Source organism: Bos indicus, chromosome 19, assembly GCF_029378745.1.
Source record: "Bos indicus isolate NIAB-ARS_2022 breed Sahiwal x Tharparkar chromosome 19, NIAB-ARS_B.indTharparkar_mat_pri_1.0, whole genome shotgun sequence".
Classification (NCBI taxonomy): Eukaryota; Metazoa; Chordata; class Mammalia; order Artiodactyla; family Bovidae; genus Bos; species Bos indicus.
Genome location: NC_091778.1, coordinates 36,468,653 through 36,539,205, shown reverse-complemented (window position 1 = coordinate 36,539,205; position 70,553 = coordinate 36,468,653). Strand labels below are relative to the sequence as shown.

The 70,553-nt window shown below is 54.1% G+C and overlaps 1 protein-coding gene across 1 annotated transcript; it reads right to left on the bottom strand.

Annotated features, from left to right (window-relative positions):
• Positions 1-27,665: 27,665 nt before the first annotated feature.
• On the bottom strand, positions 27,666-61,856 carry MAP2K3 (mitogen-activated protein kinase kinase 3). Its single transcript, XM_019982010.2, has 12 exons — positions 61,649-61,856; positions 53,033-53,099; positions 52,709-52,757; positions 51,857-51,970; positions 51,641-51,760; positions 51,102-51,218; positions 50,170-50,221; positions 48,961-49,088; positions 48,454-48,531; positions 46,615-46,754; positions 45,521-45,566; positions 27,666-45,027 (listed from the first exon to the last, which is right to left on the bottom strand). The coding sequence occupies exons 1-12, from the start codon at positions 61,695-61,697 to the stop codon at positions 44,944-44,946; spliced, it is 1,044 nt and encodes a 347-aa protein (XP_019837569.1). The 5' UTR covers positions 61,698-61,856; the 3' UTR covers positions 27,666-44,943.
• Positions 61,857-70,553: the final 8,697 nt, after the last annotated feature.

Here is a 70,553-nt window from a genome sequence, read left to right as displayed (position 1 = left end):
CCGATTCTCCTGAGCTTCCCGTCAGTGTCTGAGGCCAAGTGCCCGGAGGCTTCTCATTCTGGTTCTAACTGGGAGCGTCTAATCCTCAGATTCGCAAAGCTTCTAACTCCTGATGACTCGGACTCCAAGCAAGTCCAAGTCTGTAGCCACCCTTCACCCCCCCTGCCTGAGACTCACCAAGACACTGGCAAGAGCCCCCTCTCAGGCCCTGTGCTGGCCCCTCTGCAGCCACGCACAGCCAGACGAGCCCTTGGAAACGAGCTGGATGGAATCCAGCACTACTCTGAGCTCGCCGGCAACTGTCTCGTGCGTAGCAAGAAACCAGACCCCCGGGGTCCTCAGTGCCCCCCATGCCCTCACCCACCTCTTGCTGTGCTTCTCACTGGCTTCTGGGCTTCCTTCAGCACCCCAAGGCCTTCGCACTTGCTGTCCCTGCTGCCTGGAGCACTCCTCCCCCACGCTCCACTTGCCAGGCTCCTTCTTACCATCCAGGCCTCAGCTCAGTGGTGTCCTCCTCGACAGCCCCAGCCCAAGTCCTCAGACCACAGAGGCCACCCCCACTCTTGCTCATGGGAGACCGTGTTTTATATCCTGCACGGCACTTTCTTTCAGAAATTGCCCCATTGGTTGCTTTACATGTTTATTTTCCACCCCGCCCCGGGAATATTTGTCTCTTTCACTGCTATGCTCAGGGCCTGGCATACAGTGGATGCTCAATAAATAGAATTAGACTCTCCCAGTTAGAAAGTATGAGAAGCGGGCAGGAAGCTCAGGAGACCTAGCGTTGGCGAATGAATGAATTCGGTAACTAGGGGGGTCTATGTCTTGTTCTCACACCAAAGGTCTGATAGAACATTACTGGCTGAGAGCTCGGTGAATATTTGTTGACTGCCTACCTGATCTGGCACAGCTGCTCCTGGGTAAAAGGCACTTCACGCACACTGGAGGGAGGACGCAGAGGACAGCATACAACCCCTACTTGGTAAAGGGACAGAGGGCAGTTTTTGCTGAGGTGCTGGCCCCACAGCGCACCCCCTCCCTGCCTGCCATCACCCCCTGCTCAGAGGTCCAGCCACCAGCTCACACCTGCCAGGCTCTTCCTTGCCCTTCTCCTCCTCAGCCCTACACAGGCTAGCCAGCCCTTGAGCAGAGGTGGGGGCCTCTGAGCCTGCAGGGTTAGTGTGGGGGCAGAAGCTCTGCCAGGAAGTGCAGGTCCCTGGCTGGAGTGGGGGTTGGGACGGGGCTAATGGATTGTTAATGGCCAAGCCGCTGCTGCGACCCGACCCGGTGGCCCTCGCTTCCCCGGGGGCTGTTAACAGTGTTAATGGGGCTGACGGGCCCTCCAGAAGCAGCCCTCCCCTCTTGGCCCAAGGTCATCAGGGCTGTTAAGTGGATAAGTAGCAGACAGGGAGGGGAAGAGCAAGCCCCGCTCCTCCACTACCCTGGCACTCAGGGTAGCCTGGGGAGTCTAAAAACCAGCTTGAAACCTGGGGAGAGGACACTGCCCTCCATGCCCCCTCACAAGTGAGAAGACAGAGGCCAGTGCCTGAGTCTGCTTTTGTTCATCCCTCTCCTTTGCTCCTGTGACCATGGCTCACCCCTCCTCTCTGGGCTGCAGGAGCCCAGCCACAGACCCTCAGGGACACTTCCAACCCAGGCCAGAGGGGCACCTGAGGGTGACTCAGCAGTGGGGCCCATGGGTTTTCAGGACCAACAGCAGGCGTAAAAGAGGAGAGCAGAGGGAACCTAGTGGGGCCACGAAGCCCAGCCACGCTTGAAGTTTGGGCTCCCACTGTCAGCAGTAGCGGGTGAGCAGGGGATCTCTGTGCTGGGAAGGTTGGAATCAGGTGCCATGTGAAGAGGAATTTAGGTGGACAAGTGTGACCCAGGGTGGCCACAAGGCAGCCACTGACCATGTCCAGCCAGGGATACTGGCAGTGGAGGTGGGGAGGAGGTTTGGAATTCAGCAGGTGGAACTGCAGAGATTATCAAGGATCTGGGTATGGGGGAGGGGAAGCAAGAAAGTAAAAGCCCATCCCAGGGCCTTTGGACCTGCTGTTGCCTCTGCCAGGAATGCTCTTCCCCAAATGGATTCTCATTCAGTCCTTCACCTGCTAAGTCTTGGCTCAGCCATGACTTGCTCTGGGAGACCTTCCCAGACCACTAGATATTATCCTGCAGTTCCTCCTACCCAGCAGCATGAGCCCTTCTCGCCTGCCTTTTTCTTTTCAATGCACTATGTCCCCCCGATATTTATTAATCCCCAACTTGAATGTCAACTCCTTGAGGACAGGGCCACTGTTCTGCCACCACTGTGCCCCTAGCCCCTTGCACAGGGCCTGGCATTCAGTAGGTGCCCAGTAAGTGTCATAGAATCGGGAAGACTGACAGGGAAGGGGTTTGGGGGGCAGAAGTCAGTGAGCACAGAACTGGCAACCATTCATTCGACAGTATTTGCACAGCACCTACTGTGTGCCAGGCACGGCCCTGAGCACTGAGGGGTGAGCAGATCAGATGACGTGGAGGCAACACTCCCCAGGGAGACAAGAGGCAAACACGCCAGTGCAGCTGTGGGAAACGGAATGGCTCAGGTGTGCGTGGGGCCGGGAAGATGCAGAACATGGGTGCTGGCACACTGCCCAGGGTTGGCACAAGGGGGACCTGCCCATCTTCTGCCCGGTGACAGGTGGGGACAGCTCCAGCTTCCTGGCAGTCTTGACGCCCCATGTGATCTGGGGACATTGTCTACCACCTGAGGCCCTCCGGGCCCCTCCCCACACCTGAAATGGGAGGAACAACCCCCATCTGCCTCGCAGGCCTCGCACCTCTCGGAACCTCAGTTTGGTGGTGGTAGATGCATGGCTTCTGGCTGTCACCTCAAGCCAGGATGAGTGCCCCCACCCCAGGAGGGGAGAGGGGCCTGGATGATGGGGGAGGAAGGCAGAGCCCAAGCCCAAAATAGCCTGAGATGGCAGAATGATGGAGGCGGCGCAGGCTGGGCAGCAGAGATGGATGGCTGTGTGCCGGCCATGAATAAAACATCGGGCTCCCTCCACCCTGTGCTCAGTGTTTGTAGGGTCACCCTGCCCATCCTCCCTGGGTCCTGCCTTCTCCTTCGCCTGCTTGACTCCTCAGCACCAAGAGGGCAAATTGAGGCTCTCACAGGCCAGTTTTGTCCCCTCCTGCCAAGCCAACAGCCTTACTGCCCCCTAAACCCACACTCACAGCCACACCTCCCTGACTGGCCTGCAGTGACTCACCTGCCAGGAGCCCCTGCCTCTTTCTCGCCTGCAGCAATAATTCCTCCATCTGGAGGGCCAGACGTCAATCTCTCAGGAAGACTTGCCTACCCCTGACACAGAGGACCACCCCGTGTGACAGCCAACCACCTCACCAGGGGTCCCTCCCTCTCCCTCAACCTCTACTCTGCCAGGGCACTCCAAACGCAGTTGACTGGAGGTACCATTTCACCAACAGATTTTCAAAGTCCCCAGAAGGGCATGGGGAAGTGGGCATCATATTCATCACTGGCCAAATGGCCACCATGGGGGCCATTCACACAAGCTTGCCAGAGACCGCTGACCCCCAGGCCCGATGAACACTTTGTTCTTGTTTAGTCACTCAGACGTGTCCGATTCTTTGTGACCCCATAGACTGCAGCCCACCAGGCTCCTCTCTCCATGGGATTTCTCAGGCAGGAATACTGGAGTGGGTTGCCATTCCCTCCTCCAGGGGATATTCTCGACCCAGGGATCAAATCCATCTCTCCTGCATTGGTAGGAGCCACATGGGAATCCCACTGAAGACTCTGACTCATGAATATCCTCAAACACGTGTGGCACGCCTGATCAAGGACGCTTGCTGCACCGTTTCAGTTCAGTTCAGTTCAGTCATATCTGACTCTACGCAACCCCATGGACTGCGAACGCCAGGCCTCCCTGACCATCACCAACTCCTGGAGCGTGCTCAAACTCATGTCCATCAAGTCGGTGATGCCACCCAACCATCTCATCCTCTGTCGTCCCCTTCTCTTCCCACCTTCAATCTTGCCCAGCATCAGGGTCTTTTCCAACGAGTCAGCTCTTGGCATCTGGTGACCAAAGTATTGGAGCTTCAGCTTCAGCATCAGTCCTTCCAATGAATATTCAGGACTGATTTCCTTTAGGGTGGACTAGTTGGATCTCCTTGCAGTCCAAGGGACTCTCAAGAGTCTTCTCCAACATCACAGTTCAAAAGCATCCATTCTTCGGTGCTCAGCCTTCCTTATGGTCCAACTCTCACATCCATACATGACTACTGGAAAAACCATAGCTTTGACTAGACGGACCTTTTTCAGCTAAGTAATGTTTCTGCTTTTTAATATGCTGTCTAGGTTGGTCATAGTTTTACTTCCAGGAGCAAGTGTCTTTTAATTTCATGGCTGCAGTCACCATCTGCAGTGATTTTGGAGCCCAAGAAAATAAAGTCTGTCACTGTTTCCATTGTTTCCCCATCTGTTTGCAATGAAGTGATGGGACTGGATGCCATGATCTTCATTTTTTGAATGTTGAGTTTTAAGCCAGCTTTTTCACTCTCCTCTTTCACTTTCATCAAGAGGCTCCTTAGTTCCTCTTTGCATTCTGCCATAAGGGTGGTGTCATCTGCATATCTAAGGTTATTGATATTTCTCCCGGCAATCTTGATTCCAGCTTGGGCTTCATCCAGCCCAGCATTTCACATGATGTACTCTGCGTAGAAGTTAAATAAGCAGGGTGACAGTATACAGCCTTGATGTACCCCTTTCCCAATTTAGAACCAGTCTATTGTTCCATGTCCAGTTCTAGCTGTTGCTTCTTGACCTGCATACAAATTTTTCAGGAGGCAGGTAAGGTGGTCTTGTATTCCCATCTCTTTAAGAATTTTCCACAGTTTGTTGTGATCCACACAGTCAAAGGCTTTGATGTAGTCAATGAAGCAGAAATAGATGTTTTTCTTGAGCACTCTTGCTTTTTCTATGATCCAATGGATGTTGGCAATTTGATCTCTGATTCCTCTGCCTCTTCTAAATCTAGCTTGAACATCTGGAAGTTCTCAGTTCACGGAATGGACTGTTGAAGCCTAGCTTGGAGACTTTTGAGCATTACTTTGCTAGCGTGTGAGATGAGTGCAATTGTGCAGTAGTTTGAACATTCTTTGGCATTGCCTTTCTTTGGGATTGGAATGAAAACTGACCTTTCCCAGTCCTGTGGCCACTGCTGAGTTTTCCCAATTTGCTGGCATATTGAGTGCAGCACTTTAATAGCATCATCTTTTAGGATTTGAAATGGCTCAGCTGGAATTACATCACTTCTACTAGCTTTGTTCATAGTGATGCTTCATAAGGCCCACTCCAGGCTCACACTCCAGGATGTCTGGCTGTAGGTGAGTGATCACACCATCGTAGTTATCTGGGTCATAAAGATCTTTTTGTATAGTTCTTCTGTGCATTCTTGCCACCTCTTCTTAATATCTTCTGCTTCTGTTAAGTTCGTACCATTTCTGTCTTTTATTGTGCCCATCTTTGTATGAGATGTTAGCTTGGTATCTCTAAATTTTCTTGAAGAGACCTCTAGTCCTTCCCAGTCTATTGTTTTCCTCTACTTCTTTACATTGATCACTTAGGAAGGCTTTCTTATCTCTCCTTGCTATTCTTTGGAATTCTGCATTCAGATGGATACATCTTTCCTTTTCTCCTTTGCCTTTTGCTTCTTTTTTCTCAATCATTTGAAGACCTCCTCAGAAAACCATTTTGCCTCTTTGCATTTCTTTTTCTTGGGGATGGTTTTGATCATAGCCTCCTGTACAATGTCACAAACCTCCATCCACAGTTCTTCAGGAGCTCTGTCTATCAGATATAATCCCTTGAATCTATTTGTCACTTCCACTGTATAATCATAAGGGATTTGATCTAGGTCATACCTGAATAGTCTAGTGGTTTTCCCTACTTTCTTCAATTTAAGTTTGAATTTGCAATAAGGAGTTCATGATCTGAGCCACAGTCAGCTCCTGGTCTTGTTTTTGCTGACTGTATAGAGCTTCTCCATCTTTGGCTGCAAAGAATATAACCAGTCTGATTTCGGTATTGACCATGTGGTGATATCAATGTGTAGAGTCGTCTCTTGTGTTGTTGGAAGCGGGTGTTTGCTGTGACCAGTGCATTCTCTTGGCAAAACTCTGTTAGCCTTTGCCCTGCTTCATTTTGTATTCCAAGGCCAAACTTGCCTGTTACTCCAGGTATCTCTGGATACCTGGATACATTCCAGTCCCCTATGACGAAAAAGACATTTTTTTTTTTTTTTTTTTTTGGTGTTAGTTCTAGAAGGTCTTGTAGGTCTTCATAGATCTGGGGGCATAGACTTGGATAACTGTGATATTGAATGGTTTATCTTGGAAATGAACAGAGATCATTCTGTTGTTTTTAAGATTGCACCCAAGTACTGCATTTCAGACTCTTTTGTTGACTGTGAGGGCTACTCCATTTCTTATAAGGGATTCTTGCCCACAGCAGTAGATGTAATGGTCATCTGAATTAAATTCTCCCATTCTGGTCCATTTTAGTTCGCAGATTCCTAAAATGTCAATGTTCACTCTTTGCCATCTCCTGTTTGACCACTTCCAATTTACCTTGATTCATGGACCTAACATTCCAGGTTCCTATGCAGTATTGCTCTTTACAGCATCAGACTTTACTTCCATCACTAGTCACACCCACAACTGGGTGTTGTTTTTGCTTTGGCTCAGCCTCTTCATGCTTTTCTGAGCTATTTCTCTGCTCTTCTCCAGTAGCATATTGAGGCCTGGCTCAGAGGCGGGAGCGACAGGTCCATGGAGGCTTCATGGTGTAATGGTGAGCCCCCTGGACTCTGAGATCCCAGAAGAAACACCATCAGCTGCTCACACCCAATCACACCCCACAGGGCGCCAGCAGCCTGGCTGCTCACGGTGGGATGTTTAAGATTCAAGAAGGTGGAGTAGAAGGATGTGCGCTCATCTTCTCCTGTGAGAACTCCAAGCTTGCACCTCGCTGCTGAACAACCATCAACAGGAAAATGTTGGATCCCACCAAAAAAAGATACCCCATGTCCAAGGGCAAAGGAGAAGCCCCAGCAAGATGGTAGGAAGGGCAAAAGTGCATTTAGAATCAAATCCCATACTCGCCAGGGGCGCTCAGAGAGCTCAAACAAAACTTTGTGTGCACCAGGACCCAGAGACCCTACAGAGACTGAGCCAGGTCTGCCTTTGAGTGCTTCAGTGTCTCCTGCAGAGGCATGGGTCAGCAGTGGCCTGTCACAGGGACAGGAGCTCTGGCTGCAGCAGACCTGAGAGGCACTGTGTGTGGCATAAATACTCATGGGGGTGGTGGCCATTAGCCCCACCATAGAGCCACCAAGCAGATGACCCACAAACTGGAGAACAATTATATGAAAGAAGTTCTCGCACTGTTGTGAAAGTTCTATGGGCCACAACAGATTCCCCAACCTGGGGATCTGGCAAAGGGAATGAGTACCCCCAGGGAATTTGACTTTGAAGACCAGTGGATTTGATTACAGAACTTCCACAGAACTGGGAAACAGACTCCTGGAGGGCACAAACAAATCTTTGTGTGCACCAGGACCCAAGAGAAAGGAGCTGTGACCCTACAAGAGACTGAGCCAGACTGGCCTGTGAGGGTCCAGGAGTCTCCAGCAGAGGCGTGGCTCGACAGTGGCCTGCCATGGGGTCAGGGGCACTGAATACAACAACAGTCCTGGGAGCCATTACCCCTACCATAGTTCAGCCTCAGGCCAAATTACAGGGAGGGAACACAGCCCCACCCATCAACAGAAAATTGGATTAAAGATTTACTGAAAATGGCTCTGCCCATCAGAGCAAGACCCAGATTTCCCCACAGCCAGTCCCTCCCATCAGGAAGCTTCCACAAGCTTCTTATCCTTATCCATCAAAGGGCAGACAGAATGAAAGCCACAATCACAGAAAACCAAAGTGATCACATGGATCACAGCCTTGTCTAACTCAATGAAACTATGAACCATGTCGTGTAGGGCCACCCAAGATGGACGGATCATGGTGGAGAGTTCTGACAAAACGTGGTCCACTGGAGAAGGGAATGGCAAACCACTTCAGCATTCCTGCCTTGAGAACCCCAAGGACAGTATGAAAGGGCAAAAAGATATGACACTGAAAGATTACTTCCCCAGGTCAACAGGGGCCCAACATACCACTGGCGAAGAGCAGCCTGTGTGCAGAACAAAAAAGGTTGGACAGTCAGGACGCCCACCACGGGGCGCTCATGCAAGGGACATTGGCGCCCTCAGAGCGTCACAGAGCTGAGACAGTGAGCACGGCGGCTCGATAGCTCTGGCCAGGAAACACTTGCAGAGGTGACACATGAAAGAAAGGCAAGGTGCAGGGCAGCATTCACACATGCTGCCTTTTTCTGTTCAAAATAACCAAAAAAACAATTTTGTGTCAATGCTGTGTGTACACAGCAAGGACACACAAGGAACCCAGTGGTCGCCTCTAGAAGGGGCACGTGAGGGGCCGGAGGAGGCTGCTCCCTCAGACTCCATCCGCATGTGTCTGTTAGGTAGGTAGAATAGGGGAAAGGAGTCCAAAATGGCGGTGGCTAAAGGACAAGGATGGTCAAAGGAAGGTCCGAGGACCAGAGTGAAAACTTCAGGCAGAACAAACAGCACTCCTGGCTAAGCCCAATTTGCATAGGGCAGGCCCAGGTGGAGGAAAAAAAACATATAAAAGGAGGAGCCAAAGCGCTCTCTCACGGACTCTCTCCCACGTGCGTGCGCTCTTTTCTCTCTCTCTCTCTCTCTCTCTCTCTCTCTCTCTCTCTCTCTCTCACACACACACACTCTCCTGCTATCTTCTAAATAAAATAGAGCTGTAACACTGATTTGCCTAAGAGCTGTAGCACGGTTTGTCCAAGACCCAAGAGCTGTGATGCGCCAAGGGCTTTAATGTCCGTCGCTCCAAATCTTTGTTGTGACGAGACAAAGAACCGAGGAACATACACTCGCGTGACATCTATGGTGCCGTGACTCGGATATAACCTGGCTGAAACAACCTCCGCGTGGAAGAGGCCAAGCACAGCAGGAGCCCAACTTGGTGAAGCTCCCGCGCTAGAAGCGGAAGGCGAAGAAACCCAGCGCAGGGCAAGGCCCATCGTGCTGGAAACCAGGACAGCGAAACTCTGCAGAAAGCTCACGCGGCCCAGTCTCAGATTCCAGAAGACCTCTGGTTAAGGTAAGAGGTCCTCGCTCCTATGGCTGGACGAACCTTTACAATCTCTTGTTTCTTGTTTCCTCAAACCTCCCGCAAACAGGCGGGCGGCAGGGGGCACAATTGATGGACTCTGGAGAGGCTACTCCTCAGTATGTCCCAAAGGCACTATCTGCTGAGCCCCAGTAGCTGTTACCCAAGCCGGTGGGGGTTCTTCTGTCCTTTTTCTTCTCTGTGCCAAGGATCAGACCAATGAAACTGTGAGCACCAGTCAGATATTTAGCAAATTTTCCGGCGGGCTATGAAGGGGATTCCTTGGCATGTTTTTCGCACTGCTTTTTCCTCCTGTCCTTCAGCTCTCTCCCGGGACTCAAGCCCAGCCAAAACTAATGAAACTCAGGCTCTGATGTCTCATTGCAAAAATTCATTGCGAGACAAAGCGATAAGAGGTAGATTTGTTAGGATCCAGAGAGAAGGCACCCTTCAGGGTGTGAACCATTGCTGAGGGCAAGGGCTGCGGCCATGGTTATTAGGCCTGGCTAGGTTTTGTGAGGGGATGGAATTCATATGCTAATGAGTGAGAGGATCATCCCAGCCATTGAGGAACCACTCACTCCTCCCTCTTTTGACCTTGTGCCTTGGAGCTGTCCTGCCACCTCTGGGTGGGTCTGTTGGCTTCTGAGCCCTTACCGCCTGTTTCATGCTCTTTTCATGAGCCCCATCCAGACCCACAAGACTGCCTCTACAATCTTCTGGAGAGACAACCAGAAAATAGCTGGCCTTCGGAGGGAAATACTCTATAAATATCCAACCCCCTAATCCTACCCAATACTGGTCACACTGGAGATCTTGGGGACGCCCAAACTCCAGTCCGGGGCATCCCAGGAGGTCATCGTGCCTTGACCTGCCTAGGGATTGGTCTTCAAAAGGTTGTCACGCCTCAACCTGTTCGGGGATCCTCTGGTCCCAGGGGTCCCAGGAGGTTGTCACGCCTCGAGCTGCCTGGGGATTCGATCTCTAGGAGGCTGTCACACCTCAGCCTCCCTGGGGATCTGCACCCTGACCCGGGGACGCCTGGCTCTCAGGTTGCAACAGTTCTGGGTAGGATAAGCTTCAGAAAGACTCACCCCTAAGGAAGTCCACCCATGATTACTTGTGGGATTGTGCCCAGTCTCAGCAATAACTCAGGAGCCTGGACTTAGACTCTTAAGTTACAGCAGCTACAACAGCAGGACCCTGCTGCCTCTTTAGATGAGATGGTCCAGACAGCCACCAATACCTTTTATAACAGAGAACAGGAGAAGGAGGCCAAGGCCCAGGAAAAGGAGAGAAAGAAAGAGACAAGGCATGCCCAGATGCTGGCCGCCCTCCAGAGAAGCCCTATGGCAAACCCCGAGTCCTTGAGGGACAAGGTACGAGACAGATGCCTGATCTGTAGACAGGTGGGGCATTGGGCCAAAGAGTGTCCAAACCATAACAAGTCTCCTAGAACAGCTTGCCACAAATGCCATCAACTGGGACATTGGGCGGCACTCTGCCCTCGGGACCCAAGAGCCTCAAGGTCAAGCACCAAGCCTACCCTCACATGGTTCAAGATGACTGAAGCGGCCCGCTCCAGCCAGCCCGCCTGTCACAGATAACCATCACAGGGCTGGAGCCAAGGGTGCAACTGGATGTGGCAGGTAGGTCCGAGAATTTCTTGGTTGACACAGGGGCTACCTACTCTGTCTTGATCTCCTACTTCGGAGCCTTCTCTTCCCAAACCAATACCATTTTGGGTGCTACAGGAAAAGCAACTACTAAAAGATTCACCCGAGCACTTCTTTGTTGCTGGGATAGACAAATATTTTCCCACCAGTTTCGGGTGGTCCCTGAGTGTCCTACCCCCTTATGGGAAGAGATATACTCACTAAACTGGGGACCACCCTTGTGATGGGAAGTTTTTCAGCCCCTAGAGCTCCACAGCTCCTGGTTACTACTGAAGAACCCGTTACACCTTCAACAGAGAGGGACCAAAAACTATGGGAAGACAAAATTAACCCCCAGGTGTGGGAGCAGGGGATTCCGGGACGAGCCCACCAAGCTGAACCGGTCATCATTGTCCTCCGAGATCCCACTCGGTTTCCTAATCGGAAACAATATCCTCTCAAAAGAGAGGCTCGGGAGGGACTACAGCCTTTAATAAATAAATTCCTTGCTTGTGGGCTATTGGTCCCCACCAGTTCGCCATGTAACACCCCAATCCTCTCAGTAAAGAAAAAAGACAGAACCTGGCGACTGGTTCAAGATCTCCGGATCATAAATGAAGCTGTAGTCCCCCTCCATCCCACCCAATCCCTATGTAATCTTGGGAGAAATCCCACCCAGTGCCAAGTGGTTTACAGTCTTGGATCTCAAAGATGCATTTTTTTGCATACCACTGGCCAAAGAATCCCAATACCTTTTTGACTTTGAGTGGGAAGCCCCAGGAGAAAAACACCAACAGATGACTTGGACAGTATTACCTCAGGGGTTCAGAGATAGCCCCCACCTGTTTGGACAGGCCCTTAGCCAGTATCTCCTAGATCTAGACCTGGGACCTAATGGGAAAATATTACAATACGTAGATGACCTACTAATCTGCTCTCCAGATGAGAAAAGTGCCCAACAACATGCAGTTCAGGTTCTAAACTTCTTGGCAGAAAGGGGATATAAAGTCTCCCGTGCTAAGGCACAGATGGTCGAGACAAAGGTCACTTACCTGGGAGTTCAAATTACACACGGGTCCAGGAGGCTGTCCTCTGATCGGGTACAAGGAATCCTCCAGTTGCCCTCCCCCACAACTCGAAAACAATTGCGAGCTTTCCTGGGGCTAACTGGTTATTGTAGAATCTGGATACCCAATTATGGTCTAATTGCCCAGCCTTTATATGAAAGCTTAAAGGGACGAGATGATTCAATCCCAGTGATGTGGGGAACTCCTCAAAAGGAGGCAGAGGCTACACTAAAACAGGCCTTAACTCAGGCACCTGCCTTGAGGTTGCCAGACCCAGAAAAAGCATTCCAACTTTATGTCCATGAAAGAGAGGGAATAGCCTTGGGAGTGTTAACTCAAAGATTGGGATCTGAGCCCCAGCCTGTAGTTTACTTATCCAAGAGGCTCAATCCAACTTCCCGAGGTTGGCCCCCCTGCCTTTGAAATCTTGCGGCTATTGCAATCGTGATAGAAGATGCTTTAAAACTCTCCTTTGGGGGCAAACTAACTATTTTTACCAGCCACCAAGTAAAACAACTCCTAAATGGGAGAGGCCATTTATGGATGTCTGATCAAAGAATCCTCAGATATCAAGTAATGCTGATGGAAAATCCAGGCCTCACTATATCCCCTTGTGAGATTCTTAACCCAGCCACCCTCCTACCTACCCCCGAGGGCTCTCTCCCGTTTCACTCTTGTCTAAAAACCTTGGACCACTGGACAAAACCCTGAGAGGGATTGTCAAAAGATCCTCTGACCAATCCCGAGAAAATCTGGTACACTGATGGAAGCAGCTTTGTCTTGGATGGAAAAAGAAGAGCCGGGTATGCAGTAGTCTCTGCCACCAGGTACTTCAGCCCAATTAGCTGAGCTCATAGCCCTGACTCAAGCTTTAGAGCTGGGAAAAGGAAAAAAGAATAGCCATTTACACTGACTTCAAGTATGCCTTTCTGGTGCTACATGCACATGCGGCTGTTTGGAAAGAAAGGGGCCCCTTGACCACCCAAGGGTCCCCAATCAAATATGGTGATCAGATTCTTCGACTCTTGGAGGCACTCCATCTGCCCACTGAGGTTTCAGTCTCCCACTGTAAAGGACACCGAAAAGGGAACACGGAAGTGGCACGAGGGAACCAAGCAGCTGATCAGGCAGCTAGGAGAGCAGCATTACAGAACCATGACCTAATAGGGATTGCCACCCTAGTTCCACAGACTAATTTGCCAGAAACTCCTTCATGTACTGAAGGTGAGACTCTTAAAGCTAAGAGCGAGGGCTTTCAAGATCATATGGGGTGGTTCCAAAAGGAGGGACTCCTTTTTCTGCCTGGAAACCTCCAATGGAAGTTGGTTAACTCCTTACATGCCACTACTCATTTAGGAGAAAAGGCCCTCCAAAGATTACTAGAAAGGTCCTTCAGAGGAACAGGCTTCCAAACAACTATAAGACAGGTGGTCTCCTCTTGTCCCACTTGCCAATTAAACACCCCCCAAGGAGCTCGAAGACCCCAGCTGGCCCAGCCCATCCAACGACGTGGGGCCTACCCAGGAGAGGACTGGCAGATGGACTTCACCCAGATGCCAGTTTCTCAAGGGTATTTGTACCTATTAGTTATGATAGATACTAATAGGTATTTATACCTATTAGTTATGATAGATACTAATAGGTATTTATACCTATTAGTTATGATAGATACATTCACAGGATGGATTGAAGGCTTTCCCACCTGGACTGAGAAGGCTGAGAAGGTAGTTAAAAAACTGCTCCATGAAATCATTCCAAGATTCGGTCTGCCCAGGTCATTACAAAGTGACAATGGGACATCATTTACTTCTAAGGTCACCCAAGGAGTCTCGAAAGCATTGGGCATTACTTACTATCTCCATTGTTCCTGGAGGCCTCAATCTTCAGGAAAAGTAGAAAGAGCCAATCAATTATTAAAATCAGCGATAAAAAAGATAACCCAGGAGACCTCCCTGGGATGGAAGGAGGCTTTACCAATAGCTCTCCTCCGCACCCGCATTGCCCCTAAGGAATAGGTTGGTCTTAGCCCTGTGAGATGCTATATGGGAGACCTTTTGTTTATGTCAATGACCTCTTCCTAGATCCAGAGGTTCAGACCCTCCAGTCTTATACCATGGCCATTGGGCAATTCCAACAGGATATACGTTTGTGGGTATGAACCAGGACCCAAAAGATTCTAAAGAGTCACTACTCCAGGGACTCAAGTCCTAATTAAAATCTGGAAAGATGGGTCCCCAAAGGCTCAACTCCAGCCCACATGGAAGGGCCCCTACCCTGTAATACTTTCTACCCCCACAGCAGTCAAGGTACCAGGACATGACTCCTGGATTCACTACTCATGAGTCAAGCCATTGAAGAAAACCGAAGAGGACACTCGATACACCTGTAAGCCCCTGGGAGCTCTCAGATACTTGTTCAGGACTACCAATGAGTCATTCTAACGAACACCCCCAAAATCTGGTTTCTGGGGATAAGATTTCTCAGGATAACTCTAAAGAGCCAACACAGCTTGACAGAGACTGTACTCCAAAATAGACAGGAGATAGATCTTCTGATCCCTGAATAAGGAGGGACTTGAGCCATCCTGGCGATGTAAATTTAAAATTGGCTAATGCCCCTACTAGTCCTTGTTATGCTATATTGATGATGCTTATGATTATTCCATGTACTGTCAATTGTCTAACCTGTTTTGCCTCTGCCCAGGTCAACCAGCTACAACATGCAGTGCCAATTCAACAAAGATATAGAACTACAGCCGACCACGGAAAATATCACACACCCTTAGATGGACACGGCTATAAGGACTCTGAGGCTTGAGACTAGCAAGAGAGGGAGGCCCAATACCCCTCGCCATCCCAGTTCAGCAGGAAGTAGCCAGAAAGACCTCGACGCCCCTATTCCCAAAGAATTGGGCCTCCCATCTCTTGAGGGGGAAATGTTAGGTAGGTAGAATAGGGAAAAGGAGTCCAAAATGAGATGTCACGTGAGTGTATGTTCCTCGGTTCTTTGTCTCGTCACAACAAAGATTTGGAGTGACGGACATTAAAGCCCTTGGCGTGTCACAGCTCTTGGGTCTTGGACAAACCATGCTACAGCTCTTAGGCAAATCAGTGTTACAGCTCTATTTTATTTAGAAGATAGCAGGAGAGTGAGAGAGAGAGAGAGAGAGAGAGAAGAGCGCACGCACGCAGGAGAGAGAGTCCGTGAGAGAGCGCTTTGGCTCCTCCTTTTATATGTTTTTTTCCTCCACCTGGGCCTGCCCTATGCAAATTGGGCTTAGCCAGGAGTGCTGTTTGTTCTGCCTGAAGTTTTCACTCTGGTCCTCGGACCTTCCTTTGACCTTCCTTGTCTTTTAGCCGCCGCAATTTTGGACTCCTTTTCCCTATTCTACCTACCTAACATGTCCGTTACAAGTTAAACATAGAAATGAAACCTGCTGACCCACTGACCCAGGGACTTGACAACAGCCAGCAAACCCTCCAGAAATAATTAAGATATGTGAAGTTGTAACCTCAGGGCCTGTTTTAGTAGCTAAAAGAGGTGAAATGGCCCAATGTCCAGCAGGAGGGGACTGTCTAGCATGCGTGAGGCAGCGCTGTGGCCCACTACCCACACAGAAGGGCCCAGTGGCACAGCCTGGGATTCCTGACGGGGGCCATCAGCAGCACCAAGCTCCACCCTGTCTGTGCCCACCCTGTGTGTGCCCACCACCAGTCCTTCCTGCTGGCTCCTCCAGGACATCTGACCGTCACTGTCCCCACCACAGGGCTGGGCACCAGGGAAGGACCCAGCTCAGGCCCCACGACTGGCCCGTCTCCAGGCTGCCGTTCAAGTCACATTAGCTGCCCCCTCTCTGGGCTCAGAGACGGGGCCCCCCATCCCCACATGACCAAACTGGCCCCACAGAAACACACTCCCACCACACCTCCTGGTCTCACACCCACAGGGAGAAACTGGTGAGGGGGGCAGACTGGGCCGCGAGGAGCTCCGAAAGGCTAGTCACCTCCACACAACACACCGCACCCCTCCTTCCACAGACAGGGTCCTGTCAGTGCCCTCAGGGGACTCGTAGGCAGTGGCCCCTCGGTTCCTGGGGCCCCACTTTGCATCTTGCTAGGTGGCCCCAGGCACAATGGGCACATTCCATTTGAGTGCTTGGGACTCATTTGGCCCCTGGTTCCACGCTTCTAGGAAAAGAGCAGAAGAGGAAAGGAACGAGGGGCTGGGAGGGGCTGGAGGCAGAGCCCAGCAAGGGCAGGTGCTGTGCGACCCCAGGCCAGTAGCTCAGCCTCTCTGGAAAGCCTCGCTCAGAGTGTGTAATGGGACCTTGTGTGCCCACAGGGCCAGCCCTTTGAGATTCCCAGAGCTGCTGGGCTAAGTCCCTTCCAGTGAGGGCTGGCCTCAGCTACAAGCCCCGGGATGCAGAGTTGAGGCCACAGAACGGGGCCCCACGCACCGGGCCCTAGAAACGGGCGAGCCTAGGGAGTAAACCAGGCCTGAGCGCTGTAAGGCTCTGGGTCCACCGGAGCAAGAATGAGGAGGGCCCTGGGTCCATCCAGGGCTGGAGCCCCACACAGCTGCTTCTGAGGGGCAGGAAAAAGAAGTTAAGGCAGGGAGGGTGGCTGGGCCAGTCCTCTTGCCGAGAAACTGGAGGGCCAGGGTCCCCTTGCCAGCCGCCCTTGCTGCTGTGTGGACAGCACCCAGTCCTGGACGCTGGACCTCAACAGGTATCTGCTGAGGCTTCAGGAGGCCCCTCCCACACACAGAGGGGAGGCGCCACTGAGGGGCCTCACGGGAGGTGGAGGCGTGCTCAGGGCAGGGGTTGGTGCTCGGGCAGGGCGCTCTTCATCACAGCCTTGAGCCCACCCACCAAACTTGCCCTGTCCCCGCCCTCTCCAGGAGGGACAGAAAGTGGTATCATCTGGTGTCTGACATCACCAGACATCATCAGAGGTCTGGCAGTAGTGTCTGCAGCCTTGACCCCTCACCTGTGGCCTCGAAAAAGCACGTGTCCTCCAGGAAGCTGGGTCCCGTCCTTTCTAAGAGAGGGTCACCCCCGGAATGCCAGCATCATCTAAGTGGGCCGTGAGGCATGGGTACACCAAGCCCCTCTCTGCCCCACTGGGCAGAGCTCTGATGTCCACCAGATGAAGGATACCAACAGGCGGACCCCAGGCTGGGAAGTGGGGCCCCAGAGCACCTGGAGCCCTCGTTCTCATCTCCCTGCAACAGGGCCAGGTCCGAGGCAGCTTCCTCCACCGTGCCCCATCAGGGCTTTTGACTCACCCCACCCCACCCCCCTTGGAAATCTCTTCCTCCAGGCCCCTTGCCCTGTCCAGGTGTCCACTCAGGTGGTGCCTCCTCCGAGAGGCCTTCCCCCACCTTCGCTGTCCCATTTCTCTGTGTTATTTTCCCCGACAGTGTTCGTCTCCACCTGGCGTTTCACTAGATCTTTTTCCCCAGCGAGAACATTGTCTCAAGGGCTTCCGAGTGCAGAAGGGGAGCAACACTTGCCTGCAATCCTGAGCTGCTCACCAGGCCCAAACCTGCCCCTCGGCCCTAGTGGGCAACCCACGTGCACAATGAACTGAAAGTCGCTCAGTCGTGTCTGACTCTTTACAACCCCGTGGACTATACAGTCCATGAAATTCTCCAGGTAAGAATACTGGAGTGGGTAGCCATTCCCTTCTCCAGGGGATCTTCCCAACCCAGGAATCGAACCCAGGGCTCCCCATTGCGGGCAGATTCTTTATCAACTGAGCCACCAGGGAAGCGTGCACAGTGAGAGCAGTGGTAAATACAGCCCCTCAGGGGCTTCCTCAGCCAGGGCAGGAAGACAGATGCGCTGTTCACCTCGATGTCCACCGAGGGTCCACAGCTGCTCAGAAGGGGTGGGGGTGGTATGGCCAGCCCGTGGGGCTGGGGCTGTGGAAGGAGGAGAGCCAAGGCCGCACCCCCACCCATGCTGGCGCCAGGGTCAGGGCAGGGGGCCCTGCAGCTGTGCTGGCCATCTCCTCCCTCTCTGCCCTGAGGCTTCAGGAGTCTGGGCGAACTCAGGCGGCTGCCAGGGATGCAGAGACCCTGCCTCTCGCACACCGGGAGCCTGTCCGGAGTACCAGTCACACCCTGGCCACTGAGCAGCCGGGGTCCCATCCCCATCCGAGCCGTGCTGCTTCTTAGATGCCTCCTGTTGAGGACAAAAAATGTATGCGAGGTTGGCATCTGCTGCAGACTCTGCCCGAGGTTTGCTCTCACGGGAAGTGTCACGTCCTGCCCCGGATTTTTGAGGAAAACCAATGCCCCAAGAAGAGGGACCGTGAATGCCCCACAGCTTGGCTTTGTCCGGAGTGAGCCCCCAACCCCTGACCTGGAGACACAGTGAGAGTATGAGAGCCAGGGCTCAGGGGCCCGGTGGGCCTTGGTCAAATCCCAGCTCAGCCCCTTGTGGCTGGCCACGCTCTGTTTCCCTGTGGGCCTTGACCTTCCTGTCTGTGACCTGGCTCCTCCAAGCCCTGGGCCCCAGGCTACAGCCTCTGGGGTTAAGGGAGGGAAGGAGCAACATACAGCCTGGTGGGAGGACAGAAGGAGGTCGAACCCTCCAAACACCAGGGACTGTAACTCAAATGCCTCTCCAAGGTCTCCGGCCAAAGAAACCGAATCCAGGATTCACACAAAACCATCTATGAAGGTTGAGAACTCACTGCCCACAGCGGCCAAAGCGGGAAACAAACCAGGTGACCATACAAAAGGTGGTCCATGCAGTCGAATAGTACTCCACCCCCGGAGGACGACCCTGGAGGTTATTATGCCAAGTGAAACAAAGGACAAAGACCGTGACTCCACCTACACAGTGTCCAGAACAGGCACATTCACAGACGAGGCCTGCAGGGGTGCTGGGTGCCCGCTGACACACACAGGGTGCTGCTTCTGGGGGTGAAGACGCTCTGCAACTAGAGCATAGAGCCGACCGCAGAGTACCGTGAGTATACACAGCACCACTGAGCTGTGCACTTTGGCTAATTCTAGGTCACGTGGCTTTTACCTCAATAAAAAGAGGGGAGTCACCAGGGCCAGGGCAGGACCACAAGCAGCCACACAGGTGATAGTGAGCAGAGAAGGTCTGGGCGCGTGTGCCTCCAGCCGCCTGCCAGCAGCGTGACCTCGGCCACATCCCTTCTCTGAGCCCCTGTGTCTCCACCTGACAGAGGAGGAGAATACACCAGCTCAGGGGACATGAGGAGGGCCGGTGGCATGTCTGGAGTGGGCCTGCTGCCCCATGACCACCACCAGCAAGGGCCACAGGCACCCTCCCCACTGGCGGAGAGCTGAGCCACGCAGCCGTCCCTCCGTGTCCCTGGTCAGCTGGTGTCTCGTCCCTGGGCCTTGCCCACCCATCTGTGAAGGGACTGGACACCAGTCATCTACGGAGCCCCAGCCCTAGGACCTTTCTGTTCCTGGAACTCCACAGGGTGGGCAGTGGGGATTAGGCAACAGGGGGTTCAGATCCCAGCTTCCCGCTGCCCAGCCCTCCACCCTCAGGATCACAGTCTGAGGCTCCGTGCCTACGTCTCCCCATCTGTAAATGTGGGGTAACTACAAACACTCTGTGGGGTGCGGGGAGTCTTGACTGAGTCCTGCCTCAAGGCACAGGCTCCGCAGGCATGAGTCAGGCACCCAGGCTTAGGGCCCTCATTCTTCAGGTGAAGAGACAGAGGGTCAAGCTGGAGCGTGGAGAGGGGGCTACAGACTGGGCTGCTCCACACTAGGTGGGCTAAGCCCAGGGCCCCCAAGAGTGGACACTTAGGCTGGCTGTGCCAAGAGGGGCGGCCAAGAAGGAAGGGGGTTGAACGGGGTGGCGGGGGTGGGTGGGGGAGCCGGCTCTCATATGTGCACTTGGACACATACACGCGCGCGCACACACACACACACACACACACAGGCAGGAAGAGCTGCCCAGAGGGACGGGTAGGTGGCCTGTGTCGGGTGGATTCAGCCCTACCAACCACGCTTTATAAATTTTGCATCATCTCGTCTATGAATAGATTCCTCCACAGCAAGATAGACAGTTCAAAGGGAAGAGAAGGGCCTGTGGCAGGTTAGAGGGGTGGCAAGACGCACCGAACCCCTGCCTCGAGCTCTGGAGCTGTGGCTGGCGGGAGTGGGGGAGGACCAGAGGAGGGGTACAAGGGAGCTGGAGGACAGAAAGGGCCAGGTGTGTCGGGCCCAGGAGGACACGACTCAGGTGGGCACACTGAGGCCTGGGCCTGGGGTGAGCTGGGCCTGTGGTGAGTGTAGGAAGGGGTCCAGTGAGCTGATAGGGTCAGGTGAGTGGACCCCAGGGCGTGGGGTCTGGGAGTGTGGGTGGGGTGGCTTCCAACAGCCACTTCAGGGCTGGAGGACCTGGGGAAAGAGGCAAGACTTCTCTGTGCCAGTTTCTCAGTAATAAATGTGTGATAACACCGCAGCTGGTGGGGAAGGTGCACCCTCTGGGCCCCTGCCCAGGGTTCAAGCCCAGCCCTACCACTCACCAGCCATGGAAGTGGCTCCCTGCAGAGTGGCCCTGCGTGCTTGGAGAACCAACCTGGCACAGAGTCACAGCAGCACCCGCTTACCACCACAGTTAGTATTCTGGGTGTTGAAACCTGAGGGGCCCCTCACCCGTAAAGTAACTGCTGGGCAGCCCCACCGGCCACAAGGGTGTCACTCTGAGATGTCTGGGGCCCCCGTTTGGTTCCCACCGGGCCATCGCCAGCTGGGACCAGGGGACTCAGTGAGGGGAGGCTCGCCGCTGGCAGGCCACACCCCATGGGGCTCTGTGGGCAGCACGGCCTCATTCACTGCCCACATTCCCAGTTCAGGGACCTCAGGCCATCGTCTGACCCTGCACTGGGGAGCAGGCTTATAAACTGAGGAGTGTAGCCCGCCTCATGGGGCTTCTGTGGGAACCGACACCCCGAACCTCATCCGGGCCAGTTACGAACATGACTCTGGCAGCCGGCTTCACCCAGACACACGCACGCCAGGTGCTGTTAAACGCTCAGTCCCCACTTCGAACGGCTCCTCACCCGAGGCAGATGCTGAGAGCGTCCCATCTGACTGACGGGAAACAGGCCGTGGGAAGCGAGCGGCCTGCCCCAGACATGGGCTCATCCTCAACGCTCCATCACGACGCTCCGTCCTGGCTCTTCACTTAGGCCCTAGGACACCCATCCTCTCCCCATGCCCTCGGCAATTGATGGGTCTGAGGCCAGCAGAGTGAGGCCTGGTCCAGCTGGCCCTCTGCCCACCAGCTGAGGAGGTGAGTCCCAGGCCTCCTCCTTCCTCCACAGAGTAGCGCTCATGCTCCAGCACTGAGCAAGGTGAAGTGCAGGAAGTCCTGGGCAAGAGCTGCCTGAGACTCCTCCTTGCCTGAGGCCGATGGGAGGATGGGGCTCCAGAGAGCCAGGGCCCATGAGGCCTGTGGGCGGCCAAGGCCCCGCTGAGCAGGGGAGTCTGGGGCTGGTTGTCCCCACAGCCTCCCATCTGCCAGAGCCCTGCCAGCCAGGCAGAGGAGTCCCCAAGGAAGCAGATTGGGGAGTTGACCTTCCCCGAGGAGAAATATGGCTTCACCAGGCCCTCAAAGTCCCCCTCCCAGAGCACCTGCCAGCTAAAGGCCCTGGGCCTGGACGGCTCCCCTCCTGGTAGCTTGGACCCCAGACTCTTCAGAGTCTCGGTCACCCAGGACCCCCCTGGCTCCCCACTTCCAGCAACATGTCCCATCACCCAGATGTTGGCCCCACGGCCCTGAGGTCAGTGGCTCACCTACTGAATCACTGGGGTCAAAGCCAGTTGGCCGAGGACCAATCTTGAGCTAAGTGACCTCAGCTGCCCGGGCGTCACCTAATAGCCCAGAGCCAACAAGACCATCACGAGTACCTGTGGTGAACAACAAGCCCCAAATCAGCACTTTTGAGCCAAATAAGCCCATTAGAGCTTGTGCCACCCACCTCCATGACCTCATTTCTGCATCGGATCAGAACTTCCCTCGACTTCTCACACCTTGGGCGTCCTGGTCTGACCATGTCTGCCTCTTCAGCAATCAGAGCTTCTGAGAGCAGAAACTGAGTTTGATTTCTCTCTGTGGACCCAGCAACACCTGACATGGGGCCTGGGAGCTCAGAACTTGTTTACTGATTGAATGCATGATGGCTTTTGACCACATGTAAATTGCAACTAAGGTCACAGATTCCCCGTGGTGACCTCTATCAGGAGATGAACTCTATTCCCTGTCACTTTGCATCTTGAGCTTGGCAGCACTAGGAGGACAGGCAGAGGTGATGCCAAGACCAAGACCAGGTCTCTAACAAGTTTGCAGACTTCTACCTGGGCTGGCCTGCTGACAGGTACAGGGCCTCTTGGAAGTGAGGCCCAGTCATCCCACCTGAGTTGGTTAACAGTGAGCAAGCCCACTGGAGAACAGCTGAGTTCAACCCAAATCACCAACCCAAAGATGGTGAGCAAAATGAAAGTATCATTTTGTACCCTGCATTTAGGGGATGTTTGTTACGGGGCAATAGTTAATTGATACACATCATATCCCCACTTCACAGATGAGGAGATTTGAGGTTGCAGTGGGCCAAAGCTCCAGGCCTCATCTCCATCTGCAAAGGGGCATCCTACCCACCATCCATCGCTAGGAAGTCAGGGGACACAGGCAGAGGGGACAAAAAGTGCACACCCTCAGGATGGACGACTGTGACAGTCCTGCCAGTACTCTGACAGCTTATTGATAAAGATGTGTCGTTACACATAAACTCACACCAAGGGCGCCTTCTCATTCCTCCTGACATTTTGCGCCAACAGCTCACGGGTTGAGGGGCAGCTTGGCCCCACCAGAAAAAAGTACAAGGACCAGCATCAGCCGCCTCTGCACTGACTCTGGGCCCACAAGGATGGGTCTTCTCCTCCATCTGAGAGTTGACTGTGGCCTGCGTGGGGGCAAAGGGAAGGTGAGGAGGGGACTCAGAGCTGCCTTGCTTCCTGCGGGCATGCACCTGCAGCCCCAACCACACCAGGCTGACCAGCACTCTCTGCACTTGCCACATCTTCTGCCTGATGCAGCCTTTCCTCCTTCCTTGCTAGCCCATGGCCAACTCCTGGACAACCTGCAGAGCCCAGCCACATTAATCTCCTCCTGGCCCTGCTCACTGTCCCTGATTCTAAGAAGGATCCATCTCTCTGTGTTCAGCCCAGCCCCGGGCCCTGAGTTAAAATGGTCAGTGAGACACATCTTTTCTACCAGCATCCCTCCAGCCATGCTGCCCACTCCCTGTCCTCCAGCCCTACACGGGCCAGGTCCCAGCAGAGACTTGACCCCAATTAAGATAAAAATTAGAGGAGATAAAACTCAGGCACCAGCTCTGACAACACTTCTCCGGGAAAATGCATTTCCCAGGTACCATGTCCATTGCAGCCATCTCAAACCCAGTCAGTCACGGTTCTGAGTCACTGCGTGAGGACTAGTGATGGGGTGGGGGTGCGGTGGGGCGGACGAGATGGGAAGGGTGGGGCGAGGGAAGGGTGGCGGGGGGCGGGGGGCAGGGGTTCCACCTCAGACTGCAAATCAAATGCTATGTGGATGGGGCTCTGGAATTTTCATTTTAACAAACTTTGCCCTCTCTGGCACATGACTCCTACCCATGGGAAGGAAACAGGGGTTTATACTGGGTCCCAGAGCCCCCTAGGATTCACAGGTGACCTGGCACAAGAGGTACAGGGTCCCCCACTGTGAACCTTACTCCAGTTTCTATCCTGTTTTACATAGTGGGGCTTGTGAGTATGTTCCATTTTTTTCCTCAATGGGTTTGTTAACTCCTCCCATACTGTGTGGGTGGGAGTGTAATTAGGACAAGCCCCATGGAAGCCATCTGGCAGCATCTGCACAGCATCTGGCAGCATAGCCTGTGACCCAGCGGTCCACTCTTGGGTGTGAACCCCCAGGAAACGAATCCACTGGAAGATACACTATGGCGTTCTTGCCACTTTGTTCAGAATCGCCCTAAACTGAAGCGACCCATCAAGAGGAGGAAAGGTAAACATATCATGCATATCCACATGGAGGCACGCAGCACAGCAGCCACGGAGACCTGCCACGGGGACCAGCCATGGGGAGCTGCCACGGGGAGCTGCCACAGGGAGCAGCCACAGGGACCTTTACTCAGAGAGAAGGGATCCAAACACAGAGCCACACACATGCCTCCAAATGAACCAGACGGTTCTGGGCAATGCTGTCGGAGCAGGGCTGCTTGTGGGATGCCAGGCCTGACCAGTGGCCACATGGCAGATGCATAAACACACTCAGGAATTTTATTTAAGGGGAATCATGAAGAACGGAGAAGGCAATGGCAGCCCACTCCAGTACTTTTGCCTGGAAAATCCCATGGACGGAGGAACCTGGTAGGCTGCAGTCCATGGGGTCACAAAGAGTTGGACACGACTGAGCGACTTCACTTTCACTTTTCACCTTCATGCATTGGAGAAGGAAATGGCAACCCACTCCAGTGTTCTTGCCTGGAGAATCCCAGGGATGGGGGAGCCTGGTGGGCTGCCGTCTCTGGGGTTGCACAAAGTCAGACACGACTGAAGCAACTTAGCAGCAGCAGCAGCATGAAGAAAGGTTAACATAATGAGCCTACTTAACCCTGCCGCTGAGGGACACCTGCCCCAGGGGCCTTCGGATCCAGGCTTGCTCTAGTTCAGCCCCTCACCGGCCTCACGGCCTTGGACCTCCTGCTCACCCCACAGAGCTCGCAGACCCACGTCAGGCCGAGTCAGCCATTGGAAAAGGACACCACCGTCCTCCGAGGGGACCCCAGGCCCTGCTGCTGCCCTCCAGCCACAGCTACCCCCAGCCCTGCTGGTCTGGACACCCAGCGAGCTGCTCTTTCCATTCCTCACCATGGGCCCCTTGCACCTGCCCAGCCAGGACCGCTGTCCCCAGCCTCATCGACTTCACATCACCTCCAGGTGGGGGAGGGCCCGGCCCTAGGAAAGCTCCCCCTGCCTCATTCCTCTCATGACTGGTTAGGGTGGTTGTGTCTCTGGTGTCTGTTCACCACCCCACCCACCCAGCTGACCCCCTGGGGCAGGTCAGGTTTGGGGCCATGTCCATAGACAGCCTGCTCACTGTGGGTCTGGTGGACGTGCGCTGGATGAGTGACTGAGTGAATCAGTGGATGTACAGCCCCGCTCTGTGCCTGAAACTGAGGGTGGGAAGGCAGGCAGGCAGGGAATGGGGAGGGTCCTGGAGCAGAGGCAGCGATGGCAGGGCGAGGGTGTGGGGCCAGGCCTCAGACTGGGAGCCATGGACTTGGGGCCCCGGAACCAGCCTCACCTTCAGGGTCTTGGCAAGGAGCATGGCCAGGCGCTGCCCACCTAAGCTCAGAACTCTGCACTGCACCCTCCAGAAGGGAGCCGCCCTGAGGGGGTGCTCACTGCAAGTGGCACAAAAAGTGCTCAGAACAGAGCTGGCTGCACAAGTGTCAGTGCTTCTGAGTACTTGCTGTGACCTGGCCGTGATCATGCTGGCGTCCACCCCCGAGGCAGCACTGTGGTGCCATTTCGCAGATGAGGAAACTGAGGCACAGGGAAGTAAAGTGACTCCCAAGGAGGAGCCTGTATTGCAGCTGAGTCCTCACTCCAGAGCCCAGGGCGCCATTCCCAGGCCCTTCAGCCCCCAGCTCTGCCCCACACACAGTGTGACCTTGGCCATGTCACCACCCTCTGGGTTCATCCCCCCCCCACCACCACTCTCTCAGGAGGCCAGGCAGCCCATTCATCCTCCCTGATGGCCAGAGCAATGCTGACTTCCAGCTCCGGCCAGCAAGGCTGAAAATATACCCACATGACGTTTCCATTGAGTTTCTCTGACTTATGGGCTAGGGCCTGCCCGGGCTGCTTCAAACTCTGACTCCAGAGACCTCAGAGAAGGTGCAGGCTCTGGTGGAGCCAGGCCAGGAGACACCGCCCCCTGCAGCCCAGTGGGACCACCTCACCTTCTCCCCACCCAGGGTCCCCTGCACGTTTCCCTGGGCACATGTGCACCGGGCCCCTCCAGCCCCCACCCTGTGGCCTACGGGCACCACAGACTCAGAGTGTCAGTCCATGGTGGCAAGGGTGCAGGGCCGTGCGCTGCTGTGTCCAAGTTTGTGCTCTGGGCGGGGCCTCCGTGTAGACACCAGGCGAGTGGTCAGCATGCTCACCAGAAGCTGGATATCTGAGTCAGAGGTCTTCAGAGGTGCCCGGGCCGGGAGCTGCGCTTTCTACAGTGTTAGAGGTGGGACCAAAGTTTCTGGAAGGGATGCATCCAGTGTACCTGCCGACCCACCCCCAGGTGAGTTCTCCCCAGAACCTGCCTGGGGGAAAACGGAAGTGCCTGTGACCATGGGGGCCCTACCCTCCACACACACACACACTCACCTGATCTGCATCTACTCACAGGGAGGTCCCCAGCAGACCCATGCTGACCCTCTCTGAGCCAGGTCCCTCCACCCCAGTATCTAAACCCAGACCTTATTCCAGCCATGCTCTCTGATACAGGAGCCTCTCACCACATCTAGCTATTTGAATTTAAATTAATTAAAAGTTAAATAAAAATTCAGTTCTGCAGTCTCGCTAGCTGCATGCAAGAGCTCGGTAGGAATAGCTTGGTAGGGACATGAGGCCAGTGGCCTCCATGCTGGGCAGCACAGATCCAGAACACTTCCATCTTTGCAGAAGGTTGTCAGCTCTAGAGGATGAATCTAGATGGGGCTAACCTGGTCACAGAGTCCCAGTGCCAGTGGCTGAACAGGGAGACATAAAGGAAGGCTGAGAAAGATGATCCTCCTGGCACAAAGAGACAGACCTGGGAGGAGTGGACACTTTACACACTGGTTACCCACCTTCTCTGCAGCTTTTGAAGGTCATGGTGAAAGGATGTGAAGGCTGGAGCTGAGGCAGCCTTTTTGTAGCTATAAGGCAATAAACCTAAGAACAAAAAGCCAACACACAGCAGGAGGCAAAACAGTAGGATGGCCAGAGACAGCTTCCACTGAACAGTGGAATAGCTGCCTCTGAACTTTTCTTTACGTGAGATAATTCAATGTATTTTTTTATTCAAGCTGCTGTACTTGGGGATTTCTGTCACCTACAGCTTTCTAACTTAATAAACTATGAAACCATACCTGCATTCAACTTCCAGGCCTCTAAGTCATTCCCTCTAAGTGAAAGGTCTTTTTCCTCATCTGTCTCCAAATCCCAACCATGTTTTAGGGCCCAGATAAAGGGCCACCTTCTGGTAACATCCTCCAAAAAGCTGGAAGTGACCACTTCTTCCTGTAACCCCAGGCAGGCCCATGTCTTCCAACATTTGGCACCAGTCACTATCGGAGCGAGGATAGGGTCACTGTCCTCATGGAGATGTACCTCAGACCCAAAAAAGTACCTGGCAAGTTGCAGACATTCAATATTTGGCAAAAAAAAAAAAAAAACAGAATAGCTGCTTCATTTATCTCCCCACCTTGCCCTACACGTGGTGCACACTTACACCAAAGCTTGTGAAAAAGTGGAGAAATTCAAATGTCCACCCCTACCTCGCACCATCCACCCACATACAGTCCTAGTCAATTAAAGGATCAAATACAAAAGCAAAGCATTCACATTTTTATTTCTTTCTTTAAAATTCCATGTGGATGGTCTATGCATGCAACAGAATGTTATTCAGCCTTAAAAAGGAAGCAAATCCTGACACTTGCTGCAACATGAGTGAATCTTGAGGACGTTATGCTAAGTGGAATTAAGCCAGTCACAAAAATACAAATATTACTCTACGCACAGGAGGCACCTGGAGTCGTCAGGTTCACAGGGAGAGAAAGCAGAACGGCAGATGCCAGGGCCTGGGGGCAGAGTGGGGAGTTGTTTTTGTTCAGGACAGAGTTCAACATGAAATGAGTTCTGGGGACTGGCTGCACAGCAACAAGGCTGTACTTAACAGGAATGAACTGTGCGCATAAAAACGGTTAAGACAGTAGTATTATCTTACATGCCTTTTGCCACAGTTTTAAAACTTTTGAATGACATGTGGGATATATACAGACAGAATGGAGATACAAGATCACTGTCCAATTGAAGCCAGAACACTTGGATGGGCCCCAGAGGGCCCACAGCCATCTGAAGAAATACAGCTTCACAGTCCCTCTGAAGCCCTGAATGCTCCTGTCCAGCTTCACCCCTTCCCGTAGAGGAAACTGCCCTGCAGACGCCAGGGTCACTACCTTGCTCACCTTTACACTTTCGCCAGATGTGTTCCTAAACAAAAGGTAGTTCAGTTTTGTTCAGTTATAACATCTACATAAATAAAAATAAATAACGCACATGTATATCTCTTCTGAGACTTCTTTTTCTCTTGGTTCTTTTTGGGGTGGGCATTTTTATTCCTATTATTTGTTAAACTTGCATTTGTGTAACAGACTCTTTAGTATGTCTTACAGGCTTCACAGTTAAAAATAAATAGATACAGTGCTAAATGTAAAGAATGAAGCTCTTTTTTGGAAAGTGGGGGGGCGGGGATCTCAGGGACTCTTTATCATCTTCAGCTGAGGAGGGACTCTCTAAGCATCACACAGAGACAGTCACAAAGGAATAGGCGGACGTGTTGGATGACAAAACAGCTCAAAAACGTCTGTGGATTTTAAAAAATGCCTGAAGCAGAGCTAAAAGGCAAAATGAAAACTGTGAAAAGTATTCACAGCATAAGGCAGGAGAGATTAACATCACCACTTCATGAAGGGCTCTTCCAAATCTGCCAAGAAGAAATGAACACGCTCCCACATGCTGGTCCTGATACAAGCTGGTGCATGGTTTCAGAACGTAGTATGTATTGATACATATCAAAAATCAGAAAAAATGTTTATACCATTTAACCTAGCAATCCCACGTTTAGGACACAACCAGAGAGGTGCACCACCACCACATAGACGATGTCCTTCACAGTCTTATCCATAATTAGGAAAAAATGCAAAGGCCCTAAATGCTAACCAACTGGGGATGCTTTGAATTATCAAAACCACTGAAATCCTGTTTCAGAAAAATGTTTCCTTAAGCAGGGAAATGTGAATGATATACGAGTTAACTGTAAAGGCAGGTTATACTCTGATGGGTGGCTTATCAGGAGACGAAAATGGTACAGTCACTTGAGAACGCAGCTTGGCAGCTTCTTCTGGGGTCAAATATACATTTGCACACAACCCAGAAATTCTACTCTAAGGGATTTACCCAAGAGAAAGGAAAACATGACCACAAAAATTTGGGCACAAATGTTCATAACAGCTTCACTCACAGCAGCCCAAACCTGGAAAGAACCCAAAATGTCCCTCCATGGGGAGGCAGAGCCACACACAGTGTGGAGGGCTGTTCGGCAACAAAAAACAACAGACTCTCGGGAAAACCTCAAAAGCATCATGTTAAGTGAATGAAGCCAGACACAACAGGCTACGTGCAGTGGGATTCCATTTATACAGCTTTCTGGAAAAGGCAAAGCCATCATGTCAAGAAGCAACTAGCCTTTGCCAGGAGCCGGTGGCCAGACTGGAGGCTGACTATCAAGCGGCCAGAGAGGATTTGAGAAGAAGGAAGTGCTGTTTGTTGCTTTGGTGGAGGTGATGGTTACACAGCTGGCGATCTTTCTCAAACTCATCAAGCTGTAACTTAAAATTGGGGGGTTTTATTTTCTATAAACTGTGCTTCAGTGAAGCTGATTGTTAGCTTTAAAAAAGAATGTTATAAAAGAATATGGTTGGCAAGGCCTCAGTGTTGTGTAAAAATGCAGTAAGCACCTGCGTTGGTTAAGATAGACCAGGATATGCCAGGAGGACAAAACCCCACAATCTTGGGGGTTTACGCACACTCATGTCCTGGCCTAGACCGAGCAGGACGATGGCCGCGCCACTCTCTCCCGCATGCTGACCCCAACAGCACTGGCAGCCTCCACCCTTCACTCAGAACCTGCAGAGTTTCTGTCCAGAAGGGAACGGATCAGGGGGCTCCAGCTCCCACCGTGTCATTCTGAAGTCAACATACATTACTTCCTCTTCTAGCCCATGGCTGGGACAAGTCACATGGCCCCAGCCCAATGGTAAGGGGGGCTGGAGTCATGGACCTCCAGCGAGCAGGCACTGCCTCTGTCCAAATCCTTCAAACAGCCTTCCTCCATCCTCCCTGCATGGAGAGCACACGCCTCGTCCCATCCAGCACGGCCTCCAGCTCAGGGCAGGGGTCTCCAGGGATGGAAAGTAGCTACTGTCTGGTGGCTCCTCTCACTCCAGAGCCTCATAAACTAAAACAGTGTGTTATCTACCCTCTCCACACACTCAAGATGCAGGAGTCAGACAACAAGAGCAAGGTTCCGTCTGGAGCCCACCAGGAACACTGAGCAGCCCTATCTCAAGGGCAAGAAGGCTCTCTCTGTGAGTCATGTCCTTGGGGTCCCCACTCTGCCTTTTGAGGGTGTCCTTCCATCTTTCCTGTCTCATCTTCCTGGCTGCATCTGGAGTGACTGCTCTCAGTGCTCGGCCCACTCCCTGTCTGTCCCCCAGGAGGGTGAAGGCCCCAAAGCCATCTCATCCCCTTTTAAACAGTGACCGGCAGAGGGGTGGCTACACACACTAGGTGTGCGTGACTGTAACGGGGCAACGTGTGAAGAGGCTGCAGAAGACCTGCAACTCTTAACATGAATAACTAAACTCCCCTCCAGGGCAGGGCCCCATATTGAGAAGGAGGTGCTGAGAACAGAAGCCAAAATGAGCAGAAGAGGCATAGGAGGGGCCAAAAACTAGAAGTGAAAGGGGTGGGAGAAGCGAGGGAAGAAAGGGAGGGAAGGAGGAAATACAAGACCATTTTTTTTTTTAACATGTCATGAAAACAGCAGGAAAGAGTACTAAAGATTGTGAAGCCGCCCCAGTCCTCCTCTCCAAAGTTCTGAAAGTCATTTCAGATAAAAATGAACAACAGAAAAGATTATAGTCAAGCCCCATGCAAAGTTACGGGAGAAATGAGGAAATGAAACAGATAATGAAGGCATTCCAGAAACACAGGCCACAGGACCACAGCCAGAATTTTTTTTTAATGTACCCTAAAACTCTTGCACATGTCAATAAAAAGTAAGACAGTAATAAAAGATACAAAAGAATAACAAATCAAAATGAGAAGACCTAAGAAAAGATGTGCTAGAATTGAGGAAAGAATTGGGAAGAAAAGATAAAACTCATTTCAGAATGACAACTATTAGTAAACCAGAAGGAACACAACACAGCTAAACACAAGAGATGATGCCTAAGAGAATCAGAAGTTAGAACAGGTGGAAATTTTTAAGCAATAAAAAAGTGGAAGAGATAAACAGGATTCAAGAGAAAGTGACTACGTGGAGAACAGGCAGAAGATGGAACGTGTATAACACAAGTCGCTGAAGAAGGAAACCAAGTGTTTAGTCGAAGACTAAATACTGTAATTAAAAAAAAAATGTCCCTGAAATATGTAACAACTGAACATCGTTGAGTATCTGGAAAAACGGATCCAGAACAGCCAACAGAGAGACATGTTGTCCAACATATTCTATGGCTGCCTCTGGGAATTCAAGCAAAAAAAGATGAAGTCGGTTCCCAGGAAATCAGGCTGTTGTCAGAGTCTCCAACACAAGCCTTCTTGCCAGCAGCCTCAGAGAGGGGCAGATCCAGCCAAACTGACCTGGAAGTACGACGGTCATAAACAGATCAACAGGCAAGAACTTCAGGACTGTTACTTCCACCTGCCTCCTAAGGACCTGCCAGCAAAGAAGCCTGAAACAACCAAGACCACCAGAGAAACAGCCCTGAGGTCTGACTGTGAGAACTGAACATGCAAACACGTGAGAATCTACACAGTTAAGACCAATGATGGTTACACTGTGCATGCTGCTCAGTCGTGTCCGACTCTTTGCAACCCCATGGACTAGCCTGCCAGGCTCCTCTGTCCATGGGATTTCACTTGCAAGAACACTGGAGTGGGTTGTCATTTCCTTCTCAAGGGAATCTTCCTGACCCAGGGATCTAACGCGTATCTCTTACGTCTCTTGCATTGACAGGCGGATTCTTTACCATTTACCACTGTGCCACCTGGGAAGCCGAACGGTTACACCAGATATAGTCTATTTGAGGGAAAGTGGGAAGAGCATGTAAAAAATAGAAAAAGCTTACTAACTGCCTAGTTAATGTCTGAGTGTAAAAGGCGTGCATGCATGCTAAGTTGCTTCAGTCATGTCCAACTCTGTGTGACCCTATGGACTGCAGCCCTCCAGGTTTCTCTGTTCATGGGGATTCTCCAGGCAAGAAACTGGAGTGTGTTGCCATGCCCTCCTCCAGAGGATCTTCCCAACCCAGGGATCAAACCCACATCTCTTACATCTCCTGCACTGGCAAGCAGGTTCTTTACCCCTAGAGCCACCTGGGAAACCCAAGAGTAAAAGGATATTAATTCAAATCAGATACTGTGGAAGACAACTGTAGCAAGTTTCAGTATGGCTCATAGGAGGAAACCAATAACAAAAAAAGAGAGGACCAAGTGTCACTTACAGATGTTACTATAAAAGTAACAGCTGGGACAAAAATAGGAACCCTTCCTAAGTACCAAAAAATAAAGTCCAGTGAGAGAAAAATAAAAACCACAGTGAAAGACACATTGTTTAAAAGACTTGCACAGGTAGGTGTGAATGTAACATAAAACACCACGCAGAACTGAAGTTAAACATATTGATTGTTCCATCTTAACTCACCTATTAATAGAAAACATATTTTCAGGTTGGCTTAGAAAGGAACCTCCAGTGCTGGAGGGACAGCCAGAGCCTGCAGTCCAGGGAAACCAGGGGAGGGGGCCAGGGCTGTGCACTCGGGTCACCGCGGCTCCTGCTCAAAGCGCGAGTGGAAGAGAGGGTTCTGAAGACCTGCTGCCCCATGACCACCCCACGGCTGACTGTGTAAATGATTCTGTGAAGACGAGTCCATGCAGGACCCACCTCGTGGAGGCTTCTTTTCCTCGTGGTGCTGATGGCAGCCCCTTGCTTACATCCAGAGGGAGGACGGGCTGGCTGGGAGGCTCCCCAGCTCAGGGCCTCTGAGGAGCCAGGCTCTGCGGCATGGTCCCCTCAGCACCTTGGGCCCCTCATGCCCATCTGCCACACTCTGCCAGTAGCTGAAGAAGGCCCAGTTCCCCAGAGTCAAGGTGGGAGACGTGAGTTCAAGAATTCATAGCTGTGTTCACAACTACAAAGGCCAGCAACGGTAAGCCATTTTCTTAATGATCACATACAGGGGAGAGACCCTCAGTTCAGTTCAGTCCAGTTCAGTTGCTCAGTCATGTCCGACTCTTTGCGACCCCATGAATTGCAGCCAGACCTCCCTGTCCATCACCAACTCCTGGAGTTCACCCAAACTCATGTCCATCAAGTCGGTGTTGCCATCCAGCCATCCCATCCTCTCTCCAGTATCAGGAAGGGTAATTATCATAATCAGTTGAAACACATAGAAGATCTTTGGGGCTTCAGGGTTTTTTAATATTTATTTTTATTTATTTATTTATTTGACTAAGCTTGGTCTTAATTACATCATGTGGGATCTAGTTCCCTGACCAGGGATTGAACCCAGGTCCCCTGTATTGGGAGCATGGAGTCTTCACCACCCGAGCACCAGGGAAATCCCCCCAAAATTTCTTTGAACCCATGTGTTCCTAAATGGTGTTTTCATCCCTACTTGATCACCATTGGCAAACTTAACTCAGAAAACTGTTACAGGGACAGGCAAGCATACATCCGTGTTGTTGTTCAGTCTCTAGGTCGAGTACGACTCTTTTGTGACCCCATGGACTATAGCCTGCCAGGCTCCTCTGTCCATGGGATTTCCCAGGCAAGAATACTGGAGTGGGCTGTCATTTCCTCTTCCAGGGCATCTTCCCGACCCAGGGATCAAACCCGGGTCTCCTGCATTGACAGGCGACTCTTTACCACTGAGCCCCCAGGGAAGCCCAAGCTTACATCCTGCCTTTCCTTTAGAACCCACACCACCAGTGCAAACACTGGGGGAGGGCAACTTTCTCTCCACAAAAGCGTTCAGCTAACAAATGAAGCAGGAATGATAGAATTAGGATGTCACCAGTTTGCAACCTCTAATAAATTATCGAATCCAGGTGCTGCAAATCAGCAGCTGCTAACACAGTAGAGATGGCAGGACGCTGTACCTCTCCCTGGGGGGAATACTGAGCCCCCGACCTAATGTTCTTGTCCAGTAAATAAATAAAGTCCCAGCTGAATCTGATCAAGTCTCCAGACCTGGCTCCCAACTTACAGGAAATAGAGAGACTGCGGGAAACTCTACGAGTCTAACAACCTGGTTTTCCCAACTAGTTACAAGGAAGAAAAGACAGGGGGTGAGCCTTTAGATGAAAGGTATTTAGGAGATACATCAGGCAGAGTGACATGGGGACCTTATTCAGATGCTGATTCAAACCATATTTTGTTCATTCTGACATTGAGGAGACAACTGTAGACTGAGACTGGATATTTGCTGATATTAAGGAATGGCTGTGATGCATGAAGATCTAAACAATGACGCTGTAATTGTCTTTTAAGTCATAACCTTCAGAAATATATTTTGAAACTCTTGTGGATGAAATTACACGATGTCTGGGATGAACAGGACGACCGCTTGGGAGGGGAAGAAGTGGAAAGGGCAGAAACAAGACCATTCTGATGTGTGCTGACCACTGCTGAAACTGGGAGCTGGGTGCCTGAAGCCTCATGACCCAACCTAGCATTGTATATGTTTGAACCTTTTGTAATAAAAGGTTTATGCATGTGAATTTTTGCACGATAGAAACTTTTATATATGGGGAAAAAAAGACTGGAAGGATATAAATCAAAATGCTAGCTGCACACTCTAAGCTCATACAGTGTTATATGTCAATTTTATCTCAATGAAAATGAATTCTAAAAAAGTGCTATTTATAAATATTTCTGGCAGATGGGATAATAGATAAATTTGCTCTTTGAATTGCTCAGTATCTTCTAAACTTTCTACAGCGAACACATAGCACTTCAAAAATCTTTGAAAGAAAGACTAAACGAAAGTGGCCCCCCTCCCCCTCCCTGCCCCGGGCTCTGCAGGCAGGTGGACCACTCAGCACAACCCAGCCAGGAAGCTATTTGGCTCCAAAAGCCGTGGCCTCACGGGCAAATGTGCTTCCCTCTGCCCCAGTCCTCTTCTGGGAATCGTGCCCAGGGAAATCACCTAAATCTGAAATGCCAGCTGACTTGCTGCTCAAGGATGTCCACGTTACTGGGGTGAAAGCTTGGTATCTATTGGAGGCCACATCCAGCTAGGGGGTATGTGGTGAAGAAGGGACCTCATGGCGATGGACCTCTAGGCAGCCACCAAAATGGAAACTCATGGACTTGGTGCTGTATGAACCAAGAAAGTACATCTGTATTCCTGGCAGGATTCTGGTTTTGCAAACATATGTGGAAAATGAGTGGAGCCCTCATCAGCCCATGGGATATCCTGTGGGTATTTGAGTTAAGATGCCGTGATCCTGGCCCTTCATGGGGGAATTGGCTTTCTCTGAGATCCTTCAGGGCCCCTCAAACCCAGCCTGGTCCGGCCTGTGTCTCTCACATTCCCTGGTCAGCTCTGTCTTTTGCAAATATCCCCACTGCTCTTAGACAGCCCTCACGCAGACTGAAGTGGGTCACATGTCCACTCAAAAGTGGACGCGGATAGGTTTCACAGGAGGGGCTCCTTCCACAGACCACTCCTCCTGGCCCATTCCTGTCCCTGCCTTACCAGCCCCCACTGCACTATACAAGCCCTAACCTCCCCTGCACCCCACGGGCTTTCCCTTACAGGAGCGCCTTTACCACCACGGACCCTAAGCATATTTTCTTAAATAGAGACCCTTATCTCTGAAGGAAGAATATGGTTGCAGTATGGTTCACGGTAATATTCTGTCCTCCCTGTGTGTCATAGCATGAACAGATTTCCCCTGTTTCTGTCCCCCTCCTCCCAGACCACAGGGCCCCTGGGGTTTAGGTGGGCACTGAGCTGCGTGTGTGGACTACATTTCCCAGCCCCCCTTGCAGTGTGGTGACTATTTGACTAAACTGTTCAACCTGAGGTGAGCCAATAATGCGTATGCCCTTCAAAGGGAGGGAGGTGCCGCTTCTCCCTCTACCTGCTGCTCAAAACAGGGGCTGGTGTCAGGGACCACCTGGAATGGTGTGAACAAAGGCCTCAGACACCCAGGATGGAAGGAACCTAGGCCCTGGGCCATGAAACTGCCCTTTTGCTACAGATCGCTGACCCTCAAACTGTACGAGAGAGAGATGGTTGTTTATCTGCTTTAAACCATCCTTAGTGTGATTTTGCTGGTGTTTTTAATAAGCCGCCATACCTTGATCCTGACCAATAGACTCATCTGATTAAAATACACCCAAGATACCTAGTGCCAGCAGGTGGTCTAGTCAGATTCTCTCAGAAGCAGAGTCTGAGGCAAGGATTCAGGTTACACAACCTCGGAAAGGATGCTCTCCCTGCCGAAACCATCGCGGAGCAGGAGCAAGGGGAGCGGGAGAGAGCCCGAGCGGCCCACGAAGGGGGCGTTTCTGTCCTGGCCGCGACCGGATCCCAGGGAGCTCTGGCCTGTAGATCACGCCTCTGAATCTGCGCTGCTCCAGGCGAGGAGCGCCACCTCTGCAGCAGCAGATGGGCGGGGTTGCCTCAGGATGCAGGAGTCGGCTCCCGGGAGCTCGGACTGCGCTCTCAGGGCAGTGCGGGCCCCAAGGCCCGAGGGCCACTCTCTGAAGCAAGTATCAGAAGCAGGTCTCAGCCAGCAGCCAAGCCCAGAACAGCGCAGGGACCAGCATGAGGTCCCTGTAAGGAGGTCTGCAGGCTCTGGTGAGGCACCAGCGCTCCACACGCAGGAGGAAGCCCCCCAGGTCTGTTGCAGTTCCCATCCTCTCAGCCTCTACACTCCCCTCACACTGAGGCCCCAGACACTTCTCCGGGACCCTCAGCCAGCCACGACACCTGGGATTCGTTTGCCCAGTGAGCCATGCTGGCACTGGCCCTGAGGAGGCAACAAGTCCCAGCACAGAGCGAGTAAGAAGTGCAGTCACTTGCCCAAGGCCACATAGCTAAAGCGGAGCGACTGAGGGGGTGCGCCAAGAGAGCAGTGTTATGAAAAAGCCCTGAGGGAACCCGGGAGAAGTAGAGTCCAGATTCTGCGGAGAGCCCGGGACGTCGACGGAGAGGGAGCAGCGGGGCGGGAGGGTCCCTGTGACGACTGCAGGCGTCACTTACCCAGCACATGTACGGACTGAAAACCTGACCTCGGTTAGCGCCTGCATCCCCACCCTTTTTCATAGAGGTACTCCGTGTAGCAGACACCGAGAAGGGTTTAGGTGCAAAGGAATCCTGGGCAGTGCCTACTGGGAAGCGAGACAGCGCGTGTTCCCACACAGATCCCCCGGTGCCTGGAGCCGCACCCAGCTGAAGCAGCCAGAGGCAGCGCGGAGGCAGGAAACCTCCCCGGCAGGGATAGCGCGGCACCGGGGCGCGGAGCGGGACCTGTGGGCGTGGTATGGGGGCGTGGTCCGGTTTTTGCGTCATGGTGGGGGCGGGGCTGGATTGGTGGGGTGAGGCTGGTGGGGTAGGGTAGGGTAGAGTGAGGCGGGGCCGAGGCGGGGCGGGGCAGGAAGCCGACTCTGGATGGATGGAGGGAAGCAGGGAGCTTGAGGGGAACCCTGCAAAGGAGATGACCAATACCTGTGGAAGTGACTTTTGAGGGCTGAGTAGGAGTAGGAAGTCACCAGCAAAAAGAGGGTGTAGGGAATATGTGTTTTAGGATGGGGTTGACTGTTCAGTACCCAAACCCCTTCTTAGTGGGGAGGAGTCCCTCTGTTCGATTTCCCACTACAGAAGCTGAAAGGACCAGACTTTGGTCTGGTCACTAGACCACTCTTGCCTGGGACTTAGAAGCTTACTATCTGGGGCAATGATGACAACACAGTCCTGACAATATTGGCCTTGATGCCCAGGCCCTTGTAGCCCCTTTGGTACCTGAAAGTTCTCTTGTCTACTCTGTAAGCCCTGAGATTGATCCAAGAAATGCCCCCCTTTACTTATGGTGGACAGGCACTTTGTGTTGCTTGCAACCAAGAACTCTGAAGGGAATTCCTGGAGGAAAGACTAAAATGAGCAAGAAAGGAAAGGGAGCAACAGCGTGAGTCATCCTGGCCCCCAGGCCCTGCGCCTGAGTCCTGCCCTCCTCCCCAAAGCTTTCCTCTCTGAGACCATTGCGATCACACAGGGAGCAGCCTGACCAGTCCATTTCACAACAAACAAGTCTGAGCCTTGAGAAAAGTCATGACTTGCCCATAGACAGAGGGGACCAGTCAGCTCCGACAGAGGGTCAGACGCCAGCTAGGCTCTGTCCTGGCTCCAGTCAGAGCCTCCAGCACCCCGAGATGCACAAGCCCATCCCTACCTGTCATAGCAGCCTGTGAAACCTTACAGTTCCAAGGGCAGACCTTGAAACCAAGATTTAAAAGTCAAGCCCAGGACTTCTCTGGTGGTACAGTAGATTAAGAATCTGCTTCCCAACACAGGGCATGCAGGTTCAATCCCTGGTCCAGAAAGATTCCACATGCCACAGAGCAACCAAAGCCTGTGTGGTGCAGCTACTGAGGCCCATGGGCCTAGAATTGGTGCTCCGCAATGAGAGAAGCCACCGCCATGAGAAGCCCAGAAAAGTAGCCCCTGCTCACCGCAACTAGAGAAAGCCCATGTGTAGCAACAAAGACCCAGCACAACCAATAAATACATAATTAAAAAATTAAAAAAAAAAAAAGCAAGCCCATCTCAGCCACAAACATGCATCCCATGGTACCACAAATAATGAGGCTTTGTTTTAAAGGCAACCGTGAGATGGAAAATGAATTTGGAGTCACTGAATACCATGCCTGAGACCCATAATTCACACTCTGGGCCCAGCCCAAGAGCATTAACTGCATACCTACTGGGTGCCAGGATCGTGATGGACCTTGCGCTCTCCAGCATTTCCTGGAAGCCACCTGCAATCCTGTAAGATCAGCATTACTAGTCAATTTGCAAAGAGGAAACTGAGTCTGAGAGATGCTATGCCATCTTCAAGGTCACTGTGCTGGGTGACAGAGTCAAACTCAGTGTATCTGAACCAAGAGCTGAGGGTGGGAAGCCTGGAGCAGAGCTTGAGGGCAAAAAGGCATGAGAACATTTCAGAAAGGTGCTCCTCTCATTGCTGTTGTTCTTCCCCCTCGGGCTCCAGGGCCTTTGCACAGGCTGTCCTGGCATGCTCTCTCCATTCCTCACCTATGAGATGGCCAGGCCTCCTGCTGCTGCCTACCCTGTCGTGTGGAGTATTCTGAGGCTGTGGGCTGCCCCCCATGACAAGCACTCAATAAAGGTCCCCCCTCACGTGTCCCCTTTTCACTCCACTGAGTAGATTATAATCCTCTAAACTAAACCATGCATTTTCTTTTCTTTTTTTTTAAACCATGCATTTTCAAGGGAGGCAAAAATTGGTTCTTGGAGGACTGCAAAAATAGATGTTACAATTATTTGCAGCCCCATATGACAAAATCTTTTTCATTAGTATTGCATCTCTCATCAGAGAGAAATTAAATAATTTACTTAATTAAAGTGAGTTACTTAATTGCCATTAAGTTTAATTAATTTAAATGATTTAATAATTCGATGCTTCTCCTTAGAGAATGACAATGGGAAGAGAGTGTGAAATGCAGCTTTAAGCTTTTATAAGTTTCCTTATGCTCCGTCTGATGCCTTCTGACCTCAAAGAGGGCAGGCCAGGTCTGTCTAGGTCCACCTATAGCTCCAGTCCTAGAACGTTGCTGGCACACAGTAGGTGCTCAGGTGACACCTTCCATGTGCCAAACCCTGCAGAGAATAATCCAGACAAGGCTCTTCTGTAGAAATGTGGTGCTGGGCCTCCGTTCCCTGAATCCCGTGGGCAACAGGGAGCCATAGAGGGTTTGGGAGCCAGGAAAAGAACTTCTTGGGCTGGAGCATCCACAACTAGAGATGGCAGCTGCTGCTGCCTCCCAAGCATCTCCCCATCCAAGTCCTGCCATTAAGCCAGTCCAGGACAGAAACAGAGCAGCCCACGACTTCTGCAAGGCTGGAGGGGGTGAATGCAGCTAAACCCAGCTTGGCAGGTGGCTCGATCAGAGTGGGGGGTGGACAGGACTCCTGGGTTACTGAGCTCACTGTCTGGAGGGCCTCAGGCAAGCCTGGACCCTTGCTGAGGCTTTGTGATCTCCAGGAGAACCTGACTGCCCTGGGCCTGAGGATAAACGAGCTGCGATAAACATAGCACAGCTGATGTATATATAGACCCTCCCACCTGGTTTCCAAAAGTATTCAAAACGGCTTTCACAAGAGGCAAAGAAATGAACATTTAGAGTGTGCCAGAGTCTACACATGAGGCTCTGGCATCACAAGCCTCAGGGAGTGGAACCAGGACAAGAAGAATCTGAGATCCCTCCAAGAAGCACGTCTGAATGAGACCAAGCTCCCCATCAGGGGAGGTGTGCAAGCAGAGGTCTCAGCCCCTGGTGAGGGTGTGACTAGGGAGGGATCCCTGCACTGGACAAAGGTTTGGCTAGATGCTCTTAAGTCCCTGCTGGGAGAGGAAATGACCCCGGCCCAGCTTTCTCATCCACTGCCTTTACCCACAAAGCACTCAAGGACACAGCGAATGGAGGGCTGATGGCGGGAGCCACATGCTGGCCCCTTCCCTTTTTCCTGAGCCAGAGCCATCCTGACGGGCTTAAAAACTGGAGGGGGTGGGAGAAGGATAAACCTTACTCACCGTCCCGGGACCACTGTGCTGACAACTGCAGTGATGCAGGCAGCCCCGTCCCCAGACCTTGCCAAGATCCCAGCTCTGGTGTTGCTCCCTGTGTGACCGTGAGCCCATCGCATCCCTTCTCCGAGCCCCCAGTCAGTACAACCAGGGGTGGCCTTGGTTCTAAGAGCCCTCCCAGGACCCACAGCCTCAAAGAAATAGAAGGGCAGTCCCCAGCCCACCCCTGAGCTGTGGCACAGAACTGGCAGAGCCTGGCTCTCTGGGCCCCACTGCATTGGTTCTGGTATCATTCTGGCACCAGAGGGCAGCTTCCCTGCACCTGCCTCCTCCCTCTGTCATTGCCTGGCCCTCTACATGCCAGGCTCTGAGCAAGACAGACCCAGCTGGCAAGACAACTCCCAGTGTAGTTGGAGATCTGCTCAGCAGGCAAGAGTGTGAAGAAAACACAGCAGTGCAAGGGGGCACAGCGACAAGGTGGCCAGGGAGGCCGCTCTGAGAGGACGGCATCTCTGAGGCGAAAATAGATGTCCGAGTCCCGCCAGGACTGACAGGGCAGAGTGGCACGATCTGGGCACAGAGAACAGCGAGTTAAAAGGCCCTGAGGCAGGTCTGAGCATGGCATGGCTGAAGCACAGGGAGCAAGGAGGAGTATCGGGTGTGGGGGCTGGCTGGCGTGGGCCACGGACTGGACGAGGTGGGAGCCACAGCAGGGCTCTGAGAAGAAGCCAAGCTGATGTCTAAGGAGCAAAGCTGCCTTCCCTCACCTCCAGAAAGGAAGTCACCAAATCCTCCCACAGGGGCCACCTCCTGCTCCCAGCCAGGCCCAGATGCTGGCTTTCAGTGCTGCCTCGTGAGGAGGCTCTCACTGCTGCACCTGAAGCAGACAGTTCATGCGGCTCCACCGTCTGTCTGTCAATCCCCAAGAGACTCATTCATCCCAGGTCTGGGAAGGCCCCTGCCCGCCCCATCTGGTTCCTGTGCCCATGGGCCCCACCCACATGGACAGTGGAAGGAGCCTCCACCTGGCGTGCTCATGGCTGAATAAATCGTCATGTGCTTTGTGAATGTCAGTGACCTGCACGCAGGCTTCTCCCAGCTAGATACCTGGACACCCTTTGTGAAAGTTGCAGGGCCCCCTCCATAGTATCCGAACCTGTAAACAACCATGTTCAAACCAACGTGAAGAGGTATCTAGGAACTTTGCTTGGCAAACTGTGAACCACTTGCTGGGTAAAAAGTGCTTTGCAACCCTGCGGAGGGCCTTGTTATCGGTCAATTATTACTTTGTAAGCTGTGTTTTGTGAACAGCTCTGGGCTTTGTAAACGGCAAAGTCCTTTGGACACTGCAGATAATTTACCAGCTGTAGAGCGCAGTGGAGGACAGGGGAGCCTGGCGCGCTGCAGTCCATGGGGTCGCCAAAGGTCGGACACGACTGAGCGACTGAACAAGAGCGCTGTGAACCCAGAACAGGGGGCACCCCTCCGGGCCTCCGCGTGGAGGACCGGCGCTTGGGCACTCCGGGGCCGAGGGGTAGAAGCCGGGGCTGTGCCGCGCCGCCTGGTGGCTGCGGAGGGAGGAGCACCCCGGGCTGTGCCCGGGGCTCGGGTCGGCTGGACCCGCGCGCGCGCGCGCGCGCGGACACGAGTGCGTGCGTGTGTGCGCGCGCGCTTGAGGTGGGGGGCACGCGCGAGCGCACGGAGCCACATTCGCACGCTGGCCGATCCATCTATGCAGGTATCCACGGGCGCACCTGCAGGACCACGCCCTCAGGCCTTTCTCACGTGTTCATTCATTAGTGTTTCCACTGATCACAGGTGGGGCGCTCCCCGCTCCGCAGCTTCCGGCACTGAGCACACGATAGTGGCGGGTCTAACTAGCCCAGATTAGTACATCGATGGGGCCATGTGCAGGCTGGCTTCCCTGGGGAAGTCACAGGAGTCAGGAGCTGGTAAGCAGAGACCCACAGAAGGTGGGAAGGGGCGTTCTAGGCACAGGGTACAGTCACAAAGACCCCCCAGGTGAGAACGGCCTCCCCGCCCAGATGGAGCTTGAGGCTGTTAAACGCTGCATCCAGGAGGACTACCCACAGAGGCTGTCCCAGGCTGAGGCCAACCTTGGGCATGAAAGTCACACTTCGCCTCTGGCTGAACTGAAGATGGGAGGCTGGTGGATAGAGGCAGAGGAAAGAGGGACCCCAGGAGGATCCGTGTCTCCTGTGGGAACATGCCATTTCCCCTAGAGGGCCAGTGAGGCCCTGCTCTCAGATCTTGGTGTGCAGGCCAGAGAAGTCTCCTGAGCAGGATCCTTGCTGCCCAAGATGGGCATGAGGATGAGCCTGTGACCCTTCCCAGCCGAGATGAGCCAGTCCTGGGGCTTCAGCAATTCTGGAACACTTTGCTAAGCTGGCAGCAGCTACTGAGTCCTGACATGGCCCCAAGTGGGGAGTACAAAACTGAGACAAAGAAAACAAGTAAGGTGGATTTAAGTTCCACAGGAGATTAACCTGGCTCCCGGATTCCACGGTGCCTGAAGCCAGGCACACTTCCGCTTATGTGAGCAAGTAAATTCCCTTCTACTTCAGTCTGAAGGAAGAGAGTTTCAGCCCAGGCCTCAAGGATCACAGAGTGAGAACCCTGCCAAGGGGGCCGTCCTCCAGCTGCCCCACTCCCTCTGCCCCAGAGCCTAGTTCTCCAATCATGAGCTGTGTGACTCTGGACAAGTTACTTCACCTCTCTGGACTCATCTGTGAGCTGGGGATAATGAAATTACCCTCAGTGAGGTGGCCGCCCAGCCCAGGCGCAGCACCTGACAAGGCACTCGTCAGTGCCCCTGGGGACCAGGCCCAAGTCTGCGCTCTGTCCAGCGTCCAGCAAGGGCCTGGAGCCTCATCACAGTCTGGAGGCAGCCTCGTGTCCTCACGTGTGGAAGCACACAGCCCTGGAAGGTCAGAGGCCCCCCTGACCATGCTGCCTGGCCCTGTGCCTCAGAGCCACCAGCCACCACTGCGCAGCAGGAGGGCTCACACCTCCGACACACAGTCACACAACCTTTTGCCCCACTTTTTTTTTTTTTTTTTTTTAATTAAAACAGCAATCAGCCAACTGCCCCAACCCATCAGGGACAGGACCCTGGACAGGCAGTCCTTTCTTCAAAAAAAAAAAAAATATATATATATATTTTTAAACAATACCAAAAGCAAATCCACAGCCCCCTTCGAGCCGGTCCCCAAGGAGAATGAGCTGGATGGCTCCCCTAGCACCTCTCTGAGTGGAGACCTTAGGCCCATCTCCCAAGACCCTAGCCTGAGCAGACAGGGCAGGTCTTAGCCTGCTGGTCCCCTAGCAGGTGACAGAAAAGTGATCGGCTCCAAACCATGCAAGAAAAACCAGCCAAACCCACAAAGCGAAAGAAAAAATCAGGAAGATAAATTAAAAAAATAAAGGTGAAACTACACCCCTAGAGGCGGCAGGCAAGGGCAAGGTGACCCCGGTGCCCTTAGCGCCCCGTCTGCCAGTGCTGGGGTGAAGGCCTCGGCGGCTCTGGCACCTGCCTTGTGGGGGCTCCAGGGAATTCACGTGGCTCATCCCCATGCTGGGTCTCCTCACCAATGCCAGGAGAGAGGTGTGGCCAGCCTAGGCCAAGTGTGCAAAGTCCATTCAGTCGAGAGATAAAAAAATATACAACTTGGGTGGCATCCAGGGCTGAGCCAAGGTAGTGGCCTGCACAAGGCAGGGCTGCCTTCTCTGTGAGGGGCATCAGGCCCCTCCAAGTCTAGAGTCTTGGGGTCCTTGGAGCAGCAGGGGCAGAGGCACTGGGGGTCCCCGATGGTCTGGTTCTTTGGCACTTGGGACCTTGCCTGTCAGGCAGGAGCAGCCCCCTGGATTCCTCTTGGGTGCCCAGGCCAGGGCGGCAGTAGCTTATGGGTGTGGGCAAGCACTGCCCCAACAGACAGTTGGAGAAGGTCCAAGCCCTGCCCCTACGAGTCCTCTCCCAGGATCTCCTTCACGAAGGCAGCGATGTCAGTCTTCTTGGTTTTGTGCGAGGTGAAGAAAGGGTGCTCCTGAGGGTACAGAAGGCAGTCACCTTGGAGGGCAACCAGCCAACTCCTAGTCCTAACCTGCACCCCGACCCTTCCAGCACCCCTGCCCTCGGAGGCCCTCCAGGTAGAGAGTGTTCAGGCTTCCTCCTCAGCTCTCTCACTGCCACCCTCAACTTGCTCTTGCCTCACACGCCAGGACTCTGTCCACAATGGGCATTCCAAGTGGAGCGCCCTCTCCATCGGCGAGGAGGTCCTCACTCATCCTTTGAGGCCCACTTCCCCTGCAAAACCTCCCGACACCTCCAAATAAAATGGCCCACCTGCCCTGCTGGCCCTCTGCCCCACTCCAAGAGCCTGGCATGAAGGGTGAAAGAGGGAGCCAGAGTACACAAGTGAATGAGAGAATGAACGACAAAGTTCCTCAAAGAATTCTGAATGCAGAGGCAAGCCAGAGGAGCTGCCCACTGCTGTGCATAGAGGCAGCCCTCTCCCAGAGAGCCCCGCCCACACTCACCATCAGCTCCAGGTAGCTCATGCGTTCCGCGGGGTTCTTTCTCAGGCTAGGAGAGAACAGGGTATGCTGGGGCCAGGATGGCAGGGAAGTGAGTCCAGCCCATCCAGGCCAGTCAAGTCAGGCTGGCTCAGCCCTGCCCAAGCAGCAAGGAGACACACATGCTCCCGAGGCTCAGGAAAGAAAGGACTGACCTGTCCTGGGGGCTTCCAAGGGCAGAGTGGGATCCATGGTGCCCACCACAGAGACTGGACCAAGTTTCTTTGCCTCCTGGGGTGTGAGCTTTCTTATCTCTATAGTGACCTAGGAGATTTCCAATGATCCCAGTACTAAAATGCTACCATTAACCATCATATGCTTGGTGTCCTTAATCGAGAGAGGAAGTTCCTTACCATGGGTGCTGGGAGAGAATGACCCTGTCTGCCAGGCGCACCTGTTTTCAGACTTTCTTATTTTCCAGTGAAAGAAAGAAAGGCTGTGAATTCTCCCCTGAGCGTCTCTCTGGCCACAGCACAAAGCTGTTGGTATGTTATACTCTCAGTCTTCACTTCTCACTACTTTATAATTTTATGTTTTAGATCTCTCTTATAACCCAAGAGTATATTAGAAGAATTTACTTTTAATTTCCTTGTAGCTTTTTTCTCTATAGTTTGTATTTTCTGTTCCATCTAATTATAGTTAAGAGAATGTGGCCTATACGACTTTACCTCCTGCCTTTTCCCTTATTTCCTCTGTAATCTCAAACATAATTAATCTTTATAAGGATCTTGTGGGCATTCTTTAATGTGATACAAAGTTCTAAACATCAACAAAAGCAAATTCACTGTGCATTTAAATCCTCCATATACTCTTCATTTTCTTTTTGATCTATGTCATCTGTCCATTTCTAGAGGAACTGTATTAAAAACTCTTCCCAGGACCATAGTTTGTCAAATTATCCTTATACTCTATTTCTGCCTACTATTTTCATGCTGTTATTGGGGTTTATCTGCTCAAAAAGGAGACCGGGCCCAGGGAGGATGGGATCTGGCCAGGGCAGGGAAGGGTACTCATTGGGCTCAGGGAGACCCTCAGGTCTGAGCCGGGCTGAGACTCACCACTGTGCAGTAAAGTCCACAAACTCAGGGGAGAAACGGTCAGCTGGGAGCTGGGGGGACGGCTCCTCTACCACCTGCTTCAGCTGCTGGAAGGGGGTCCCCCAGGACTCGTAAGGAAATCGCAGAATGGCCATCTCGATCTGCAGTGGAGACAGCACTGCTGGGTCAGAGACACCCACGCTCCCACACGGAAGCAAAGCCTCCAAAGATCCTGCCTGTCCTAGTCCAGCAGCCAGAGCTGGAATGTGAGGCAGGTTAAGGGGCTGACAGGTGACATCAGTCCAAAGATGAAAGCCAAGGGACAGAGGAGTTAGTTCTTCTGTCCCAGCCAGCAAAGACTATATAGCTCATGGTACAAATTCAACCCTGAGTTTTGACTGGCTTGGCTATCAGGTTTTCAAACAATCTGAATTCAGAAGGTTTTGCATTAAAACCCAGGTTCCAGCTAACCTGGAAAAATCAGAGGGCTGGCAGACTGGGGTGCTCCCCATAAAGCCGCTGTCAGCAAAGCGCCTTAGAAGAGCGATCAGCTTCGAAGTTCCCCACAAACCACTCCCTCCTCCCTAATGTCTCAGCAACACCTTAGCGTCTGCTGCCGTTTATGTGGGCTGTTGTTATTACTGAAAAGGCAAGCGGGAAATGAAATGATTCTCATGAGCTTGCAGGAGGAATGTTAGACTGAGAGGTTCATCTTCTGGGCTGTGCAGCAATCTACCAGGCCCCATTAGGAATTGAAGTCTGCAGCCCTTTCTCCTCCACAAAGCCCCCACCACCCAGCCACCAACGCCTGGGAACCCCACCTCCAATGCTTCCCCCTCCAGGAAGCCTTTCTACTCTGATCCTGCCACTGTTTCTCCTCAACTCCCTGGACACAAGGCTGCCATGGCCTCATCGCTTCTACTAGACCCAGATCTCCCTGTGCCCCATGCCTCGCCTGCAGGAGTCATTTGTAGGAAAGAATGGCTGGCTCACAACAAACTCTGCTTCCAATTTTGACTGCTGACATGAAAACTCAGGTCCACCTCCCTGACAAGCGATCACCATAATAAACAGGAGACACCTCAACTCAAGCAGACGCACCCAAACAGGTCACCAGTTGTGCTCAAAAAGCACCTTCTCATCAGGCTCTAGGCTCCCCTCCAGCCAAGACACAAACAGGCCCGCAGATGGAGGTGACACAGTGTGGCGGGAATGGCTATGACCCTGGATTTTCATAGGGCCAAGACAGCCTTTCTTCCCTATAGTTTCCACTGACTCCGGCACACAGGAGTGAGGACCCTGCCTGGGCTGCAGAGAAGGATGCAGTGGCCACCAGAACTTAAGGACGAAAACAGCTTAAGGACAAAAACCTTGGACCTAGTCATTTCTCTCCTGGTAATTTTTTCTAAAAGAGCTCAAAAAATGAAAACAGAAGCAGCCTCTGGGCATAGAGACACATAGTATGGCATTATTTGTGGGAGTAAACGTGGAGAAGCAGCAAAAATGAGTAGGGCAGGTCACTGAGCCTCGCCACTGTTGTGAAGCCCTCGTGCACAGGGAGCCAGTTGGTCTGGGGCTGGCTGTGCATTCTCAGTGAGCACCACGAGCCCTGAGGAAGTCCAACAGGAAGTCATCACCGACGAGAGCGGCATAACGTTGCCCTAACCCAGGGAGGGCGTGAGGCATCTGCGGACACGCCACTGAGGACACCATAATCTTTGATGGCACTGTCTCTTCTCACATTGTGAAGCCAACCAACCCTTCTGTCCAGGCTAGACTATCTGGCCCTCAGAAGCCCACAGACCTGGCACAGCCCCCACCTGTGCTCCACCTGACCAGCAAGGGTGCCCCAGGTCGTACCATGGTGATGCCGAGGCTCCAGACATCGGACTTGACATTGTAGCCTTTCTGGTTCAGTTCTGGGTTGATTCTCTCAGGCTGGAAGAGAAGCCAGAGGAGGGTCACCCAGTCCCCCTCAGCTAGGTCTGGTTGCCCCCCACAAAAACTTAGGGGCCAGTGCTCACCCATCCTACCTCCCCCAGAGCAAGTGTGGAAGCTGAGGCTGGTGAGGGCCCGGGTCTCGAGGTGGAAGCCTAAGTCTTGCCACACAGCTGCCACACCTGGGGGTCCCACCTTGGGGTATCGGCAACTCTCGCAGGCCCCACCAGCCACCCCCCTGAGGTGAAACCTATCATCCAAATGGACACCGTGGGGCCAGTCAGAAAGGGGTGGAGAGGGCTGAGAAGGAGACTCCCTCTAGAAGGAAATTCGGGGTCTGGGGAGGCCTCATTCCTGATGGAGCAGGAGGACACAGCTAGGTGCCTAAGCCTGGCTGCTTCCTCTGGGCATGACCTGGGAACCACTTACGGCCATGTAGGGTTTGCAGCCAGCATCCATTGTCTTGGCCACGGAATCCACCAAGTAACCACTGATCCCAAAGTCACACATCTTCACGTGGCCCTCCTTGTTGATAAGGACATTGGACGGCTTCACATCTGCCAGAAGTAGGACACGCCTTTCAGCTACTGGTTGTTGGCCCCCACTGCCCAGGTCAGAGCTGGTAGCCACACAGTCAGGAGCCCCGGCCTCCAGCCATAGGTGGGGAGAGAAGTTGGCTCCACCAGGGCTTCCCCCAGGACCATGTCTTTGCAGCTTCACAGTTGGGACTCAGCCTGCACTTACCAGTGCAACCTCTGGCTCTGGGGTCCACCCAGATGCAGGGAACCCATCACTAACAGTATGAGCACTGTAAACCACCCAGTATCCACCCTGAGGGGCCAGCAGTCTTGGCCAGGAAGCACAAGGCAGCCGCTCAAACACAGGAGGCGGGTCTGTGGGAAAACCCGGAGCCCCAGGACTCAAGGTGGGCACGGAGCGGGCACAGAGTGGGCACAGAGTGGACACGGAGTGAGCTAGGGGGCACAGCGGGGCCATCCAGCAAGCACACGCACAGGATACACGCGCATCCCTCCTGCCTTTTACGAGGACGTCTGCAGGGGCTCAGAGAGACGCCCAAAGGGTCCACGAAAACCTGCCAACAGCAGTGACCCGGGGACCACTGAGTGGGCTAATGAACTCCGTGTGGAAAAGCAGACCCCTCAGAACACAGAGGGAGGGGACAGGCAGGACACACACAGCCCCACCAAGTCTCAGAATCACTAGCCCAATTGGGAGGCTGAGAACAAGCAAAACCAACCCCCTTGAGAAAATCAGTGGAGTCAGGGGCTGGGGCGTTACAGGGCAAGAAAGGGAGGGGAGGGTGGGCGTGACCCAGTGTAAACGATGATCGGATTCGTGCAGCACGCTCCTCAACACGTAAACAACACGTCGAGACAAGATGGGCTGGCTTTCCCAGGATGAAGGTCCACCCTGTCCGCGCTCTGAGCACCAGGGAACAAAACTGGGACGGGCCTGGGGGCTGACGGGAATGGCTGAGAGGAGTGGACAGCGGCCCGGACCCAACGGGCACATCACAGCCTGTCGCCTCCCAGAGCCTCAGCATCGCAGGCCCGGCAGGACCGCGGGAACGTGTGTGTGAGGCCAGGCCCCTCCTCACCAGCCGGCCCAGGCACTGACCTCTGTGGATCACGGACAGCTTGCTGTGCAGGTGTTCCAGGGCCCTCACGATCTGGTGTGTGGGATAGGAAGTGGGGAGAAACAGGTCGCATCAACAGTGACAGAGCCATAAGACTCCCCACCCAGGGCTGTCTGTCGCCCTTCCCCAGGTCACACCCAGCCCCTCACCACCTGAGGCTCCCGCCCACATCCCAGCCTTTGCTGGGGTGTCCTGGCCACCCTGATACTGATATACCTGGTTCCTACACTGCTCTGAATGGGCCAGGGTCTCAGGTGATGTGACCAAGACCCTGGGGAGTCTGACTTATGAACCCCCAGAGTGCTGTCCCTCCCTCCACCAGACTCCTGGGTAGAATCTGGCCCTTCTGCAGCCTCCTTGCATCCACCCCCCTCCCCTACTAGCAGTCACTGGGCTACATGCTCAGAGCCACTCCCCACAGGAATCACCCGGAAGATTCTGACTCAACGCCCTGGGGGGTAAGTTTACATGTTCGCAGCTGTGGTCAGGGATGAGGACCACAGGTACACAGACCCCACTCCCCTTCTGCTTTGGCTGCTGGGTGCTCATGCCCAGGGAGCCGCCTGCCCTAGGACACGCAAGCTCAAGAGGCAGACCCGTGGTTTTCTCCCCTGACTGCGTGCCTCTGCGAGCTGCCTCCGAGCATCTTCAGGATAAGGAAGCTGTGAACACTAAGTCCTCTTCTGTGGCCTCAAAACTCAGGAGCTGCACAGGAAGGCCCAGAGATCCTGGCTCTGCCAAATCTCTGTTGCTCCAGGGTCCCCGGGGTCTCCTGAGCAGACTCTGCTCCAGGGTGGGGGCACCTGGGGCTTCCAAGGGCAGCTGCCCAGCTGCAGGACCACAGCTGAAGGCTACACCGGGGCCCCAGCTCTGCCCAAGACACTACCATTGGGACCCCCTCAACCCCACTTACAGACACAGCGATCTCCCCGAGAATGTCTTCTGGGATCGTCATGCCCTTGTCTAGCACCTTCCGATAGAACTTGTCCAGGGACGTGTCCATGAGCTCCATGCAGATCCACACGTCTCCCTGAAGGTGGACAGCCACAGCTCAGCCACATCCGCCAGGGCTACCTGGCCCAGCATCCTCCCATGCCCATCCCCATGGAGCCGGCCAGCCCCCAACACACCTCCACCCCTCAGCCCTCAGGGGATCTCTGACCTCCCAGCCCCTCCCCGACAAGGCTCGCCTACACTGCTGGGTCCACATGGCAGCCTCCCCCGACTGTCACCTTGGCTCTCCCCCGTCAGATTCCTACTTCCACGGCTCATCCCAGCTCTGACCCTGGCCGATGGGTCCCTTCACCGGCAACATACTGTCCCCCACCCCCACGCCCCATCCAGGATAGCCTTCTGAGAAGGCTGGGTGCAGCATTCCCTGGGGTAACCCCAAGCTCCTGGGCTCCCTGCCAGCTGACTCGGCCAGTGGGGAGGCTGGCCATGTTTCCTCACCTCTCTAAAGAGGGCCCCATAGAAGGTGACGGTGTAGAAACAGTCCACCGTGCGCATGTTGACATCTAGGTCCATGAGCAGGCGCTTCTGCTCCTGAGAGTTCACGGTGGCCCGGATGCGCTGCGGGGGGAGGGGCTGCGGTCAGAGCCCGGGCGGCAGGGGTGCAGCCCCAGGTGCCCCCAGTTCTGATGGCCCTGGGTCGGGGACAGTGCTCACCTTCACGGCCATGATGGTGCCACTCTGGGCATGCCGCACCTTCTCCACCACCCCATAGGCACCTCGGCCCAGCTCTGAAATGGTCACCAGGTCATCCGCCTCCACCTCAAAGTTCTTAGGGGACAGAAAGGAGAGAGGGTTCAGGGGGGCCAAGTCAGGCACCAGTGGAGATGCTGGGGCAGCAGAAAGAGAATCGCCAGCCAGTCAGACTTGTGCTCAAGTCTTGCACCAGCCACTTCTGCTGTGTCCTGGGGTAAGTCACGTAACCTCTCTGAGCTTCCCCTCACCTTCTCTAAAACAGGCACAGCACCTACATAGGAAGGCTACTACAGGGTGTCAGCACATCAGCCTGGGAAATGCTCCCAGCGGTGCTGGGTCCTAAAGAGATGCCCTTTTCCTCTCACCCTACCCTCTCAGGTGGCCAGACTCACTCATTCATCACCTATGGCATGTAAGTCCCTGTTTCAGGCTCTGGGAACACAGACAGGACAAAAGAACAGCCTTGCCTCCCAGGGAGTAGCGAGGCCCTGGTCGTCTACCCTCCCTCTTGACCTGCTGCCAGAGGAAGCAAGCAGGCGGATGAACAAGACTCCTGAGCATGTCCTGTGGGCAGCACACGGCCTCCAAGCCCGGCTTCCCAAGGGAACCACTGGCCTCAGGAGGTGCCAGTGAAACGCAGGCCCTTTGGGCAGAGCCAGGGATCTGCACACTCAGCACCGTGACTCCAGCTCCCCAGGGCCCAGGAGGTAGCCACCAGATGGGCCACCTGGTCAGCATCGAGGAGCCAGGCCCCCTCTACAGCCCAGCTGTGTCTCCACCCACAGACACCTCCTAGGGTCTGTTGACACCTACCCTGTCTCCAATGGTGATGAATGCCCGGGAGTCCAGGTTCCGGGGGAGCCTGCAGGAGAGAGTGGAGGCGTGAGCCCCAGAGAGCTCTGCCCTCTCAAGGGGGTCCCCACCCCCCACCACAGTCACCAAGCATCTGTGGGGCAGCACATGGCCTGTCACATGTACACGCCCTCAGATGGGCAAGGAGGGCTCCGAGAGGACATGCGAGGCACATGGCCCCCACAGCTGCTTAGAGGAGATGCTGCCCACAGGCGGCCTGGCCCCCAACACTAGCCCCTGCAGGAGGCCTTCCAGGCAGTGCCAGAGGAACTGAGGCCAACTCACGTGGGGCTGGGCGCCGGCGGCTTGGACATGCAGGAGATTCGTAAATCCTTTTTCCTCCTGGACTTTCCTAAAAGGGAGAGAAGGGAGCATGCAGTCAATCACTGGTCAACCAACATCCCCAGGTACAGAGAGGGACAGGTCCCAGGGGCCCGGCACAGACACAGATGCCAAGGGCCACTGTGGTCAGTGCCAGGATGGGACCCCAAGGCCTCCAGGCACCCAGAGGACATGTCCAGCCCAGGCTAGAGGGTCCAAGCCCCGCCGGTCATCCTGAAACAGTCACTCCACGGTCATCTGAGAAAAGACAGCACCCCCAAGGAAGATGAGCCTGCTCCCCAGCCCCCATGAGGCCCCTGCACTCCCAGGCCTGAAGAGTGAAAGCTGAAGTCCCAACACCCAGTACCTCTGAGCATGATCCTACTTGAGATTTACAGAAATGACCAGGTCACAGTGAGGTCACAAAGTGGAGCCCTGATCCAACACAACAGGCTCCTTAAAAAGGAGAAGCTTGGACACAGAGACAAGACATGCATCAGGGAGGAAGACGACCATCTGCGGCCGCAGCAGGACCAGCCCTGTGAAACCTAGATGGGGCTCTAGCCACCAGACAGGAAGTCCAGTATTGAAGCCACCCAGCAAGCGGGGCTTTGTCTAACGGGCATTACTCACAGCCAGGCCCATGGGCCAGGACCCTGTGTCCAGGCACCCGTGTGCAGGCCCCCTGTGTGCAGGCCCTGTATGTGTGCAGGTGCCCGTGTGCAGGCCCCGTGTATGCAGGCACCCCGTGTGCAGGCCCCCCATGTGCAGGGCCTGTGTGTGCAGGCCCCCGTGTGCAGGCCCCGTGTGTGCAGGCCCCCCGTGTGCAGGCCCCCTGTGTGCAGGCCCCCGTGTGCAGGCGCCCGTGTGCAGGCCCCGTGTGTGCAGGCACCCCGTGTGCAGGCCCCCTGTGCATGCACCCTGGCCTCTCTCAGCCTCAGCTGCCCCAGAAAGGGCCCAGGTGGAGAAGCATGAGGACCCACAGTCACACCTGACACCATCAGCACTTCACCCCAACTCACTCCCGGCTGACTGGGGGTGTGGAGGGGGTGGGGGCTGGCGGGGGAGATAAGCCCAGCAGGCCTACAGGGGTCAAGGCAGGGCGGACTCAGGCCTGAAGCTGGACCCAAGGCCTCATCTCACCCCTGCCTACCGCCCCAGGCAGGCTTCATGCCTCTGGGCCTCAGATTCCCCACTGGGAGGAGCCCTGTCCCCAGCTCCAGCTAGGAGGGCGTGAGGTGAGAGGGGACCAGCAGGGTCCAACCTTCCCGGGAGTAGGCCCAGGCACTGGACAGGACTCCCTGAGGCACAAGCAGGGCCAGCTCTGGCCAGGCCCACTCTCTCCACACCTGCACAGTTTGTTCCTTTGCTGTTTAAAGTTTGCCAACATCAAGGGCCCCAGGAAGCCCGCTCCCCTCCCCAAGGAGCTGGATGGGCCTGAGCCCCAAGGCAACACCTCCTCAGCCCACACCTCCTGGGAACCGACGAGGGGTCACCTCTCCAAGCAGTCATGTCCCCGGCTCTCGGCCAGCTGAGAATGTGGCCCGGTGCCCGGCCTGCAGTTGGTGCTGAAGAAGAATGGGCATCGCAAGCACTGGGCAGCCCTGGAACTAGACCACCTGGAGCAGAAACAGTGACCACACACCTCTCCTGCGGCCCAGTGCCTCCTCCAGGCTCCCGCCCAAGGCCTGCACCCCTTGCCTCGGTGTGCACACCCTCTTGAAGCCACCTCTGGACCAGGTTTGGATCGAGCCTCCAGCACACCCTGCTGTATGGCCTCAGCACCTCATCTGTGAACGCAGATGGGCCCCTGAGCTTGGGTCCAGCGGTGGGGGGGCCGGCACTGCCATCCAGTGACGGGCAGGAGCATCAGTGCCCCTGGGGAGACAAGGCCCAGGCCCAGCTGTACTTAGAGCAGGGTGAACCACCCACCTCTGGGAGGGGCTCCAGCATCTGCCTGGGGTGGGTGGGCAGACACCTGCAGCCTCTCCTCAGGGGGGCCCCAGGCCCCCTTCATCTGTGGGCCTGTCTCCCTAGGCTGGGCGTCCTGTGCTGGAACATCCTGGCCTGTGGGGTGGCACCTCTACCCCGCAGATGCCAGTAGCACCCCAAGTTGCTGAATGTCTTCAGATCTGGCCTCAGGGCCTGCCTGCTCAGTGCTGAGGGGATGGAGGCTGTGAGCTGGATGGCTTGGGGCCCTCCCATGGACTCTGCAGATGAGAAGGGCCGCAGGAGGTGGGGGCACAAGGGAGGTGGGGTCCCGGGGCTTAGGAAGCCAGCATGTGGCCAAGTGGCCACCTCGCCACTGTGGGGTGGTGGGCAGGAGCGGGGGGGGCAGGCAGAGCTGCTGGGCTGAGCGGCCCCAGCCCAGCCTGGTGCTCCCTGTGGGCTCAGCACTGGGGGCGCTGTGGCAGATGTGGGCCTGGCTGTGGAGACTCCTTGGAGTGGAGAGCCCTGGTTTCCCTAAGTGAGGTGAATCGAAGAGCTTCTCCTCCAGGGGCATCGTGACTCCTAGAGGAGACAGGAAAGGCCTGCATGTGAGTGGCAGGCTGCTGCTATCATGGACAAGGGGGCGTTAGAGAGAGGCCCCCACCTCCGACAACCAGCCATGTTGCCTTGTCTGTAAAACGGGATGAAATCACTCCACACTGAGGTCATGGCTGGGCAGTTGGCACACCCCTGTGCTAGGGGCAGGCTCCAGGTGCCCAGTCAGGTCCTGAGCAGGCCTGGGCTGGAGGTACAGAGGTGGGGACGTAGCTCAATGCAGGTTGGGCGCTGCTCTAAGTGCTGTATCTGACAACGACAGGCAGGTGCTTTTTTTCATCCCCACTGTATGAATGAGGATACTGAGGCTCAGAGAGAGGGGAGGGACTTACCCAGGACCACCCAGCCTGTAAGGCACAAAGGTGGGATTTGAACTTGTCGCAGAGAGAGCCTTGCTTTTGGCGACAGGGTTGCACAAGAGCCAAGGCAAGTGTGGAGTGAGTAGAGACTCGGCTCTGGGGCTGCGGGCTGTGCCGTCAGGGTACATGCTCAGCAGTGGGCCCAGGGCCGCCTGGGTCAGGCCCTTTGGCCAGGACTGAGTCTCCGCTGCTGGCCCCCAGACACCCGGCTTGAAGTGCATCCCTTTACACTCCCTGATGGCGCCCAGACACCTCTGTTGACACACGAGGCCCTTCACTTGTCCCCTTGCACCATTCGCTTGTGAAAATCTTAAGAGAAACCCTGGAAGCTACACAATGATGCAGTCAATGAAAGTCAGGGCTGGTGGTACAGCTGCCCAGGGGGAACACTGTACCACTGGGAACCTGAGATTCACTTGAAGCAATAACAGCTGGAGACGCTGAGACACGCTCAGTGCTTCCACATGTTAACACGCTGACCCTCAACAGAGGCCCCAGTATCACCCCCATGGTGCAGTTCCTCACTGCCGGCCAGTTCCAACCTCTCCCCACCGGCCACCATACACCAGCGCTGGCCTCACAGACCACGGTGTGGATGCTGGCCCAGGACTCCTGCAGGTCAGTGAACCTAAATATACCACATGTACCTTAGGGCTCGATTTAAAACAATACAGAAATGATGAGCACAAAAGTCAGGACAGTTATCAGGAAGAGGCGACACTGAAGGGCTTCAGGGGCACAGAAATGTGAGATATTTTTTAGCTGAGTGTCAGGAGCACAGAATTCCCTTTTCTTTGTTTCTTAAAATGCAGAGGTACATTCTATACAATCTTGTGGTGTCTGCAGTTAAAACACACAAAAAGAACGGATGCCCACCTGCTGGTAGGCATCAGCAGCGGCTGCAGACCCAGCCCCCACACCACAGGAGGACAGTTCAGGGTTGCCTGGAGGGACACCAGGGGGGAAGGGTGACTGGACACAGCCTCCCAGAGAGCCAGGACAACCCCTGGGTTGTCCATTCAGCCTGCAGTGACACCCCAGAGAGGGGTCCTCAGGACATGGGGAGGGTGACAGGCACCTGTCCCCATCAGGGTGAGTCTGGTGACCCTTTCTCGGGGGGCAGGAGTCCCCAGAGCCACTGAGGGGGAAGCAACCACAGAAGCATCTGGGCAAGAAGCCTGACTCACGTGGACAATGCTGTGGGCACCTCTGAGAGGCACCGCCAAGGGGAGGCAGATACAGTCCCTAGAGACGATGAGCTCCAGCATGCAGAGCTGAGCTCCGGGCAGGCCCACCCCATCTCCCCCATCCAGCTGGCACGGGGCTCTCTGTGTGTTGTTCTTCCTCTGCAGCCCAACAGTGACCCCTCCCAAAACACTGACAATGTTCCCCACGGCCACCAAGGCCCTACCTCCCAGCTGCTCCCCATCAGCTCAGTGGCGAACCTTGAAGCTGGACCCTCAGAATCACTCCTCCACCGCCTCCTTTTCTCCAGCCAGGATGCTCCCCGGTCAAGAGAGTCCTCACCCAACCCTGCATACCCACAGCAAGTGCCCTGCCTGGCCCTGAAGGGGCTCTGCCCACTGAGCGGCTGGCCTAGGAGGCTCCCACTCTTCTGACTCCTGGTGCCACATGCCCTACACTGTGGGGGAGGCAACCATCCCATTCTCTCTGCTCCCCACAAGCCCTCCCCAGGAAGGCCCAAGAGGCCATGAAGCTCCCGGCTCCAGTGTGGGGACCAGAGCCTGGCAGGTGCCAGCTGCAGCCAAAGTCATGTCATAAGGCTTAAAGTCCACCATCAAGGTCCCCATTCTGTTTGTTCATCCACCAACGAACAACTGCCACCACCATAACAACGAGAAAATAACAGATGACATTTGTTTGACAAACACTATCTCCCACCTTTACCACCACTCTGAGATAGGGGGTTGGTTACTCTCACTTTACAGAAGAGGAGACTAAGGGTCAGAGAGGGCACCTGAGGAAGCTGGGAAGCAGTGGAGCGAGTCAGAATTTGAACACAGGCCCACCCACCCCTGAGCCCAGGCTCTGCCCACTTCCTGTCTCACTGAGGTTCCTCATAGGCAGAGGGCAGTCTCTGTTGTTCCTGTACCTGGTACTAGCGAGGGGGATGAGGCTGTCTACACACATCCTCACAGCTGCCAGCATGCAGGGTTCCCATACCCATTCTGCAGGTGAAGAAGCTGAGGCCTGCATCTGAGAGCTGGGCACTGCCAGGGGACTGAAAGCATTACAGTGGGCAGTGGACGTCCAGCGTTACAGCGGGGGGGCTGGGCTGGGATCTGACCAGAGTCTTCGCCTCTGGGGGAGTTCAGGGCACCTCTGCTCCTCTGCAGCCCGGAGCCCCCAGCTGCACATCTGAGCAGGAGGAGCCCCTGGGCCGAGGGCAGTGAACAGTCACCACCACCTGCTCCAGCTCCATGAGCAAGAGGAAGTTTCTGGGGGGATGGGCGAGGGGCCAGGAGCAGGGGTCTGGAGCCACCCCGTACCAGGTCCAGGGAGGGGGCCGCCTCCACGCCCAACCCAGGACCAGAGGCCGGCCCATGAGGCGGGGACTCAGCCCCCCTCCCACCCACCAGCAGCCAGGCATTGGCCCTTTAAGCTGCAGCCGGCAGGCTGGCATGCCCCAAGAGTGAGTCAGTGCCCAGTGCCCGCTGACTCACCCGCCGGAAGCCTCCTGCTGCCCCGGCCCTCTCCCCGCACAAGTGACTGAGAACTTTGCTCCCTTCAGGCCCTGAGCCACAGGCTGGCTGATAGACAGTTTCCTGTGCGTCATGCCAGGGGTGGGGGAAGTCCCCAAGATGCCACCTTCCAATCTTTCCAAGAGCCAGGGACAGGACGGGTAGGGGAGGGCAGCCACATGGCAGGAAGGGCCAGGACACTGTGCGCCTGCAGCCTCAGTGTGCCCAGGGGGCAGCAGGAGGCACAGGAGGATCAACCAGGAAGTGCCCATGGGGGCAGCACTCACAGTGCAGCTGGGGGCACCCCAAGGACAAATGTGGCTGGAGGCAGCAGACCCAGACTGTGCTATCCAAACGTGCCCCTGCCCTCTGACCCTGGCTGCTCTCAGCCTCTGACCCCAGGCAGAGATGGCCTGTGGGCAAGGGGGCTGGGAAAATATCAGGGCTACGGGGCCTGGGGCCTCATGCACTCTTGGAAACTCCCCGGGCCAGTGGCAGGGAAGGCAGGACAGGGCACCCCTGCAGGGCAGGAAGCTCAGAGGTAAAGCTCTCTAAGGTCAGGTGCCAACCACACCCTGCTTGGTCCAAATTCCTCAAGAAGGCGTGAAGAAAGACATCACTATGAGAAGGGCTAGGTCAAGCCACTCCTCCTGTCTGACCTCAGTTTTGTCACCTATCAAATGGGCCTCACTGCAGTGAGCATAAAGTGTGCCAGCTATAAAGGGTTGTGTACACATAAGGCACCATTTCTGGCTCAGGCCATCCTCCAGGTCAGGCATGGACTCAAGGAGATGCTTCTGGACAGAGGTGTGATGGGGGAAGGGGAAGTGTCCCACCAGCTCAGCCCAAGCACCCAGCACAGAAAAGGGACACAGGGGAGCACTGGGCACTGAGTCCTAGAACCCCACTTCCATCTGTCACAGCTGTGTGACCTCAGGCAAGGCGCTGAACACTTCTGAGCCTCAGCTTCCTTGTCTGTGAATGAGGCTGTGAACCATAAATGGGTGAATGCATGGCACACAGGAAAAGTTTGGGATTTTCGGGGTGGGGGGGGTATTGTGGCTTTCCTGCCACGTGTTGCCACAAACTCCAAAGAGGTTAAGGGTGTCCCTGGGCCTTGAGTAGACCCCTGACCCTCCATCCAACCCACTCAACATCATCTGTTATCCAGACCCACAAACTGGAAACTCATCCTGGCCCTCTCTCTGCTGAGAGGCTCAGAGAAGACAATACCAGGGCTCAAGTCACACAGCATATAAGTGTTGCCCCAAAGTGCTTTATTCCTTCATACACCTGACTCCTCTCGCTTCCCAACCTTGCAACTTTAATTTTTATTTTGATGAGGCGTCCCCTGCCTGGAACAGCAGAAAGGGACTTCAAAAACAAACACTGTTTCCAATCTCTTCTTTCTGCCCCTGAAAACCCTGTGGCCCAGAGAGGATCATGGACCTGCCTGAGGTCTCACAGCCTGGCCAGGCTAGGCCTACACCTGGAGCTGGGGAAGAGAAATGTCTGATTTCCCGGTTCCCAAGCTCCACGAGGTCGGCGCAGTGCAAGTCCCTGCTGGGTACTCACAGTAGCTAGGCAGCGGTCAGGGACCCAGCCTCCCACTTAGGTTAAGACTTAATTACCCTCCACCTGGCCGGCTGGGCTCGGGTCCACAGCCACTGCAGCCACCAGGAACAGCAGCAGGGAAGGAGGACCCACACCCTTCCTGGGATCCCATAAGCGCTCCAGCTGCCACCCCGGCCCCACCCAGAGAGACAGAGGCAGGGGTAACCCCTGATTAGGGCCCCTAAGGGCCAGCTGTTACCTTTCTCCTCCTCACTCTGCAGCTACAAACCAGGAGAGGCAAGGCCTGGATCCCACATGGCTGGGGCCTTTCCAGCAAGAAAAATGGTAACAGTAACACAGTCAGACTGTCTGCTAAGCGCTTCTCATCGTCATCACCCACAATTGCCTAGAACTCTTTAGTATTCACTATCTCACATCCTACGCCTGAAGTCCACGGAAGGTAGGTGTGATAAGGACACTCCTGCTGCTGGCGTGAAGCAGCAGGTTAGGGAGGCGGGGGCAGCCCATTCATTACGGATGCGTCCGGTTTGGAAATCTCTCACACAGTCCAGCCCTCTGAGACTCTGACATGCCAAAAACATCCTATCCTTTTCCTGCCAAAAAAAAAATCCCCCTTTCACCCTCCAAGTCTCGTCCTCCCCCTCTGCATGACAAATCCTGCTGCCGCAGCCGCCACCTCACAAAAATTTCCAAGAAGGCCGGCTGCTTGGAGAAGACAAAAGCAAGACCACTGCATAGCCAGCAACCGCCTGGCAGTTGGCCCTGGACCCACAGACAGCGGGGACAGACCTGGTAGCAATCAACCCTGCACAAGAGGAGATGAGCTCCCCCAGTACAAAGAGAAGCCTGCAAGTCCAGATGAGCGGAGCCAGTGGAGAGGCCATGCAGTAAGGTGTGATGGGAGGCCAAGAGAGGTTCCCCCTCACCGAGACAGGGCTGAAGGACGGCCAGGAAAGGGGCCATGTGGGGCCTACTAGGATGGAGAGCCTTGGGGGAGAGTTAGGGGAGATCTGAGCTGGACTGTAGCCAGGACACCCACATGGGAGGGGGCGTTTACAGAGAGATCCCCAGAAGGGCAGTTAAACCCCAGCCAGGATACAGCCCTGGGACGCAGGAGTGGAGGGGGGCTGGGTGCAAGATGGGAGTGAATCCCACCTGGGTCCCAACTGAGGGACCCAGACTGGGAGCGTTTGTTCCTGTCCATGCTGCAGTTAAGGTCCAAATGGGGAGGTCCAAGCAAGGTTTCTGACCTGGTGTGGGGTGATCAGAACGAAACCTTCGTCAGAGTTCGGGCTGGGCCCGAACCGATCAGGGAGGGGTTCCAGGCCGGGAAGCTGCCCGGGTGCGGGCCCGGCCGGGAGACCGCGCAGAGGTCGGGTCCGCAGCCCGGGCGTTCCTACCTTTGGACGTGGGCACGCCGGCGGGCGGGCTCGGGGCAGGGGACTCCATGGTGCGGGCGGGTCCGGGCGGCGGCAGAACTAGTCCAGGGGGCGGCGGGCTCGGCCCGGGCGGAGCGCGCTCATGGCTACGGGCGGGCGGGTGGCCCGGGCGGCGGGCAGGGCGGCAACAGGGACGTGTCCGCGGCAGGCGGCGGGGCCAGACTGGGCAGTGCGGCAGGGCCCCGGCGGGACGGCGCCGACGTAGGCCCCGCCCCGCGAACCCATTGGCCCTCCAGTCTCCGGGCCCGGCCCCTGCCTATCAAACGGCGTCGGGGGCCTGCCCGTCAAACTCAAGCCTCACCTTCCATTGGCCCAGGGCGTGGCTCCTCCCACAGACTGTCAAGCCCGCCCCTCACCGGGAAACCCGTCAGGCCCCGCCCCTCGGAGCCCGGGCGGGTCCTTCCCGCTGCCGGTCAGGAAACCAGCCCAGCCCACTCCTGGGCCCGCCCCGCTCGCGCAGGCTGGAGTGCCCAGAAATCCTGGGTACCCCAGGCCCGCCCAGCTGCGGCCCGGGAAGCGGAAAAGTGGGTGCTGCGGGCGTCAAAGTGCGCCCGCCCCCTGGTGGGGTCGAGATCACATCCCGCTTTGACTACTTCCTGGCCAGGCTGACCTGGGCAAGTCATGTCACCCCGGAGCCTGTTTCCGCGTCCCCGCCTCCAGGCGCTGCTGAAAGGAAGGGACTCAGGCTTCCGCAGACACTCAGAAGGTGTTTGTTGACTATTCATTACGGACGGACCAGCCCTCTCTCCTGCTCCCACGTGGAGCCTGGGGGATTTCAAGAGCCACTCACCAATCTGGCACGGGGACCAGGTCACTAGAATGAACAGTCTAGCAGAGGTCACGGGGTCAGTCCCTCGCTTCACGTGGGCATGAGTGTGTCACCTGCCAGGCGCCTCACGTGAGGGAAGCAGATTCCACCACCTCCTAGAAAGGCTTGAAGCCTTTTCGTTTGTAAGATGAGGTGGCCACAGGGCCCACCCTCACAGTGATGAGGAGGCCCGATGAGATAAGGTGAGGCCTCCTTATTATCATTATTTCCTCCTGCACCCGGGGCGTGGGCAGAAAGACAGGAGCTATGGACTCAGCAGGTTATGAGTTCAAATGCCAACCGTGCCACTCAGAGGTGGGTGCTGAGCATCTCCATGCCTGCTGACATACCTGTGCTACAGAGACAGGGCAACCTCTCTGAAATGGGTTCATGAATGTGAGCTCACAAGTGCCTGGCTTAGGGCCTGGCACTCACTAGATGCCCAGCAAGTGTTTGTGAACTTCCTATGGGAAACTGACCCGGGCTCACCACTCCTGGGTGTCTGGAGTAGCCCAGAGTACTTGGTCCCAAATGGGTCTTGTGACCTCGGGACCTGCTGCTTACCCACCTGCAAAATGGGCAACAGCACAGACACCTCCCCACCAGGACTGCAAGCCTGGTCCGGTGGGTTTTCTGGGTTCAGGCCCCTGCCAACTGCTGGGACTTGTGCTCCCTCCGCACTGTTAGCGGGTTCTCAGTGCTGCCCCTTGTGCACACGAATACCCGTCTTACCCTGTGGCCTGTGCCTCTGCTATTCCCTCAGCCTGGTACATCTTTTCCCCTCCAACCTTCCACCATGATTCCTGGAGCTGGTCCCTTTCATCCCATAGGCCTCCTCTTTTTTTTTTTTTTTTTTTAAGATTTTTTGATGTGGACCAAGTCTTTATTATATTTGTTACAATATTGCTTCTGTTTTACCTGTTGGTTTTTTGGCTGGGAGGCATATGGGATCTTAGCACCCCAACCAGGGGTTGAACACTTGACCCCCTGCAGTGGAAGGTGAAGTCTTAACCACTGAGCCACCGGGGAAGTCCCCTGCAGGTATCCTCTTAAATGAACTACCTTCAGAGGCCTTCTGGCCATGCACCCAAATCAGTTGTATTCCTCTGCACAGCACTCACGCCACCAACGCCTTTCCTATTTCCTCTGCTTTTAATATGACTCTCACTCTGGACCGTCAGACCATCCTGGACAAGAATCTTGCCAACTTGCTCTCTGCAGCACTCCTGTTGCACAGCCTAGGGTTGTGGACATGTTATGCTATGTTGCACAACCCTGTTCCACATAGTAGGTGCCTAAAAAATATGTGAGGAATGAACAAAGGAAGCATGGAAAGCATGCTGCAGACACTGGAAGCAACTCCTGTCCCAACCCAGCCTGCTCCTATGGCACCTATGACTCAGACGAGGCCTGCCATTGCAGGAGGTGACGCTTAGTCAGGGAGCCTGACAGACAGCCGGAGAATCACAAAACTCCATGTGGGTTGCTATAAATAGACACGTGAACAAGGTGCCAGCCTCCACCTGGGTGAGGTCAGGAAGGCTCCTCAGAGGAGGTGACTTTGAGACGGGCCTTTAAAAACCAGGAGGAGCTCATCAGGCAGAGAAGCCAGAAACAGAGGGTTGGAGCTGCTCAGGGGACCACCTGTGAGAGCCCAGCTGGGACACAGAACTCCCTGGTTGCTGCCATGTCTGTTGGCCTCCCTCTGCCTCTAAACAGCACAGTGAAGTTGGGTTTCCCCGACCACTCAGAAGCCAGGAGGGACTTTGGACAGGGTGCCTGTAGCAGAAAATAAGTCCCCAACACCCTTCCATGTGGACTCAGGGAAAGGGGTGTAGCCAGATCAGGATGTGGGCCCGGAGATGGGTTCAGGGTGGGGGGTGGGGCTGGAGAGAGGATGGCTGAACCCAAGGTGGCAGCCCGCCGGGAGGTGACTCTTGAGCGAACCTCACAAGCGAAATGGCCAAATCAAATTACAGTCGCCAGGGGATGTGTTCCCGGTAAAGGAGGGAGGGGACTGGCGGGCGTCTGGGGGCGGGGCTGTGATTTTAGAGACGGAGGAAAAGAGCCTCACTGCAGCCTCAGGAGGGGAGGGAGGGGAGGGAAGAGCACCCCAGGGAAGGGAACAGCGTGTGCAAAGGCCTAGAGGCAGGCCCCCTGCACATGCTCACTCACGCCCTCGGCCCCCTTCCACTCGCAAGTGCACACGCCCCAGATACACATGCAGACAGCGTGAGCACAGCGGGATGCACAAGCGTCTACCTGTCCGCGGAGCGACCACTCAGGCTCAGGCACGTTCACAGACACCATCCACACGCACATCTAGGCACACTCGCAGACACACTCACACACACGCACACACACACAGCCCTGATGCCGCAGGGCATCCTCAGTTTGCGCCCACAGTGCCCTCTGGTGGCAAGTCCTGGCATGGTGGCTGGACCTCAGCGGGTCACTCTGTGGAGCCCTGGACACTGCCAGGACCTCCTCTGCCCCCCTCCCCTTGCTTCCTGTCCCCAGTTCCTCCGCAGCAGCCAGAGAGCCTTGCAAAACAGGGCTGGCCAAGCCCAGACACTCAGCAGAGAACCTCCCCAGGGATCTTCCAGCCCCAGCTCTCCTCCCTGAACCTTCCTTTCCAAAGGCTGTTCCCTCAACTGGGAATGCCCTTCCCTGCCTTTTCCACCTGACTCATTCCTACCCCTCAAGGCCCAGTTCTGAAACAGGGAGGGGAGGCTCTCCCTGACACAGCCTCCGAGGGAGCCCAGCTCTGCCAGTGGCTGCAACCCCACCTGCATCTCCAGCAAATCGAGCTGCTCCAATGTGGGGGCTGAATTCTTTCTGGCTAGAGATGGTGCTTTAGGGCTGGAAGTAGTTACCCTTGAGCCTGGAAGGAGATGGGCCTCTTACTCAGGGTCAGGCCTGGATGCTGCAGTCTACACAGGAGGAAAGGTCGTGGGTGGGGGTGCAGGAGCTCACCTGCTCTATCTAAGCTGTCATCACTCTTGAGTATCAATGGTGAATTCATACCAGTTAGGTGGCTCTATGAGAAAAACAGCAAGTCTTACTATGGGCTAATCCCTCGAAGCGCACCATTTTGTGGACTCACCATAATCAAGCTGCATGGAGGCATGACTGCTCTGGTCACTGCAGTGTCCCCATCACACCACAGGTGCGCCATAAACGCATGTGGAAAGGAGGAAGGCCCACAGTACTGCAGCAAGGTGCATGCTGCCACCATCATCTCTGTATATCAGACGAGAAACAGAGGCTCAGAGTGGGGCGGAGGCGGCTAGTAGTGGCAGAGCTGCTGTTGCAACGGCCAGAGGGAGATAGAGTTTCCCCTGCCCAAGCCCCCATTAAAGCAGTTTGCGACACCCTTCTGGGCAAATCACATCGCCCCAAACTCCTGCCACGGCTTTCTGGGAAGATGCCAAGCACTTTGCTTCTGACTGAGCCCTGTGGTCTGTCCTGCCCAGGACCCTGCAGGGCTTCACAGATACCCAAGGCATCCCCCCAGGAACCTTCCAGGTGCCAGGGGCCTCTGAGCATCCCGGGAGCCCTGGCCTGGAGCCTGTCTGTCCCCAAGTCCTTATGTGTAGCACTTCATGCCCAGGAGGCAGGGACAAAGTTTCACTGACAGGCATTGCACTCGAAGTCCAAGATTTCACGTGACCTGGCAAGGCCAGTGTGGACAGACCTTCATCCCACAGAAGAGGAAACTGAGGCTCAAGGCTTCAAGCATCTGGCCCAGGTCCCACCACCAGGAAGGATGAAGTCAGGCATTTAGCCTTGACCAGGAACAACCTGCTATGTACCAGGCATTTTACTAGCAGGCTCAACATAGAGCCCACAACCTGAGAGCTGTTCTTATCCCATGGTTTGGGGCAGAAGTACAGCAAACAGAGTCAAGCCACACACCCAAGATCACAGGCCCAGGGGGAAGAAAGAACTGTGTCCAGACTGGGCTGATGCCACTACCAGACGTATCCCAGTATCTGTCTGCAAAGGGCCGTTTTCTGATCTGAGGGGAGTCCTGGCTCCACCAGGAAGTAGCTGAGTGACCTTACGCCAATCACCGGTCTCAGTCAGGCCTTGGAAGTGATCACATCCTTCTTGTGTCCCCTGTCAGCCATCTCCAGGCCTGACCTCACCCTCCACCTCCATGAGGGTCTCACCTTCTCACTGGCAGTATCTTCCAAGCCCAGCAAACTCTGACCATTACCAGCTTCTTCCTTATGTTATGCTGAAGTTGCTTCTTGGAGATCCCAGGCTCAACTCCATCCATCTGTCCAACACATATTTCCTGAGCATCTATCTGTGCCTGATACCATGTTAGGTGCTGAAGGAACAGTAAACAACAAGACAGAAAGGGCCCCTGCCTTCATGGAGCAAGCCTTCTGGAGGAGACTGAAAAAAAAAAAACAAATACAACAGTGAAAGTAAATCTATAAAATAATTTCAAATAGTGATAAGAACTAAAAACGAAGTAAGCAGGGCAACATGACAGGGTGGCTTCATTAGATGGGTGGCCAAGGAGGCCTTCTTGGAGGAGGTGTCTTCTGAGCTCAAACTTGGGTGACCAAAAAAAGTTATGTGAAACTGGATGTAGGGGCCAACTTAAGTTATTCTATGGCACACAGCGGAGGCTCAGAGACAAGATGAGGGGGACTCCTACCTAGTTAACCATGAACTGAACCAGGATATTTTTCTCCCTTCCCTCCTAAATCCCCACTAAAATAATAGTAAACTAAGAAAACTTTAAGGTACAAACTATAAAGCCTCTTGATGAGAGTGAAAGAAGAGAGTGCAAAAGCTAGCTTGAAACTCAACATTTGGAAAAAAAAAAAACAAGGATCATGGCATCCGGTCCCATAACTTCATGGCAAATAGAAAGGGAAAAAGTGGAAGTAATCACATATTATTTTCTTTGGCTCCAAAATCACTGTGGATGGTGACTGTAGCCATGAAATTAAAAGATGCTTGCTCCTTAGAAGGAAAGCTATGACAAACCTAGACAGCATATTAAAAAGCAGAGACATCACTTTGCTGACAAAGGTCCGTATAGTCAAACCTACGGTTTTTTCCAGTAGTCATCTGCGGATGTGAGAGTTGGACCATTATAAAGAAGGCTGAGCACCAAAGAAGTGATGCTTTTGAACTATGGTGTTGGAGAAGACTCTTGAGAGTCCCTTGGACTGCACAGAGATCAAACCAGTCTATCATAAAGGAAATCAGTCCTGAATATTCATTGGAAGGACCAATGCTGAAGCTGAAGTTCCAATACTTGGACCACCTGATGCGAAGAGCTGACTCATTAGAAAAGACCCTGATGCTGAGAAAGATTGAATGCAGGAAGAGAAGGGGACAGCAGAGGATGAGATGGTTGGAAAGCATCACCAACTCAACGGACATGAGTTTAAGCAAACTCTGGGAGATAGTGGAGGGCAGAGGAGCCTGGCATGCTACAGTCCATAGAGTCACAAAAAGTCAAACAGGACTTAGCAACTTAACAACTATAAAACACAAACTCACAAGAGCAAAGAGAATAGGAAAGTCAATGACAGGGACAGAATCTACAAAATTTTTGAAGCTATCAAATGAATAGAAAAATGGTAACCAACTTAGTAGAGTGGAGGAAGGTGAAATTAATGTCTGCAGGGGAGGAAGCCAATCTGAGGCCAGACACCAATACAATACGAACACCAATACCAATACACCAATACAGATATCCCCTTGGACACGGCAGCCTGGGAGACACCAGGTCCCACTGAGGGTGGGTGTACAGGTAAGGATGAAAACAAAATAAGCTAAGAGTTTGTAAAAGAGCAGTTATGCCCTCCAACTTCCCAGAACTGAAGGCCATGAGTCCCAGGTTGAAAGGACCCCTTGAGTGCCCAGAGGGATGTAAGAAGAAAACAAGTCAATGATTAATTCCCGGAAAAACAACACAAAATAGAAAGTGTAGTCATAAACTACTGCACAGCTAAGCTGTGAACAATATTTACATAATCACAGTATGTAAACCAAAGCACCAAATGCTAATGTATCTGAAAAGAGAGTGGGCACGGGGGGAGGGGAAGTGCAGGGATCCGTGTGTAAGGGACTAAGTCTTTGTCTGCAGTAGGAAGCGTCAGACACTGTCTCACACTTAAAACAAGCATGTGACTGAGAAGTAAGGGGGCTATGAGGGTTGGAAACAGTCCCACAAGAATGTCAGCTGAAGGAGCATGTGTTGAGGTCTCTGCTGCACCCCCAGCACCTAGAGCCCAGTATACAGTAGGTGCTCAAACAGTTCCTGTTTGTCCATAGATATTCCTGCTCTCCAGATGGTTCTTGCAATGCCGTCTGACTTCTATGTGCCTGGATGGCTTCTAGGAGAATTGGAAATCAACTCAAAGCAGCACTTAAAGGCCAGGGTGTCTGGAGCAGAGCTTGAGCAAGAGAGGAGGATCGGGGAGTGAGAGCCTGAGGCTCGGAGGTCAGTAGGCCTAGGTCGTGGAAAGCCAAAAATGGAATATTTTTAGAATATCTGGACTGTCCAGCCTGCCAGCCTCACCTCAGGAACAAAGATACAAGTCTCCCCAGAGCCCTGCAGACCAGACGCCCTCCCACAGCCTCTGTGGTGCTGGCCCTGCGGCCACGCCTGGCGCCGCCCTTCTGCCCACAGCCTGGTTTCCAGTGGAGCCTGAGTGGGGCGCGGGTCAGGTGGGCACAAGGCCAGCAAGCAGTCTGTGGGGGCTGGGGGGGGGAGGAATCCAGGCCAAGCAGCCATCAGACTCCCAGTCAAGCCCCAGATCTGTCCAGCATGGTGCTCCATGGGGCATTGTGACAAGTGCTCTGCAGCGGAAAATGCTATAAATGTCGACTTTTTCCCACCAGCGCACTCCCCTCCGGCTGCCCAGGCCCTGCACTTGTACTGTTTCTAATGCCCTTGAGATGTCCAGCTTCTCGGACAAGCCCTCCTAAGCAAAGACTCCCACCAACCTGGGTCTGGAGGCTACTATGCTTGGGGCGAGCCCAGAGGTTGTGGGAGGGGTACTGGAGCTGGCACCCTTGGGCTGCTTTGTGACAACCAGGGCACCAACTGCATGATGACCTTGCTGTTGGCAGCTCTGCAGCATCAGGGGAGGAGGGCAGCACAGCAGCACCTCCTCAGGGACCACATGCCCCATGCCTGGCCTCCTCCGGCTGGTGAGAATGCCTGCTTCTGCCAGCTGGTTTGTGCCTTGTTTGAACCATGGGGAGCATTTGCCCAAAGTTGCAGCCTGGTCCAAGTTGCAAGGTGGGAAGGTAGGAAGTACTCCAGGCCAGCCATAGTGATTTCTGGGCCTAATTTCACAAGGAATGTGATTATTTTCTTTATGCTTTTCTTGTCTAACACTGCTGCAGGAATTATGTACTTTTGAAAGTGTGAAAGTGTTAGTCGGTCAGTGGTGTCTGACTCATTGCCATCCCATGGTCTGTAGCCCGCCAGGCTCCTCTGTCCATGGAATTCTCCAGGCAAGAATATTGGAGTGGGTTGCCATTTCCTACTCCAGGGGATCTTCCCTACCCAGGGATTGAATCCAGGTTTTCTGCATTGCAGGCAGATTCTTTACCATCTGAGCCACAGCAATTACTCTCCACCATGCTACTTTTAATCTAAATTAAATATATAGTATTTTAATATGCTGCTGCTGCTGCTAAGTCACTTCAGTCATGTCTGACTCTGTGTGACCCCATAGACAGCAGCCCACCAGGCCTCCCCGTCCCTGGGATTCTCAAGGCAAGAACACTGGAGTGGGTTGCCATTTCCTTCTCCAGTGCATGAAAGTGAAAAGTGAAAGTGAAGTCTCTCAGTTGTGTCCGACTCTTTGCGACCCCATGGACTGCAGCCTACCAGGCTCCTCTGCCCATGGGATTTTCCAGGCAAGAGTACTGGAGTGGGGTGCCACTGCCTTCTCCTTTAATATGCTAATTAAGTCAATTCTTATATTACTTTGATATTTTAATGTAACCAAGCAAAATGGCATGATTATTTTTAACTCTGGCTATTCTTTGCAACCAAATCCTGCCTCT

What these genes read in the sequence shown, in the direction of transcription:
- MAP2K3 (XM_019982010.2), bottom strand. Translation starts at nt 61,697, where the DNA reads ATGGAGTCCCCTGCCCCGAGCCCGCCCGCCGGCGTGCCCACGTCCAAA. An exon ending in GCTGTCCGTGATCCACAGAG is followed by an intron (nt 49,089 to 50,169) that starts GTCAGTGCCTGG and finishes TACTTCTGGCAG; the next exon opens with ATGTGAAGCCGTCCAATGTC. An exon ending in GTGGACTTTACTGCACAGTG is followed by an intron (nt 45,567 to 46,614) that starts GTGAGTCTCAGC and finishes GTTCTCTCCTAG; the next exon opens with CCTGAGAAAGAACCCCGCGG.